This window comes from Protopterus annectens, chromosome 8.part1 (assembly GCF_019279795.1).
Source record: "Protopterus annectens isolate FY-2018-M chromosome 8.part1, PAN1.0, whole genome shotgun sequence".
In the NCBI taxonomy this organism is placed as follows: Eukaryota; Metazoa; Chordata; order Ceratodontiformes; family Protopteridae; genus Protopterus; species Protopterus annectens.
The window spans coordinates 335,423,245-335,495,333 of NC_056742.1; positions in this window are offsets into that span (position 1 = coordinate 335,423,245).

Here is a 72,089-nt window from a genome sequence, read left to right on the forward strand (position 1 = left end):
TCTTCTATCATTACTGGAGCTCCTGTTGCAATTAATGTAAGTACTCCTCTTTTCCTTTGTCCCTGGCATTCCGCTCTGTAACCATCCTGAAAACCTTTCTTTATCAAATTCACATGTTCAGTTCTTTCCAAGTGTGTCTCTTGTAACATAACTTTTGCACTTTACATTTTTAATATAGCTAACTACTCTTTTTCTCTTGTATTTATCTGTGAGACCATTGGCATTTAAAGATATTACAAAAAGCATCATTGTATTAAAAAGTTATTATTCTTACATTTTATGTATATAACTCCTTTTTCTTAAATGTCTAGTTCCAGCATTTGTGTTACATGCATCCACTGTTTGGCAGGTTGAACATTTATACAGTTATTTCTTACCATATCCATTTCAGCCTGTCACATCTTACAAACCATTTTGTTTTATTAAAAGCCCTCAAACAAAAAACAAACAACTTCCACTACATCCTAAAACCTATTAATTTAATGCCAACACATCTTCAAATACTAAAGTTTTCCCTCCAAATAGAAACAAAGGTCCCAAACTGACAACCACACTCATAGACTTGAGTTAAGCTAAAAGAAATGTTATCCATTCTAAGACCCATGGTGCAGTCTGTGCTTCTACAGAGTGCTAACTGGTTTTGTCTTATCTTTATAGCTCTCACAGCTGGGAAAACTCCTGAATGCTTTCAGAGAACATTATAGTCTAGCCAGTTTCTCTTTTGTTTTTCCCCCAAGCCAATCACTGTCCACCAGATTGTACCCAATTTCTCTTTATCAGATTGTCTCCATGGAGCCGTGAGAACTAGACAGTCAAATTATCTTTATCAGATTATTTGGATGGAGGCATGAGGACCAGATACAGAATTGCTACTAAGCATTCATTCATTTGCTAGAAAAAAATCCTCATAATGTTCAATATTCTTTTTCATTTACTTGCTTTCTCTTAAAATGTGTTACTAAATCAATCTAAGGTCCTTAATCCAGTCATTTCCCCCATACAAGAATGAGAAAAAGCACATTATTTTTTCTTTTGTCATGCTCTTTTAAATATACTTTTTTTTACCAAATCCACATTTATATTCACGCTAGTTCCAGTCTCTTTCAGCCTGCTGTTCCGCATTGGTTTTATTCTTTTATACTTTTTTTTACATTGCAGTGCCTACAGTTCTTAAAACTGAACAAGAAGAAAGAGAAAAGAAGGGAGAAAGAAAACAAGGAATAGCAGCACCTGATTACAATCCATATTACACTTAAAATAACTGAGAAAATGTTACTTTATAGCATGCAAAGAAAACCATGCACCACAAAAACAATACTATTAAGAAAAAAAATACTTTACTTACAATTAACTTTCTCCCTTCCCCTCTCTTCCCCTCCCCAAAGTGTTTTTCCGAATATTAATGACATGAAATAAGGCATATGCTTTAGAGTCCTCTACAAGTCCAACAAATTCTGAAAAAGTCCAATACTTACAGATTTTCTTGTTCTGTCATATTTCACAAATATAATTATTGCATTGTAATATCACATTAAGTTACTGGTTTTATTATTGTTCATCTCCATCTACCAAATTCTGTCTTCTTCATTTCCAACATTCTCTCAATTCTTCTAGTCAACTCTTCTCCTTCCTTCCTTTTCCTCCAATATTTTCCATTGAAACAGTGGAAAAGTTTTCACAGATAAAGTTTCATTATTACCAGAAGAACAAGAAGCAGAATATTCTTCTGTTTCATGGCTCACCGTTTGTTTGACAAACTTTTGTATTTCCTTCTTTGCATATACTTCATCAAAAAATGATTTTGTCCCTCCAGGGAAGAATACCTTGAAGAAAGCAGAGTGCAGCAGTTTGAATCTCACACCTATGTCTTGACATTCCCTGAATAGTGGAACAAATTTACTCCTCGTCTGCCTGGTGTACAATAAGTAATCACTCTCCGCAAACACTCTGCTGTCTCACACTTTTAGTACTTTGTCCTTCTGCCACAGTTTTGTCAGAATCAACTCCTTCTGCTGTTAGGATTGCATCTTTACTATAAAAGGTCTAGGTTGCTTTTTCATAGTCAAGTTTGAAGCATACACATGATGTGCCCTTTCAGCTAACAACTTCTGCTGTGGAACACCATTCCAGTTGCTTATTTGTGGTTTCATAAAATTAATGCAGTCTGTCCATTCCAACTTCTCTGGTATAGCTGAAAATCTCAGGTTTTCCCTATGTGGTTGTCTTGCAATTCTATTATTTTTTAAAACATCTCTTCCTGAGCAGTCTCATATTCAACCAGCCTTTTCTTCATTTCATCCTTTAATTTTTGCAGCTTTAACATGTCATTTGAATATCTGTTTAAAGCTTCTTCCATTTTTCCAGCCTTTTGTTGTTTGTGTTGATATACTCCATCAGTGTTTCATTTATTTTAACCAGGTCTGTGTGCAGTTGTCTTATATCTTCCTGTAGGTTACTGGAGGTCATGTCTGGAGGTTGCATTGCTTTTGCTGAGCTGCTGCAGAACTTTCCCCAGTCAGTGTTTCTTCCTCAGTTTTTGTAGCTGATTATTTTCCAGGTCCTCTGTATTTCATTTTTCCTGGCATCCAGACAGTGCACTTACTAGCCAGTTACTGCAATTTGCCCATAAACACAAAAGTATTCTGGCCTTCTCTGCTGAGTTTCTGTTTTCACACTGGGAGAGCTAGAATTAAGCTGTTACTCAATGTGCAGCCATCTAAGAAGTCTGCTCCTGTCTCTTTCTGATCCAAAATGGGACAGAAGAATTCTGCGCAGTTCTATAGCGTAGTGCCCTAAAATACCATGTCTGATATATCTAGCTTTGGATGATTATCTTCTAAGGCATTGTGCTGTTGGTTTTAGAAGGTCCCTAGATGGTATAACTGGACATGATGGACACTGTCATATTGGTGTTTTGAATCCACATAGGAAACTCATTTGGTTCTCTCTATGCGGGCATCTCTTTCTGTATAAAGTGTTGCCATGTGGGCTTTACTTAGCACCTGGAGTTTTTTTTTTTAAAAAATTGGCTATGATGGTCAAAATCTGCAGGAAATGTGTGTTCTAATCATTCCTTATATAAAGGACTACCTCCATTTTGCTAAGTCTGGGGACTCCTTTGAGGTAGCCCTTCTGTGAGCATCACCACTGATGTAGTATATAGAACTGATTATAAATTGAACAAGGTCTCACTGATTATGGGAATATAGGAACAATACTACATAAGTGATATCAGGGGCCATAATAGACCTACCTATATACACATTTAAGTAGACACCTGTAAAAGTTCTCAACATCCTTTATGAATACTTTTGGAGGTAACATCTCCCAAATCAAGCAAGGCTGTATATGATAACCTTGACATGAATTTATGTCTACCAATCAAATCATCAAGACTAGTCTTAAAGCACACAAAGTAGTACTTTGACTGATCTGTAGTGGTAGCTTATTCCATAGGCTGGGAATACATTGAGTTTGGAATCTATCCTTCCAGTAAAATCTGTTTATTTGTTGGTGTAAATTTAGGTCCCTAGTTTAGGGTATACCTCCTATATGCACTACATGGTGTCAGGTCATGCACTAGTAGGAATTACACAGACCCAAAAGTGTGGGAGCCAAGAGAATGCAAGAAATGTATCAAATATGGGTCCTCAAAGAGGCATTCCTAACTGCCATCCACAGTTGAGATCCCCTAAAAGTAAGAGCTATAGTTTGGTAACCTGAAGTCACTGAAGGTGAGATACTATTTGTAGTGGAAGGGGACAGCAGCAATATTTTATATTAATCATAATATGGATACTCAAAAAGTCCTGATTTCAGTTTCTCAAATTAAAGACCTTAGAACTCTGTTTAAACCAACATAGTATTTCAGTCAAGTATGTTTGGGCAATCCTGCGGCAATAAAAGGATGATAACTACTGTGTATATCGGATAAGCAATTACTGTTCTCTGTTTTATTTAAGAAACAATGATATTAACAATAGACTCTCAAATGTTATAGCTATTTAATGGGTATAATCATGTGAGATGGTGAAGGACTAATAGTCCAGAATTATAATCAATACAAGTGAAGAAAGATGGTAACCTTGTTTAACAGTTCTACTGATAGGAATGATAACAAACTGAATGGCTACATTTTTTAAAAGTTAAGGTGTCCATATATTTTGATTCATATGGCTGCATGGAATGAGTTAATAAAATCATGCATCTGTAATAGAGAAAATTGGTAGGTCCTTTCTAAATAGACCCTGTCATGACATCACTCATTACAAAGATTATAAGAAGGAAGAACTGTATATATTGGCATATAGGTCCAAGGAAGTCATCAGCCCACTTTATTCAGTCCTCATCAGGGCCATCATTGAGTACACTGCCCTCTTCAGTACCTGACCAGGATGGGTGGCGAAAGCCAGGGTACCTTTTTGGCTAGGTTTATATAGGCCTTAGGGGCAATAGCCTATTACCTACCTATGCACCTGTGAACTGGAATGTCCACTGACGTTCCTCATAAAGAGAATGCAGGCTGAGACAAGATGAGGCAGGCTGAGACAGGATGTACTATGCAAAATTTTCCTACAGACTGTTGAGATGTGATCTGTGCCTGGCAAATACGTTATCCTTGGATCCCATTCTGATGGACCTTTTGCATATCTGCAGAATGAATAACATCAGAATTACTAGATACAGAGATTTAAACTTTTCTTGGGTCATAAATAGGATATGTTGTTGGGACAGGTATGTGTTTCAGAGAGTTCTCATTCTCTGCCACAGGATTTCCATCCATGTGAAACAGAGCTCTTCCCTATCCCTATTCAACAGAAACCCAGATCACTGGATGGGAAATCAGAATTACACCCCAGGTCTAGCACCTTTGTCTACAGAGGCAGCCTGTAAATATTGCCCTAGCTTAAGTATACCTATTAAAATAACTCCTAAGGCACATAAGCTTGCTGGGTACAATTGAGGTACTTGGCTATGCTTATAAGAGCTCAGCGGTCTTTAGCATAATATACACCTATAAGATGACTCTACTGACAGCTTTGTCTTTGGGTCTTCATACTGCCAACTGTAACTTTGTGCTAATGCTGTGTGGCAGCAACATGCAGAATGTGTCTATGGTAAGAGGCATGATTCAGAATGCTGGCCTTCAAAGAAAGGATGAGGCAGTCTGCTGTTAACATCCTTTTTTGGTTAAAGTTTCTCTTTGGACAGCCATCAATGGATATCACTAAAGCCTTGCAGAGCAAGAAACATGCACTGACCATCACATAAAAAATAAGTTTCACCTCTTCTTATTTTAGGACAGTCCACCACTTCAAAAAAAAAAAAAAAAAAAAAAAAAAAAAGAGTCTGATTTACAATAGAAATGGATGCCTAACTAGAAGGCAATCTTCTCTCCCCCACAGCTCACTGACAAATCTTCCAGCTGTAAAGCTTTGAAGAAGTCCGGATAATATCCGGACGAAAGCGCTTAAACTTTATTGTTCTTGTTCTGTTGGATTTACTCGTTGAACTTTTTATAACTGCTCAGTATTAAAAGTGCATCTCAGTTTACTACAGTGTGCAACTGTTGCTTGTGTTTGTTGGTTTGAAGTATTTTGTACTTTCGTTTCTGTGTTGTGTGGACTGAGTTTAAGGTAAGTCATATAACTTAATCCAGGTTTTTACAGACCACACACCTTTCTTTTGTTCTTTTATGTATGTGTCTATTCTGGGACATAAAACACAGCATTTGGACTGAAGTAGAATTAGCAGCTATAAAAGTAGATACTCAGAAGTTCTATGGGGTTAAGAAAAAGGTTGTTGTGCTGAATGCATGTCCATTCTTTTTTTTTAATAATTCTGAGGGGCTCATACTCTGTTCTGGCAATTCTTAAGTTATTCCTAAACTCGTGGCATAAGTTCATAGGTATTACTAAGCTGCTCGTGGCATAAGTTCATAGGTATTAATAGGCTGCTCATGGCATAAGTTCATAGGTATTAATAGGCTGCTCGTGGCATAAGTTCATAGGTATTACTAGGCTGGCTCATGGCAGAGTTATTACTAGGCTGCTCATGGCATAAGTTCATAGCTATTATTAGGCTGCTCGTGGCATAAGTTCATAGGTATTACTAAGCTGCTCGTGGCATAAGTTCATAGGTATTAATAGGCTGCTCATGGCATAAGTTCATAGGTATTAATAGGCTGCTCGTGGCATAAGTTCATAGGTATTACTAGGCTGGCTCATGGCAGAGTTATTACTAGGCTGCTCATGGCATAAGTTCATAGCTATTATTAGGCTGCTCGTGGCATAAGTTCATAGGTATTACTAGGCTGGCTCATGGCAGAGTTATTACTAGGCTGCTCATGGCATAAGTTCATAGCTATTATTAGGCTGCTCGTGGCATAAGTTCATAGGTATTACTAGGCTGCTCGTGGCATAGGTATTACTAGGGTGCTCATGGCATAAGTTCATAGGCATTACTAAGCTGCTGATCTGTGAGGATATTTAGAAGCCTAACCATACCTTCCAATGAAGTTTTTAGCCCTTATATTTTAAGTACAAATAACCTAAAGACAAACAGAACATTTACATGTTACCCCTATCCATGAGGGACAAGAGTGCTAAAGCATGGCTGAATTTGCAGTTACCCATCCATTTGTCTAGATTGCATTTGAGTAGTGTCAGAGAAGTACATTGCTTTATGTGGAGGGGAAGGTGATTCCAAAGAAATGGCATTCTCTATCTCTCCATCGCATTCAATTTATGTTGCAAAACAGATTTAAATCTCTTGAGTGGGTGTTTATGCCTCATTAGACTTGCAAATATCCAGTAAGTCTGACATGAGAGGGTCTGCTGAGACTGTACACGAAGCAGAGATTGTCTCTCAGTAGCCTGTATGACACTGAGAAGAGGGACAAGGCTCCGAAATGGTCTGCATATTTTTTTTTATTTAAACCCTTTATTTTGCTAGTAAGAAAGTATTGTCAGTTTTCAAGTTGTGTCAGATGTTTCAACAGTTACATGCTGAGTTAGCATTATACTCAATGACTGGTCTGATGACAACAGAATACAGCAGAACAATCACATCCTTAGACATGGACACCAAACCCTTAGTAATAACTTATGCAATAAAAAGGACTTTCTTATGAGAGTGGATTCATGGTGATCGAATAACAGTTTATTGTTTACATAGGTTCTCAGGTCCCTAACTGTTGGATCAATTGTCAGGGGTGTGTTGTCATAGTTATAAGAGGCTTCAGTTGTAAGGGGCTTCTTCCTTGCGGTGTGGTATTATGCTGCTTTAGTAATGTCATTTCAATCCTTTTAAGTGCAAATACTGTTATTTTGTCTTGGTACAATTATTTTTCCCACATGTCTACTTATCATCTGATTCATTTGTTCCCACTATAGGGTGAAAGTTTGCCAATGGATGGCTATCTTCCAGGCAGCCATCAAAGGCATTTTTGTATTTTAAGCCACAGCCATTGCTTTGCACATGCCCATTAGCACTTAAGGGGTAGATATACAGCAGGCATTGCATGGGGTTTTCAGTCACTTCCATGGATGATGCAAGTCCACAAACAGCTCTGCCTCCTTGCAAGCAGACACTTCCTCTTAGGTCTCTAGTCTCCATCATGGAGCATTGATGGGAGGAGCACCTCAGAGGCATGTGCTGTCTTTCCTCCCTCTAGAAAGAGCTAAGCAGACAGTGCCCCATCATCTCTCTTCCTCTCTGCTAGCTCCTTTAGAGCCCTGGGGCCACTACTCAAACCCAGGTCATTTGGTCATAGTCAAAGCTCCTTCCCTATTTCCCTCTGTGCTACAGAAGAAAAATATATTCACCACTTGAGGCAAAGCAAATGAATGACAGTTGTTATTGTTTGCTTTTTATATTACTGCCAGTTACAAAGTGTAACATTTCTAAACTGTATACACAAAACAGTTTTCAACGATGAGTGAAGCAACTCTGAGGGAAGAACATTTTACAGTCCTCAGGCTGTGGAACTGTATTTTGAAACAGGATTACATTAATGTAGCTTTTCCTGTGTACAAAATTACCAGAAAACCTATAATGTTAAGTTGTCTATCTCGCCTTCATTCTTGCTGGTTGGGTTCGGAGCCAATCCTCAGCTCCGACTCAGCCATCTTCTAAAGCTCGAGAGCTATTTACTGGCTCGAGGCCTCCCCATATCCCACAATGCCTGGCGCTAGATCTCCAGATCTCGTTTGCCGCTTCTGCTACGAGGTTGCTTTTGCTGGCTCAGGTCGTATTTTTGTCTTTTGATAGGTTTTATATAAAAATTTTTCATATAAATAGTAGCGTTTAGTTTTAGATCTATCCCATCCCCTTAGAAAACTCATTTTTACTGTTGGAGAGTTTACCCCTCCCCCTCTCTTTTTCTCTCTTCAAGGTAGCGGTTTTAGTTAGAGGCTAACCCTTGTTCTCTAAAATACCTTTTTAGTGCTTTCAGGTAGAAATAGTTGTAGTACCTTACTTTTTATAGTATATATATATATATATATATATATAGTGTGTGTGTGTGTGTGTGTGTGTGTTGTTAAGGTGTGGTAACTGTTTTTTTTTGTGTGTACGGTTCTTTATACTTGTTACCTACTGTTGTACTGTTGGCCTTTTTTCCTGTGATTTTTCTTTTTACAGGATGTCCAAAGATACTAAGGTATCGGGATTCAAGAAGTGTGACTCATGCTGTCAGAAAATGTCTCTGACAGATGGTCACACTTCACACGTGCAGGACTCTTGTTCGGTGTGTCACGCCTTTAGTCCAAGAGTCCTGCAGGAGCATAGGAATAAGTTAATCCTTAGAGGATTACTAAAACCTGAAGGGTCACCTGCTAAGACTCAGCCAGGGAAATCCTCCAAGCCATCGAAGCCGTTGGCTCCTAGCTCGGAGCCGTCGTCGGGTGTGGCATCTGCTTCGACTTCGGTTCCAGCCGGAACCGAAGTACCTGCCTCTCAGTCGGCTCCGATCCTGGTGTCGGAACCTTCAGGGAGCCAAAAGCGTTCTAGCTCCCCATCCCTAGAGTCGATTCGCTCGGTTCCGGGGTTGCCTCTGTTACAGTCGGAGCGAAGTCACCAATCTCACTCTTCTCGGTCTTCGAGACTGTCTGAGCATGACTTGGAGAGAGTGGTGAGCAGACTTCTAAAATCGCAGGCTCTGGCTAAAATGCTATCCAGCCCCCCTCATCAGGGTTCGGCTCTGCCTGTATCTACAGTAGTCCCTCCTTCGACTCACCCCTTGAGTTCGGAGCCGGAGCTGGTTCGGGTTCGGATCATGGAACCGTCGGCGCCGATACAAACCCTTTCGGTTCCTTCGGCTCCGATCACTTCCATGGCGCCGTCCTTGGAGGGATCTGGGAGCCGAGACTCCCTCGTCGGTTCCAAGGGGGTGAGTGGCATTGGACCCTTGCCCGACCCCGTTCTCCCTCTCGGAGCTTCGGCGCAGGTGAGCTCGGCTCCTACATTGGCCTCGGAGCCATCCCTCTCGGTGCCGGGGAGGGTTCCGGTCTCTTCGGAGCCTGAGCCTTCTTCTCTGCTGGGAAGGGATGCCTTCGAGGTCATGAGGAGTATACTGGCCCCTCAGTCAGCCCCACGATCAACCTCTTCGGCTCCTCCCCCCATGGTGCCTGAGTCTGCCTCTGCCCCTCCTCCAGACCCCAAGCGAGGAGAACAAGTGCTCCAGGTCGCCCCAGTGGGCACGCCCTCCTCTTCCGAGGCCTCCCCTGATCATTCAGAGGAGCCCCCTTGAAAGATGAAATGTAAGAGGAAGCATGTTGACTCCCCTGAGTCTGTCACTTTGGATACCGACTTGGAGGATTTGGAAGGGTCCCCGAGGTCCCCCTCTGAAGATGTTTCCTTCTCAGACATCCTTGAGATGCTTAGGCAGAGGGGGAGCTGGACTACCCTTAACCCTTCTGAGGATGAGTCGGTATATCTGGACGTGTTTGGCTCTTGCCCCTCCACCTCCTGGGTGTCTCCGCCTTTCGATCCACTGATGGCAGTGGTGGCTCGAAAGGCATGATCAGCCCCAGACACAGTGGAACCAACCCCCTGAAGGCCCACGAAATTCATCACAGCACCATAAGACAAGCAATTTTTGACAAAGGGTGTCCCTGTTGATGCTATGGTGGTAGCAGCGGCCATGAAAAAGGAGTTGGCTGAGACTTCTTTGTCTGTCCATCCCCCTAATAATGAATCTAGGACGATGGACAGATACGGGAAGTGGATGTTTTCCTCAGCGACCTTTTCCATGTGGTCGCTGAACTATTTGTGCCATTTTACACGCCTTCAAGGGGATCTCCTTAAGGAGCTAGGGGATACCCTTCAAGATCCATCAGCTGTGGGGGCCCAGGATAAGATTACCTCTTAATTTGATAGTGACCTCCTCCATGTGGCTCATTTCTTATGCGACCGATGGGGCAAGTAGAGCCGCAGGCACAGGTGTGGCCTTGAGAAGGCACGCTTGGATGCGGTTATGTAACTTTGCGGACCCCTTTAAGGCGTCTTTCACCAATACCCCTTTTGATGGTTCTGCTCTTTTTGGACCACAGTTGAAGGATACCCTTACCAGGTGTGAGCAGGAAGGCAAGACTCTCTCTGCTGTGGGAGTCCGTTTTTCCACTCCTTCTAGACCATACCCCAAAGGTCAGAAAAGTGGCAAAATGTGGTTCCGGAAACCCCAGGGAGCCGTGCCTGACACACGTGGTGAGTTTCCCTCCAGGGGCAGAGGAGGGAACAACAATAGATGCCGCCCTCGAAGCAGAGGGGGCCCGCAAAATCAGGGCAGCAGAGATTCCTTCTCTGACAAGCCCTTCCAGCATCCCTGAGGGGCTGCCTGCCTTTGGAGGCAGCCGGGGGAAGATTATCGCTGTAACCAAAAGCCTGGCAAGACATAACTCAAGACAGATGGGTACAGTCTATCATATCCGGAGGTTACAGAATTACCTTCGTTCATACCCCCTTAAGGTCAGACAAGTCCCTTCCAGATGTCCCACCCAGTTTAAGGGAACAAACAGTCCAAGAGATCTCAAAACTGCTACAAAAAAGAGCCATCCAATGAGTCCCAGCAGACTAGCAAGGATCCGGAATTTACTCAAGGTTCTTTTTGGTATCAAAAAAGACAGGGGGCTAGAGACCCATTTTGGATTTCAGCAGACTAAACAGGTCTGTACAAAGAACGAAGTTCTGGATGGTCACACTTCAGTCCATTCTACCCTTTTTGGGTCAGGACAATTGGATGTGCTCCATAGATCTTCAGGATGTGTACTACCACATCAAAATGGACATGCGCTCCAGAAGATTCCTCCGCTTCCACCTGGGAGCCAGTCATTATCAGTTCCGTGCTCTGCCCTTTGGTCTCACTACAGTCCCCAGGGTGTTCACCAAATGTATGGCAGTAGTTACCTCTCACCTGAGACGGCAAGGATTCCAGGTGTTTCCCTATCTAGACGACTGGCTGCTTACTGCTACCACCAGACATCAGCTGCTACGAGCCAGGAACTACACCATCCAAACTTGCTCCACGCTAGGTATCACAATAAATTTCAAAAAGTCTGCATTGTCGCCTTGTCAGTCTATAACCTTTATAGGCACAAGTTTAAGTACAAACGACATGTCAGCGAGACTTCCATTACACAGAGTATTAGATATTCGCCGACATGTACAGGTGTTATTAGGATGCAAGAAAATTCAGGCCAGATTCATCCTAAAGACATTGGGCCTCATGGCAGCAGCGATCATACTAGTCCCCCTGGCTCGTTTTCATATGAGGATTCTTTAGTGGTTGCTTTTCACCCAATGGTCATTTCTACAACTTCCAATGTCTCACATGATTATGATTACACAGACATGCAAAGACCAGCTTGCTTGGTGGATGGTTTCCCCATCAGTACCCCAGGGCAGACCATTTGTTCTTCCTCCTCCAGTAGCCATGGTGACCACGAATGCCTCCCTGATCGGGTGGGGGGGCACTTTCAGGGCAGAACAGTCCAAGGCACATGGCAACCCCACGAGTACCATCTGCATATCAATGTCTTGGAGATGAGAGCTGTGCTTTTAGCATTGCAAACTCTTCAGAACTCTCTTCCCACTGCGACCATTGCAATTCAGACAGACAATATGTCGGTAGTGTGGTACATCAACAAGCAGGGCGGAACCAAGTCCTACCCCCTATGTCGAGATGCACTCAGACTCTGGCAATGGGCGATCTCTTCCCAGCGGTTTCTGATAGCAATGCACATCCCTGGTTCATAGGTTCATAGGTTAGTACTAGGCTATCAGCCCTAGGGCCTATACAAGCCTAGCCATAACAATTCCCTGAATATTTCTTCCCACATTATTTACTTTCCTGGGAAAGTCCAACATTATAGCGGACAGGCTGAGCAGAGCAATTCTCATGCCTCACGAGTAGTCTCTCAATCAGACAGTGGCGGACCAAATCTTCCACAAATGGGGTCAGCCTTGCTGCGACCTTTTCACCACTCCCTTCAACAGCAAGTGCGACAGTTTCTTTTCTCTCCTCCCTCTTCCCGGATACCCTCCCAGAGATGCTCTAATCCACGATTGGTCTCAGGAACTTTTTTATGCATTCCTTCCATTTTCCCGTATTCCCAAACTAATACAGAAAGCTACCACGCTGGGATGCAAGATGATCCTCATTGCCAACTACTGGCCTCGACAAATTTGTTTTCTGTTCCTGCATCATCACCTCCTGGAGCAGCCCTGGACCCTGGACCCAGTACCAGACCTCCTGATCCATCAGTCGGGCGAGCTGCACCAATACCTGCAATCTCTCAACCTCACTGCTTGGTTGCTCCACTTCCAGCCTTAGCCAGGCTTCCGGATATTTCCCAATCGGTGGGTGAAATCATCTTATCTTCGCTCAAATCTACCACCAGAAAAACTTATGCTAGTAAGTGGAAACGTTTCTCTTGCTGGACAGAGTCCAAAAACATAGATCCCTTTTCAACCCCAGTCCACCACGTTTTAGATTTCTTAGCAGAACTTTTTCAGGCTGGGTCCTCTTCTGCCACCATTACTGTTCAGTTAGCCACAATTTCAAATTTTCATACAGGCCTATCTGAAACTAGTATCATGTCCCATAAGCTTTGCAAAGCTTTTCTCAAAGGGACTACTTTGCTCAGGCCCCCAGTAAGAGATCCCCCGCCTCCATGGGATCTTAATTTGATCTTAGCTTCCCTAATATTGCCCCCCTTTGAACCTGCAGCTTCATGTTCCTTAAAGTTTCTTTCTTGGAAAACCCTCTTTCTTGTGGCAATTACCTCAGCCAGAAGAGTTTCCGAACTCCAGGCCCTTTGTGTTCGCCCTCCTTATTTAGTTTTCCATAATGACAGAGTTTCGCTCAAGACTCCTTCCTTCCTAAGGTACCTTCTGAGAGTAATCTGAATCAGTCCATTGATCTTCCGGTCTTCTTCCCAAATTATTCCAACAAAGCTGAACATAAATTCCATCAGTTGGATGTTCATAGACAATTACGTTTCTACTTGCATAGGACTAAACAAATTAGAAAATCAGATCAGCTCTTCCTGTCCTATGCTGAAGGTAAACAAGGTCTACCAGTGTCTAAAGTAACTCTATCTAGGTGGTTGACTTCTATTATTACTTTGATTTATCAATTGAGGAACAAACAGCTCCCTGCTAAACCAAAAGGCCACTCTACTAGGGCTTTAGCTACTTCTGGCAAGATTACCAATGGAAGTCATTTGTGCGGCAGCTACATGGGCCACTCCCCATACATTTATTTCTCATTATAAGTTGGATGTGGCCTCTAGGAGCAGAGCTGATTTTGGTTCCACTGTGCTGAAGGGTCTGTTCCGATGAGCCACACAGGACTGAGGTGCTAGGAACGCTGTCCCAACCAGCAAGAATGAAGGCGAGATCAACAAATTAACATTAAGAAGTTATGTACCTACTATAACGTTCCATGTTAGTTGTCTTCTTCTTGCCTTCTTTCTTGTGTCCCACCCTCCTTCCCCCTATCCTAATAGATTGAGAAGAGTTACCCTCTGAGTTCCTTTTAGCTGGCTGGGTCTTATCTGGTTTGTTCCCTCAACCTTTTAGCTCTGTAGCTAAACTTATGCTGTTAGGACAGGTGTCCTTATATTTGTCTGCAGTTAGGTCTACCAAACGAGATCTGGGGATCTAGCGCCAGGCATTGTGGGATATGGGGAGGCCTCGAGCCAGTAAATAGCTCTTGAGCTTTAGAAGATGGCCGAGTTGGAGCCGAGGATCAGTTCCGAACCCAACCAGCAAGAAAGAAGACGAGAAGAAGACAACTAACATGGAACGTTATGGTAGGTACATAACTTCTTATTTTACTTCATTGCCTATATCTGCCACAGCAGGATCCCACCTCCTATCTCTTTTCCACTACTGTTCTCAACTTTTCATTAACCTGCTCATGTCTGATTTACATCTACTTTATTCCTGCTATAACAAAATAGCAAAATTTGCTGCTAATATACCCAACAGGACCCATCATTGCCTTGCCCTTTAAAAACTAAACTGGCTTGACTTTCCCAATCCGTTATTGCTCAATCAGCTCACCACTGCTCAATCCATTATCCATAAACCTGAAAACTGCCCTGCACTCTCCAACCTAGTGCAACTAAATACCAAACCCAGGACCCTTAGATCATCTGATAATCTTATACTTAAAGTAACTAAGTCATATAATTACTTTGGTGACTCTATTCTCCTTCAAAGTAGCCAAATAGTGGAACTTATTACCCCAGAATATTCTAAAAAACACAGATAGTCATAGCTTCAAACAGCTCCTAAAGGAATACTTTACTCAACAATGGCTATGCTCCTGTAACACTCCTGCCTAGTTTCGCATGCCATTAATTAAATGTTTCTTTTCTGCTATCTTCTCCTTGTCTTACTTCTACCAAATGAAAATACTACAATGGTTTGTTTTAGTTATATCTCTAATGAGTTTCATATTACTGTCTGTAGTAAGGCTTAGGAAATGTAATGTTTTTCTATTTTTACATTTCCTTTTAGTAAATTGTGATTGTTGGCATCTGTTAAACTTTTTTTGTATATTGTTTGTAACTCTTTTTAAAAAAAATTTGTAATCTTTTTTGTACTATTGTTATAGAGCTTTTCTCCCCGGGTCTCCACTGAAAATGGGCTACTTGCTCAGCCGGACTTTACCCAGTTAACAAATGTAAAATAACTAAATAAATAAATAAAATAAATAAATCTCACATGCTGCATAATCTGGTTCCCTTATAAAGTGATCACTGGTAACTTGCATACTCTGGATATGCTCAAGAAAAAGATCTAGCTCAGTTGAATACATGAATGTGACAAGTAACGTTAAGTCACCTTGATATCAGAAAGGACAGAAATGTACGCCACTGCAGAACTACTTTAATTTATATTACTTTTGTCCATGCAGATGGAGACACATCTGCAATTTTTCCTCTGCTCTTCTTAAATGTAGTAGATTTCATCTATAACTATTTCACCACTGAGCACAGAGCTGGAAAATATTATTTACAGTTTAGTTTAGCTTTTCCTTACCATATTTATTTTGTGTTTGATTTCATTAAGTTTTAAAAAAGTAGAATGATGAGACGAAACCTGGCTGCTAACATAAAATGGATGGTTGAATAAAATGGTAGAATATAAGCACTTACACAGCTATTGCTGCTTCATCAGATGTCTTAACAAAACTAAATAAATTTCACCACTATATATACCCTTCTTTCAATCATGTTAAAATTAATCAATTAAATATTTAAAGCAACAGCATACATATATCAAAATTAAAAGCATCAAAACCACATTATAGAATAAAAATGTGAAAGTATTAAGACATGACTGTAAAAATATATATAAAAATATAACCTACTTAAGCAAAGGATGTGCTTTAAGTTGAGATTTAATGGGAACCTTATCATTTAGTCCCGAACATTAGTCCGCTCTTAACCTCATAATCCAATTACTGTGAAGACACTCACTGGCATTTCTTATGTCTCTTATCCTTCCATTAAACTTTGTCATACCTATAACTTGAAACTTAAAACTATGTGAGACAGAGGTTGCTATCATATGCTTAGATAAAGCACTGTTATCGGAACCATTCTTAATATGACAAAGATGTTTCCTTATGTGATCCCTCAATTGCCTATCTGTCTTAACTACATACAATTTATGCAACCTGTGCAACAAGCTAAATACACTATATGTGAAGAACTACAAGTAGCATGTACACCAAAAACATATTCTTTCCCCTGATCAGTGTGCTCAAAGGCACCAGAGCTATCAATATAGATGCAGTATTTACAAGAGTGACATAGTCTGGTTACTGCTAAACCAGATCCATAAGCCATATTACAAGCTTAGACATTTATAAACTGCTTAGGGTAACATAATATTTGCTTTAAGGACTTATTTTTCTTAAAGACAAAATTCGGATGTTCACCTACTATATCTTTCAAGTCCATAGTCATAGTAATAATAGGCCAATGTTTTTTAATAGCATCAACAACATAACCTGAACTTTGGGAATAGGTCACCAGTACCCTATAGCCATTATCATGAAGCTGCCTAGAATTCAATAAAGGTGGATCTGATGAAACATAATTTCTATCCCTATTCCTCCTATTATTAACTATACCATCTAACATGTTATGTACTTTATGTTTTCGATATCCCCTATCAAGAAACTTGTTCTCTAGATCCCTTAACTCCATTGTAAAGTTGGCATCATTGGCATTCACTCTTGAAATCCTCAAACCCTGTCCCTCAACAATATCATGAAACACATATTGTGGGTGCATGCCACTGTGGTGTAAATAATTGTTTCTATAACAAGACTTCCTATACAGCATGGTGTCTATGACACCATCATGCGTAATCTTGATCAATGTATCCAAAAAACTTATTTCAGTTTTGAAAAATTCAACAGTAAACTTAAGAAAGGTGGTACTAGAGTTAATGTATTCAACAAAACATAATAATTCACTTTGTGTCCCCTTCCAAATTAGAAATCAATCATCCACAAAATGCTTGTAAAACAGAATATGTGCTTTAATTTTACATTGGTGAGTTTCAAGTTATAGGTATGACAAAGCTTAATGGAAGGATAGGAGACATAAGAAATGCAATTGACTGTTTTGAGAGTAATTGGATTATGAGGTTAAGAGCAGACTATGGTTCAGGACTTAATGAGAAAGTTCCCATTAAACCTCTACTTAAAGCATGTCCTTTGCTTAAGTAGGTTATAGTTTTGATATATTTTTTACATTCATGTCTTAATACTTTCACATTTTTATTGTATAATGTGGTTTTGCTGCTTTTAATTTTGATATATGTATGCTGTTGCTTTAAATATTTAATTGATTCATTTTAACATGTGATTGAAATAAGGGTATATATATATATATATATATATATATATATATATATATATATATATATATATATATATATAGAGTGATGAAATTTAGTTTTGTTAAGACATCTGATGAAGCAGCAATAGCTGTGAAAGCACTTATGTTCTACCATTTTATTCAACCATCCGTTTTATGTTAGCAGCCGGGTTTTGTCTCATCATTCTACTTTTTTGGATTTTTTCTGCTACACGTTTTGTTTGGTGAGGCATCTACTCAGTGTTTCCAGGTTTTTGTTTTTGTTTTCATTAAGTTTTGTTTCTGGTAGCTCATTTGCCTTTCTTCAGTTATGTTTTACAATGTTTGCTTCTGCTACTCTTGTAAATTAGTTGCCTATGCTTGATTGTCTGTCTGAAGCATCATTTCTCTATGGTTCCATATACATTTCCAGCAGGTCTTGATTTATGTTTTGTAGTGTCATTATTATAAAAATAATGTTCTTTTTATTCATTGTTTGCTCTAACTTGTCATAACCATTTATCATGAAGACCAGAAGGAGAAGCTCCAACTATTTAATAACAAATAAAAACATCATAACAATGCAACATCAACATAATGTGAATACGTTATCACAACTTTACAGAGAGATAGTAATTCCTAGAAAAAGTTTAATATAGGGTAGACATTGCTGCTGTTAGTAATTTATACAGTTAAAGATTATACAAATAAAATTAACTACATTCGTTTAATATTAAATTATAAATCAAAACCACAGAGTCATGGAATTCCTTTCATGGCTGGGGTTGGGGTGGGGAATATAAGCTAATTTGAGGAAATCTACCCCAGTCACAATTAACATGTTTATAAATAACACAGAAGTGTTATTTCTTTTTAAAAATATTTTAGGAAGAGTTATTTAAGTGATGATGGATATCAGCAGGAAAGACAAAGATGAATAACAATAAAAAAACTTTGCTTAATAAACTATGAGATGTACAAACCCCAAAATGACCACGAGAAAAGGCAGACATAATGTAGCACTGAAATACAATATCATATGCCTAAGGGCAGAGGGCGACTTTATTAGCAATTATGTCTAAAATGCTTAAAATGAATAATCACTATGAAGAATATAGTTTAAAAATGGAAAATGGAGAAAAGAAAATGAATAAAATAGTGATTGAATACGCACACTACATCATTATGCTTCATAATAGTATGTTACACATTAAACACCACTCTGATGTTGAGGCACAAGAGGCACCCCCCCCCCCCCATTGGAGATAGAGCTAAACTGATGCCCTTTATTAAAGTACTGCTATAAACTTTGTAACAAACTTCTGTTTAGCCAATAACCCATCCCAATCCAGACTGACTTTAAATTATTGAAGAAATTAAAACCTTATGGACCAGCTGGCACTCTGGCACCAATTACAGTCCCCAGAAATGCCCCCAAACAGGAATTCACCCACTTTCATACCCCATATCAATCTTTTTCTGTAGAAACATCATTCAGGACTATGTTGCATAATACTGGAAAGAAATGGTTGTAATTCCTGCTCATAAATGTGACTCATGACTGCCTCTATCAAATTATACACCTAGAGCTTTACTACCCCATTTGCCATGCTATCAATATAGGTGATTCACAGGCAGCTTATTGACTATCAAACATCTATAAATCCCTTGAACTCCTTTCAACATAACATTAGAGCATACCATGAGATTGCTACACCTCATCTTTCAGCCACATAGTATGGATGTTATGACGTCAAACTAGAAACAGTGGCTGCTACTATGGTTTTGGACTTTTTCAAGATATTTGATAAGTTTAACACCCCAGTTCCACTCAACAGGCTCAATGACCAGAAATGTCATCCCATACATATCAAATTGGTTGTCGGCTACCTTATTAACAGGCAGCAGTCAGTTTGTTGGGAGAGGGAACTGATAGTACCAAGCATGAAGTCCCAAATGAGTCAGTGTAAAGTTCAGTGTTCTTTTTCACCTGTGTAAACATTATGCATACATACTGACTTGAGTATAACATCTATCATGTTGAGGCCTTCTCCCTATTCATTTGTTTCTCCATAGTCAGCAGTGCTTAAAATGAGCTACAAAATGATTTTCCTTCTCTACATGATTGCTGTAAAGATTCTGTTCTATAGATGATAAACAGTAGAACTACATGGTTGCTGTTCATGGCCCAAGCACAAGCCTCTACCAAAATGCCACCATAAATATCACCATAGACAACATACAGATAGCAATAGTGACTACTACTAAATATCATGAAATTAATGTAAATCAGGATCTCAGTTTATAAACAATCAAAACACTGTCTATAACAAATACATTTCTTGGCCTATATTTTCAGTTTAATTTAATTTCTGATGCTAAAGCTGCATTCACATCTGCTACACTCTTCCTTAAGCTTCTGTTTAGTGAAGTTACCCATCTCACTAAACTCAAATCTCATCTACAAACCAGAATCCTCTTATCACAGAATAATTAGGTTTGTAGCATGAAAGAATTTTGCATGCATCCCTGTCTTCCACTCAAAAGTCACAACTGGTTCTCTATTAAGCAAGGTTGCTTCATTCTCAACTTTTTTATTCACAAATTCCTTCATAAAATTCCACCTCTACAAATCCTTGTAACCAACTTCAGCTCTCCAATCATATTATGATTCTCTAATATCCTAACACTAAATGCAATTAAGTTCCCAAACCCCTTTTCTGATGCCACATATTCATTTCACCTTGCTTAGGCGATGAATTTGCTTCTTTCCCCTGTGCACAAATGTACCTCTCCAATTTGATTCAAGGAGCGTAAGTAACATTTGACAGCAACAGCATTCCGACTGCATGGTGGAACATAAATCCACCCATTACTTCAATGCAGCTACACGCATTCTAACTTAACTATTTACTGCTACATGAAATATTTGATGTGAAGTTTTCCTATCTTGCCTTCATTCTGTACTTGTGGGTTCGGAACCAATCCTCGATTCCAACTCGTCCTCTTACAAAAGCTTGAGGTCTCCAACTTGCTCATGGCTTACTCCCTATCCCATGAAGCTTTAGTGCATTTCCCAGATCTCATTTGCTGCTGAAACAGATTGGATCCTTCATCTAGCTCTGGCTAAGTGTTTTTTTTTCATATAATCCTTAAATTGTTGAAATATATGCCTTCTTTTTCAAAATAGATAGCTAGATAGATAGTAGTTTATTAGTTAACACTTATTTAGAAAGTGTTTTTCTTCTTTTGATCTTTTCAAGTGTGTTGTTGTATCCTGGCCATTATATCTAGGCCTAAATTGTTTCCCCTATCCCAACGTCTTTATAGAGTGTAAAGTTTTATCCTACTAGGCTCATTTGTTGAGCAGTTAGCTTTTTTGATTGCTGTGAGTAGTTAGTTTAGGGTAGCCTTTTCTAACCCTTTTCTAACCCTATATTATAGCAATGTGACTAGTTAACTTTTTCCTGTAGTTAAAGTTTGAACAGTGTGTGTGTGCATAGCTTCTTATATAGTTATATAGCATAGATAGAAGTGTGCTTTATACTTATACATAGATTTGAGATTTTTTTCTTCTAAGCTAGTTCATTTTATTTAGAGAGCTGCTGAACCCACTTAAGTTAGAGTGCCCTTCTTTTCCTAATGACTGTTATTGTGGTGTTGTTTTTTTTTTTGGTTTTCCTGTTGGTACCATGTCTAAGCAAGCAGAAGAGGCAAAACCTTCGGGGTTTAAAAAGTGCTCGAAATGCACTCAAAAAATGTCACTCACAGATGGCCATACTGTATGTATATATTGCCTGGGGGCAGTACACTTGCAGTGCACTTGCAGGAATCTTGTTCAGTTTGACACTCCTTTAGTTCAAGAATTCTTCAGGAGAGAAAGAGCAATTTGATTTTAAAGGGGTTACTGAAAACATCTTTTTCAGAGGCCTTAGAAGAAGGTCAGAGTCCTGCAAAAAAAGTGTTCTGAAAAAACTTCAAAAAGATCATCTTCTACATCTTTGGAGCAATCAGAACCGTCAAAGAAATTGCCGAAGATAGCTTCAACGGAACCGAAACCTGTCAGATCCAAAAGACTTTCCACCTTGGCTCCTACTGCATCAGAGCTGTTGGTGTTCCAAGCTTGGAGCCAGTCCCCGGAACTGGAGCTGGTTTCACCGACATTAAGGCCACCTATTAGTAAGATCTCCAGCTCCCTCCTCTCGATCCTCCAGGAGCCTTTCTGATGATGATGTGGATCGCATGGTGCAGAGACTTTTGAGGACACCGGTGCTAGCCAAACCTTTGTCATCCAACCGATCCCCGCAGACCAGATAGAATCTAGGACTTACTCAAGGTTCTTTTTAGCTCCGAAGAAAACAGGGGACTGGAGACCGATACTGGATCTCAACAAATTGAACAAACCTGTAAAAAAGACAAAATTCCGGATGGTAACACTGCAGTCAATACTTCCTTTTCTGGGAAAAGACAATTTGATATGCTCTATAGACCTTCAGGATGCATACTACCACATACAAATGAACAGGCCATCCAGGAGTCATCTGCGCTTTCGGCTGGGAGCCTGCCACTACCAGTTTTGCGCTCTACCCTTTAGTCTCACTACAGCCCCCAGAGTGTTCACCAAATGTATTGCAGTAGTTATGGCTCATCTGAGATGTTTAGGATTCCGAGTGTTTCCATATCTAGATGATTGGCTCCTAACCACAACCACCAAGCATCTACTAACAGAAGCAAGGGACACCACTTTGAAAATTTGTTCTCATTTAGGGATCACAATAAACTATGAAAAATCTGCCTTATTGCCATCTTAACATAACATTTTTATAGGTGCAGATTTAGATACTACAAAATTGATGGTGACACTTCCACCAGAGAGAGTGCAAGCACTTCGGGTACAGGTTCTAGATTTTATTTTCAAAAGAATGACACAAGCAAGGAGAGTTCTACAAGTACTAGGCACCATGGCAGCAGCTATAAACGTAATTCCCCTAGCACGGGTGCAAATGAGAATTCTACAGTGGCTGCTATTCAATCAGTGGTCCATGCAGGAACTTCCAATGTCACATCAGATTATGTTAAAAGAATCTTACAGGAGAGACCTTCGTTGGTGGCTTCACTCCAGTCAAGTGACTTTAGGCTGACCTTTTGTTTCCCCACCACCACGGGCCATGGTGATCATGGATGCTTCCCAGATATGGTGGAGGGCATTATCAGGGAAGAACAGTCCAAGGCACTTGACAGGATCATGAGGCCCACTTGCACATCAATGTCCTAGAGATGAGAGCAGTGCTTCTTGCGTTGCAGGCATTCCAAGTCTCTCTTCCACTAGGAACGATTGTGATCCAAATGGAAAATATGTCAATGGTATGGTATATAAACAAACAAGGAGGAACCAAATCTTACCCCCTTTGTTGAGAGGCCCTGAGAGTATGGCAGTGGGCAACCTCCTCTCGTGATAGCAGACAAACTCAGCAGAGCAATACTGATGCCTCATGAGTGGTCCCTGAAACAAGACAAAGCGGAAATGATTTTCTGAAAATGGGGCCAGACTTGCTGTGATCTTTTTGCCACATCCATGAATGCCAAATGCAGCAGCTACTTTGCCCTAATTGCCCCTCCAGGGGAATCCCCAAAGGATGCACTTGTACACAATTGGCCCCTGGGTCTCCTATATGCCTTCCCTCCATTTCCATTGACTCCCAAAGTTCTTCAGAAAGTCAGCGCATTGAGAAGGACCTTAATACTTCTGGCCCCTTACTGGCCTTATCAAATTTGGTTCCTCTTCTTGCGACCTCATCTTCAGGAGAAGCCTTAGATTCTGGACCCAGTGCCGGATCTTCTGACCCATCCATCGGGAATGCTCCATCCATCTCTTCAGACTGTCAAGTTGATAGCTTGGCTGCTCCAATTCCAAACATAGCCAGGCTACCTAACCTTTCACCTTCAGTGCAACATATCCTGATTTTTTCTCATAAAACTTCCACGTGAAAATGATATCTTAGCAAATGGAAAAGATTTTCCTCCTGGGCCTTAAAAAATCATATTGACTCTTTTTCTGCACCTATATCTTCCATTCTGGAATTCTTAACAAAGCTTTTTAATGACAGAACAGCTGTAGCTACTATTTGAGTACAATTGGCAGCAATCTCAAATTTTCATTTTGGAGAAGAGGGACCAAACATTATGTCCCACAGACTTTCTAAAGCTTTCTTGAGAGGTACTAACTTGTTGGCACCACCCATTAAACCACCTCTACCTCCATGGAACCTAAATTTTGTATTATCCCGTATAATTCTTCCCCTTTTGAACCTGCGTCATCCTATGACTTGAAGTTTTTAACCTGGAAGACTGTTTTCTTAGTGGCTATCACTTCAGCTAGGAGGGTTTTGGAGTTACAAGCATTATCTATCGAACCCCCTTATATGCTCATTCACAATGACAGTCTCACTTTGCACAATCCCATAATTTTTACCAAAAGTATGTTCAGAATCTAACTTAAATCAGTCCATAGACTTACCAGTTTTTCCCCACGTATGGCAATAAGGCAGAATATATTTTACACCAACCTGATGTACATGGACAATTATGTTTCTATTTACACAGAACAAAGGACTTTAGAAAGACTGACCAATTGTTTGCATCTTTTTCAGACTGCAAGAAAGGTGCTTCAGTAGCAAAAACCAGTTGTTTTACATTAAAAAGGTTCATGGTCTGCACTGTTGTGGCAGGAGAGGCTGGACTCTACCCTTCTGAGCTGGGAATTTCTGGTTAAAGGCTTATAGTGCCTGCAAATTTGAATTGTTTCTTACTGAAATTGGTGCTTTGTTTGCTGTAGCATAGACTAGATCCAGGCCTGCTGAATCTAGCTTTGTTTGCATAACTTGAGCACTAATCCAGGCCTTCTTAAAAGTATTCAATTGTATTTATTACTGCTTGGTAGTAACCTGATTAAAGTGTAGCTATCATTTTAAGCCTTTTGGTTTAAGCACTTGGGCTTCAGACCAGTTGTTTTACATTAAGAAGGTTTGTGGTCTGCACTCTTGTGGGAGGAGAGGCTGGACTCTGCCCTTCTGAGCTGGAATTTCTGGTTAAAGGCTTATAGTGCCTGCATATTTGAACTGTTTCTTACTGAAATTGGTGTGCCTTGTTTGCTGTAGCATAGACTAGATCCAGGCCTGTTGAATCTAGCTTTGTTTGCATAATTTGAGCACTAATCCAGGCCTTCTTAAAAGTATTCAATTGTATTTATTACTGTTTGGTAGTAACCTGATTAAAGTGTAGCTATCATTCTAAGCCTTTTGGTTTAAGCACTTGGGCTTCAGACCAGTTGTTTTACATTAAGAAGGTTTGTGGTCTGCACTGTTGTGGCAGGACAGGTAGCTTACATCCTTCTAAGTTGGGATCTGCTGATTAAAGGCTTAGTGTCTGTTATTCTAAAAAAATGTATTAGTTCTGGTTTAAGCACTTGGGCTTCAGGCCAGTTATTTTACATTAAGAAGGTTCGTGGTCTGCACTCTTGTGGGAGGAGAGGCTGGACTCTGTCCTTCTGAGCTGGGAATTTCTGGTTAAAGGCTTATAGTGCCTACATATATGAACTGTTTCTTACTGAAACTGGTGCACATTGTTTGCTGTAGCATAGACTAGATCCAGGCCTGCTGAATCTAGCTTTGTTTGTATAACTTGCGCACTAATCCAGGCCTTCTTTTTGGAAAAGGTTCCCCTGCACCCCAGTGGCAGGAGTGTGCAGTTAGAACTTGTCTGATTGAAGACTACAGGAACAGGGCTCAGTTTTGAGATTTTTTTACTGGTTAATTGGGTAATTTGTTTAAAAGCCTTTTCTGATTGCTTGTAGTCATCTAAAGCTGTTTTAAGTGTATGTTTTTACTGTTTGTAGTCATTTAAAGCTGTTTTAAGTGCATTTTTACTGTTTTTGCCTTATCTTTTCAAAAAAAAAATTCCTTGTTTCCCACCTTTCTAAGCTAGTATAGTCCAGTTTTCAGGCTAGTGCTGAATTCAGGGCTGTGTTACAATTTTCTGAGTTGCCCATTCCTTACATGGATAGAGGGAGATTTCTCTGTTCACCTGTGAGAGAGGGAGCTTTGAGCAGCCATCTGTCCCTGGAGGAGTAGTTCCAACTCAGAATTTAGTAGTTTATAGGGTATTTTGGGCTGATTTCTATCTCTTTCATTTCCCTGCTGTAAAAAACACGTTTGCCTGGTTTTGCACATCCGGGCAGTGCTGGTTAGCTAGGGCTAAATTTATCCTGGCTCCACCAAGTCTCCTCTTCCATTTTTCCCTTGAAAGTAGTCTAACTCTCAATCTAAGCACTTAAAAAGCATCCTACAGTCCAGCACTTGCTCAGACCTAATAGCAAGCACTACTATACCCCGACACTTGATTGCCCAGCAGGGCAAGGCTCATTATTCACTCCTCACCAACCAAGTGACTAAGCAGTTCACCCTACTATTCAGGCATGACCAAAGGTCAATTTCAGGTATACTCTCCAGTCCAGCTGGTGAACCTGGGTATCCTGAGGCAATGTTACAACTGCCTCATGTACACAGATGACCCTCTCCTCCTACCATAAAACATTAACATATGTGAGAGATGCAATTATATAGCTAAACTGGAGGCTAATCTCTCTCCACCCAAGACTGGAACAGGCAGTCATGAGGAGAAGGTTAACACTTGGACCACACCTCCAGCCTCACATAGACATACTAAACCAGCACTGGCAAAAAATACACATAAATACAAAAAATCATACCCGGAGGCTCTAAATAAAAACCTGCAAAGGCATCACAGACCTCCAAAGCAGACACCCAAAAAACCTGCACCTCCCATCACAAACCAGACAACATATAAAACACAAAATCAGTGTGCCGCACAGTCACAGCCCTTAAGGCGAAATAACATACCTAACACACTAGTAATAGGCAACTCTATAGTCAGGTACACTGATGTCCCACAAACTAGGCTGGACAAGGAGAAGGTTACTGTAAGCTGCCTGTCAGGAGCCAGAATCCAACACATAACACAAGCACTCAGATCACTCCAGAACAAGTACAAATATGACTCTATCATTGTTCATGTTGGTGTGAATGACCTGAGACGTACCTCCCTGGACTACATGAAAAGAGACTTGGAAGAGCTCTCTGATCATGTAGCCCAGGCAGGTATGACCCTGACCCTGAGTAGCATCCTGCCCTCACCAAAAATGATATCGCAGTATAAAGAAAAAATTATCAATTTCAACAATTGGCTAAGCTTCTGGTGTCATTCAAAGAGGATCCAGTGTTTGTCAGCCTGGGACGACATGCTCGACAAGCCTCATCGCTTTGCAGGAGACAGCTTGCACCTGTCACCCCTAGGCTTTCGAATGCTGGCCAAGGCTCTTGCTGCCCCCATAGTGCCTTTTTTTGGGCAAGGCTCAAAAGTCAAACCCACCTCCGTAAACAGCACAAATAAAAAAATGAGGGTTATGCTACTCAATGCCAGGAGTTTAAATCTCAAAATGCATGTGCTCAAAGCACTCTTCAGTATGGAGAACATCTACATCTGTGCAGTAACTGAAACCTGGTTCAAGGCTCTACAGAGCACCCCAGCACTACCGGGCTACAACTCATACCACACATTTCAGCCACAGAACATGGACCGAAACACAAAAGGAGAGGGTGTATCCATATTCATCAAGGATACCTGCACCTCCTGGTTAATGGAACAGCATGATACCTCTGAGATCATTCATGTGCAACTAACATCAGGCAAATCTGCAATGCAAATTGTGGCCTGCTACAGATCACCCTCCATGACCCAGGACCACCACTCCACCTTTCTGGAGACACTGGAAAACATGAAGGTCCTACCAAACATCCTGATATTGGGCAATTTCAATTACCCTACCATTAACTGGGAAAACTACTCAAGTACAAACTCCCAGGTCCAGTGCTTCCTGGAATTTATCAACTCAAATGCCCTGGATCAGCTGGTAAACTCCCCTACCAGAGGTGAAAACATATTGGACCTGGTCATCACCAACATGAGCGACAGGTGTTCCACAACGGAGGTCAACCCGTCACTGGTTAGATCAGACCATAAACTAATCACTCTGGATGTCCACACTACACCACCACCTCCAACTAAGGGAACCACAGTGAAAAACTTTTCTATAGCAAACTTCACCTTACTTAAGACAGAGGTGGTAAGTTTCACAGCCCCCACGCTAAAGGATAACAGTGTCCAAGATGCAGGAACCTTTACAAATGCACTCTATGAGCACCTACAAGGATGCATGGATCATGCCATCCCTAGCAAAACCAAGACTCACTCCCCTAAGAGAAGGAAACCAGTCTGGTGGACCCCTGCCATAAACAGGCTATATAATAGAAGGAGGAAACTAGTTCAGAAAAAAAGCAAATCCCAAGAAGGAAAGACATCCCTGATTAGTATCAGTAAGAAACTAAGGTCCCTCATAAAATCCTCCAAGGCTAAGGTGTTTGCCTTTCAAACACAAGGTGCAGGGTTTAAGTCTCACAAGGGATAATTGACTAGGCTTAAAAATGGCTCACAAGGGCAGTTAGCTTAGTACTAAACTATGAACTATGAACCTATGAAAGAAAAATAGCTAAGGATTCAAAAGATAACCACAAAGCCTTCTTTAGCTATGTCAAGAAGCTAAGTGGCAACTCACAGATATGCTCTGAGCTAGTGCAAATAGCACAAAATATACTGAACCCACTGATATTGCTAACATCCTGGCAGATAGATTCAGTGCAAACTTCGCCCCCTCTCACCCCCAAAAGGGTCCACAACAATACCGGAAAAGTGTAGTGTCCCGGAAATCACAGACGCACAGGTGAAAACAGCTCTTTCAAAAGCCAAAAGCACAGCGTCAATGGGGCCACATGGTGTCCCAGGCTACGTCTTGCACAAACTACAGAACGAACTAACCCCTCACCTAAACACACTGTTCAACCTCAGCCTCTCCTCAGGCTACGTGCCCATAGAATGGCGCACAGCAACGGTTATTCTGCTTCACAAAGGAGGGGCCACAACTGACCCTGGTAACTATCGCCCCATAAGCCTGACTAGCCTGGTCTGCAAGGCTATGTAGCACATCATCATCAAACTCATTAACAAAGACATTGGGAACCTCCAAACACTTGACCTGACCCAGTTCGTCTTTGTTAAGGGCAGATCATGCCTACTAAACCTGGTTGACCTCTTTGAGACAGTCAGCAAGGCCATTGATGAGGGGAAGGTAGTTCACACAGCCTACCTTGACCTCGCCAAGGCTTTTGACACCACTCCCCACTCGGGAATTATAGAAAAACTCACCAGCCTGAACATAAACCCCTACGTCACGAGATGGGTTGCCAACTGGCTTACAGACTGAACTCACACGGTAAGAAATGCGGGCTCCAGGTCTGACTCTAAACCAGTCACAAGTGGTGTCCCACAAGGCTCAGTTCTGGGACCCCTACTGTTCAGCATATACTTCTCAGAAGTACAGGCAAACACAGGAGGACTATGGCTAACCAAGTTTGCTGATGACTGCAAACTGGGAGCAATAATTGACTCTCCGGCTGACATGGACATTCTCCAAAAGGACCTTACTGAGATGGACACCTGGTGTCAAAGTCATGGTCTCAAGCTAAATGCCAAAAAATGCATAGTCATCCCATTTGGGAAAAACAAAACACCCATGAATTACCACATAGGTGGCAGCCCCCTTAATACAGAAGAGGTAATAAGAGATCTGGGGACCCAGGTAGATAGTAATCTCTCCTTTGACAATCATATTGCCAAAGTAGTCAGGAAATCCTTCTATGTAGCCCATCTAATTACTAAAGGGTTCATCTAGAAATAAAGAGTTTATAGTGCTCCTGTACTCATCACTCATCAGACCTATCATAGAGTACAATGCCCCATTTGGGATTTACCTCACAAGACAATTCCAGCAGTTGGAAAGACCACAAAAGTACCTCACCAAGAGGATTACTGGCCTCAAACATATGTCCTATGCAGCCCAACTGGAAAAACTCCAGCTGTACTCAGTTGCATATCGCTTACTCAGAGGTGATCTCTGCCTGACTTACAAAGCCATGTCCAACTCAGAATTGATGGACATGCTCCACCTAAAAAAATCCAAGTCACTGCGAGCCACTTGCTCAAACCTCACCACAACAATAAATAGAACATGCTGGAGTGATAGATTCCTGTCACAGAGACTCCCCATGCTTGGGAACAAAATTCCTAACTACATTAGGCAGAGCCCCTCACTGACACTCTTCTAGAGAAACTTTGACCAGTGGATGGGTAACAGAAAATACACCCCTGGGATCACTTCATTGGTTCTTCTTGATAGAGGCTCAGTTAATTAATCAATGGGGCGGTGAAAGCTGACACACTCTGGCTAGGCTTATAAATGCCCATGGGCAGATAGCCTAGTACCTACCTATGAACCTATAAACCTATGAACCTATAAAATAATAAGGAATTCTTATATACGCATATTAGTATACCAGCAAACAACATCTTGGGAATGCACTAGAGCATGATGGGATAACGAGTAAGCCACAAGCTAGTTGGAGACCTCAAGCTTTTGTAAACAGCTGAGTCAGAACCAAGGATTGGGTCCGTACCCATGAGTGCAGTATAAAGGTGAGATGGACAACTCACATGGAACGTTATGGTGAGTACATAACTTCTTTTTTTAACCCCTTCTCTCAGCTTACAGCTATCCATTTACCTACCTCAATTAGTCTATATTCCATTGCCTAACAGCACATAATCTTTAATGTGAAGTTGTCTATCTCGCCTTCATTCTTGCTGGTTGGGGATCGAAGCTGATCCTCGGCTCCGACTCGGCCATCTTCTATAGCTCGAGAGCTGTTTACTAGCTTGAAGCTACCCCTTATCCCATGATGCCAAGATCTAGCTACCCAGATCTCGTTTGCTGCTTCAGCTGCGAGGTGTCATTTTTCTGGCTCAGGCTCGTATAAAGTTTCTTTATAGAACTTTTTTACTAGAAATAGTCTTTTTCCTAGGTGTTTTTGTTAGTTTTTAGTCTTATATTTGTTGTGTTAGCTAAGTGTGTATTTGTAGCTTCCTTCCCGTCCCTTTAGAACTCGTTTAATTTAGAGAGTTCTCCCCCTCCCCCCTCCTTATTCCTGTCAGGTTAGCCGTTTAAGTTAGAGGCTTTCCTTCTATCTTCTTTATAGGCTAGCCATTTAAGTTAGAGGCTTTCCTTCTATCTTTTTTATAGGCTAGCCGTTTGAGTTAGAGGCTTTCCTATTAACAAAAAAAAAAAAACCAAAAAAAAAAACCAAAACTTTAGCTTTAGTCTGTAGTGTACTGTGTTTTTTCTCTTTAGACTGCATTTTGATTGGTAGCTTTTGTTGTATTTTTTGTTACAGGATGTCCAAAAAATCCAAGGTGTCTGGGTTCAAGAAGTGTGACTCATGCTGTCAGAAAATGTCGCTGAGAGATGGACACACTCCTTGCGTCTATTGTTTAGGCGCTGTGCACCTGCAGGACTCTTGTTCCATCTGCCATGCATTTAGTCCAAGAGTTCTGCAGGAGCATAAGAATAAGCTTATTCTTAGGGGCCTTTTAAAACCCCAGGATTCACCAGCCAAGACTCAGCCTGTGAAATCCCCTAAATCTACCAAATCATCGGCTCCATGTTCGGAGCCGTCTTTGGTTCAGTCTCTACCTGCTACTTTAGTTCCGGCTGGAACCAATAAGACTATCTCCCCATCGGCTCCATCAGAAACTTCGGAGCCTTCGCGGAGCCACAAGAGGCTGAGGTCCCCTTCTCTGGAATCGATACATTCGGCTCCTCAGTCTCCCCTGCTGCAAAGTGAGCACAGTCACAGATCTTCTCACTCCTCTTGATCCTCTAGGCTCTCGGATCACGACGTGGAGAGAGTGGTCAGTAGGTTGCTAAAGTTGCAGGCACTTGCCAAGATGTTGTCCAGCCCTCCTCAACAGGTGTCAGCTCTGTCCACTTCTATCGATGTTCCTCCTATGACTCCATTGAGCTCGGAGCCGGAGTTCATTGGGGTTCGAGTAGTGGAACCGTCAGCTCCGATAACTTTATCTCCTTCGGTTCCGTCATCAGCTCCGATTCCCTCAATGGTGCCGTCCATTGAGGGATCTGGGCACTGGAGCTCCTTCATCAGCTCCGATGGGGCGAGTGGCATCGGACCCTTATCCGACCCCATTCTCCCTCTCGGAGCTTCGGCGCAGGTGAGCTCGGCTCCTACATTGGCCTCGGAGCCATCTCCCTCGGTGCGGAGAAGGATTCCGATTTCCTCGGAACTGGAGCCTTCTCTGCATCGTGGCAGGGATGCCTTCGATGTCATGAGGAGTGTGCTGGCCACTGAGTCAGCTCCACTATCAGCCCCACTGACTCCGTCCCCTGTAGTGCCTGTGCCGACCTCTGCTCCTCCTCCAGACCCCAAGTGTGGGGAACCGGCGCTCCAGGGCACCCCATTGTGTGTTTCTTCTTCTTCCTAGGCCTCCTCTGAACATTCAGAGGAGCCCCCTCGTAAGAAGAAGTGCAAGAGGAAGCACATTGACTCTCCTGAGTCTGTCACTTCGGATACAGACTTAGATGATTCAGAAGGGTCCCCAAGATCCCCCTCTGAAGATGTTTCTTTTTCGGACATCCTTGAAATGCTTAAGTAGAGTGGGAACTGGAATCCCCTAGCCCCTACCGAGGATGAGTCTGTATTCCTGGATGCATTCAGTTCCCGACTTTCCACCTCCTGGGTTTCTCCACCTTTCAATCCACATGTCCGTGGTGGCTCGAAAGGCTTGGTCAGCCCTGGATACAGTGGAACCAACTCCGAGGAGACCTGGCAAGTTCATCACAGCACCCCATGATAAGCAGTTCCTTACCAAAGGTGTTCCTGTTGATACCATGGTGGTAGCTAACAAGGAGTCTAGGACCATGGGCAGATACGGGAAGTGAATGTTTGCTTCAGCAACCTTTTCTATGAGGTCACTGAACTACTTATGCCATTGTACCCAGCTTCAGAGGGATCTCCTTAAAGAGCTCGGAGATACCCTTCAAGATCCATCAACTAAGGGGCCTCAAGCTAAAGTGGCTTCCCAGCTGGCGACCCTTAATTCTGTAGTCAACTCCTCCATGAGGCTCATTTCTTATGCAGCCGATGGTGTGAGTAGAGCCACAGGTATGGGCGTGGCCCTTAGGAGACATGCATGGATGCAGCTGTGTAACTTTGTGGAACCCTTTAGAGTGTCATTCACCAACACCCCCTTTGATGGTTCCTTTCTTTTTGGACCACAGGTGAAAGACACTTTGACTAGGTGTGAGCAAGAAGGCAAGACTCTCTCTGCCATGGGAGTCCATTTTTCCACTCCTTCCAGACCATACCCCAAGGGTCAGAAGAATGGTAAAATGTGGTTCTGAAAATCCCAGGAAGCCTCGCCTGACACACATAGCGATTTTTCCTCCAGGAGCAGAGGGGAAATAACAACAATAGATGCCGCCCTCATGGCAGAGGGGGTCCGCAGAACCAGGGCAACAGAGAATCCTTCTCTGAGAAGCCCTTTCAGCATCCCTGAAGGGTTGCCCAGCTGCCCGCCTCTGGAGGCAGTCGGGGAAGACTTTCACTGTACCCAAAAGCCTGGCAAAATTTAACGCAAGACAAATGGGTATGGTCAATTATGTCCGGAGGTTACCAAATTCCCTTCTCTCAACCCCCCTTACTGTCGAGCAAATCCCTTCCAGATGTTCCACCCAATCTGAGGGACCAAGCAGTCATAGAAGTTTCAAGACTGCTAGAAAAAAAGAGTCATCCAGGAAGTCCCGGCAGACCAACATGGATCCAGAACTTACTCAAGGTTCTTTTTGGTACTATAAAAGACAGGGGACTGGAGACCGATTCTGGAGCTCAGCAGACTAAACAAGTCTGTTCAAAGAACAAAGTTTCGGATGGTCACACTACAGTCTATTCTACCCTTTCTGGGTCAGGACAATTGGATGTGCTCCATAGATCTTCAGGATGCGTACTACCACATCAGAATGGACAGGCACTCTAGGAGATTCCTCCGCTTCCGGCTGGGAGCCAGTCATTACCAGTTCAGAGCTCTGCCCTTTGGTCTCACCACAGCCCCCAGGGTGTTCACCAAATGTATAGCAGTGGTCACGGCTCACCTGAGACATCGAGAATTCCAGGTGTTTCCATATCTAGATGACTGGCTCCTTACTGCTACTACCAGGCATCAACTTATGCAAGCCAGGGACTACACTATCACAATCTGCTCCCAGCTAGGCATTACAATAAACTTCGAAAATTCTGCCTTGTTGCCCTGTCAATCTATCACCTATATAGGAGCAGACTTAGACACAAAGAACATGTCCACAAGGCTACCACCAGAAAGGGTGTCTACAATTCGCCAGCAAGTACAAATTCTAATGCAGAGCAAAAGAATCCAAGTCAGGTTCGTCCTTCAAACTCTGGGTTCCATGGCAGCGGCAATTCTTCTAATCCCACTGGCCCACTTTCACATGAGGATCCTTCAGTGGCTTCTGTTCACACAGTGGTTTTTCCAACAGCTGCCCATGTCTCACATGATCATGATTACAGAAGCATGCAAAAGGCACCTTTCCTGGTGGATGGTCTCCCCGCTAGTGACTCAGGGCAGACCCTTCAGCCCCCTCCGGTTGCCACAGTGACCATGGATGCCTCCCTGATAGGGTGAGGGGGGCATTATCAGGGCAGGACAGTCCAAGGCACTTGGCAGCCTCACGAGTACCACCTGCATATAAACATCCTAGAAATGAGAGCCATGCTCCTAGCGTTGCAAGATCTTCAAGACTCTCTCCCTTCTGGGACCATTGCAATTCGAACGGACAACATGTCAGTGGTCTGGTACATCAACAAGCAGGGCGGAACCAAGTCCTACCCCCTATGTTAAGAAGCACTCAGACTCTGGCAGTGGGCAATTTCTTCTCAACGATTTCTGATTGTGACACACATCCCTGGGAGGTCCAATGTCATAGCGGACAGCATCAGCAGAGCTATTTTCATGCCTCACGAGTGGTCTCTGAATCAGGTAGTTGTGGATCTGATCTTCTGCAAATCGGGACAGCCTTGCTGCAATCTTTTTGCCACCCCCTTCAACAGCAAATGCAGCAACTACTTCTCCCTTCTTCCGCTTCCAGGTCACACACCCAGAGATGCTCTAGTCCACGATTGACCTCAGGGACTTCTTTATGCCTTCCCTCCATTTCCCCTGATACCGAAACTCATGCAGAAAGCAATATCGGTGGGTTGCAAAATGATCCTCATTGCCCCCTACTGGCATCGACAGATATGGTTTCTGTTCCTGCACCATTACCTTCTCGATCAGCCCTGGACTCTGGATCCGATTCCAGACCTACTGATTCATCAGTCAAGCGGGTTGCATCAATCCCTCCAAACACTCCAGCTCACAGCTTGGTTGCTCCACTTCCAACTGTAGCCAGGCTTCCCAGCATTTCCCCGGCCGTGCATGAGATTATTGTCTCCTCTCACAAGTTCACAACTGGAAAGACTTATGCTAGCAAATGGAAACATTTTTCTTGTTGGGCAGAGGCTAGGAACGTAGATCCTTTTTCAGCCCCAGAACACGAAATTTTGTAGTTCCTAGCACAACATTTTCATTTTGGGTCCGCTTCTGCTACAATCAGGGTTCAATTGGTGGCCATTTCTAACTTTCATGTTGGGTTGTGTAATTCAAACATTATGTCTCATAAGCTCTGTAAAGCCTTTTTAAGAGGGACTACTCTCCTTAGACCTCCAATGAGAGATCCCCCTCCTCCTTGGGACCTTAATTTGGTACTAACCTCCTTAATTATGCCCCCCTTTGAACCTGCAGTATCCTGCTCCATTAAGTTTCTATCTTGGAAAACACTTTTTCTGGTAGCTATTACTTCAGCCAGACGCATCTCTGAACTTGAGGCACTATGTGTTCGTCCTCCATACTTGGTTTTCCATAAGAACAGGGTTGCTCTGAGGACTAATCCCTCGTTCCTTCCAAAAGTCTGCTCAGAAAACAATTTAAACCAATCTATAGACCTTCCTGTGTTTTTCCCTAACCACACCAACAAGGCAGAATACAATTTACACCAATTGGACGTTCATAGACAATTGCGTTTTTAATTGCATAGGACTAAGGATATAAGGAAGTCGGACCAACTATTCCTTTCCTACGCTCTAGGCAAACAAGGTCTCCCAGTTTCCAAAGTGACCTTATCCAGGTGGTTGTCTCACATTATTACTTTCATTTATCAATTGATAAACAAAGAGTTGCCCATCAAACCAAAAGGTCATTCTACTAGGGCTTTGGCCACCTCTGTAGCTTTCCAATCTAGGTTGCCCATGGATTCTATCTGTGCAGCTGCTACGTGGGCAAATCCTCAAACCTTTATTTCTCATTACAAGCTAGATATGGTCTCCAGGAGCAGAGCTGACTTTGGTTGCACTGTTCTGAAGAGTCTGTTCCAATGAGCCGCCCAGGATTGTAGGTGCTAGGGACACTGTCCCAACCAGCAAGAATGAAGGCGAGATAGACAACCTGGCATAAAGAAGTTCTGTACCTACCATAACATTCCATGTTAGTTGTCTTCATCTCGCCTTCTTTCTTGCATCCCACCCTCCGTCCCCCTGTCCTATTGGATTGAGAGGAGTTTTGGTTTCCAGTAAACAGCTGTCGAGCTATAGAAGATGGCCGAGTCAGAGCCGAGGGTCAGCTCCGATCCCCAACCAGCAAGAAAGAAGGCGAGATGAAGACAACTAACATGGAACGTTATGGTAGGTACATAACTTATTTTTCTATCCCTTGTGCATCTTTACTCTTCTCCCATATTTCCTCATTCTTTTATCTCAACAACATGCACGCTTACCAGCCTGTCTGCTTTGCCTTTCTGTACTTTAGTTTTCTTACATCTTCCAAGCATCTCTTTTCTTTGTGCATCCTGACTGTTCTTGCTGAAGTATCCTACTTGTATCTTCTGTATTTTCCTCGATAATTTTACTTCATATCACTACCAGTTAGAACATTTCTTCACATAAGATTCCCTTCTTTGTCTGCTGTTTATTTTTCTTGTTACCTATGACAGTGCACTAAACAAGCCTTTGCAACTTCCTGTCTCTCATGTTGTACTTCTTTCACTGTTCCCACTATAACAACTTCAATAGTTTTATTTATCACTTTGCCTTTCGTATGTGGCTGTTTGCAAATTTATAACAAAACTGTGCTCCTGCTGTTATAATTTACATTTGAAATCTTAAAATGCATCTGTTGTTCATCCTGACTTCTTTGTATTTTTTTTTTGTTTTGTTCTGTTTTTTTTACAGTTGTATATCTATTTTATTTAAAATGTACTTAGAGTTGCAGGTGTATTTCTTTTTTAAAAAGAATGTAATTAGCTGTTTCTCAATAGTTTAATTATTTAATATTTGTCTGTTTGCATTTTTATCCATTTTGTAAAATGCTTTATAACAAAGCATTGATAAAGTTGGGTTGTCTTTATTCCTGTTATTAAGAATTATGTTATTTGTTGATTCTTATTGTATATATTACTTGCATTGGATGTATATACCATATTACGCTGAAGTTCTGTCCTTAAAGGTTTTCTTATCAGAGCTGTACTGAAAATTGGACCTTCTCAGTTAGATTTTCCAAATCAACCTCACAATAAATAAATAAATAAATAAATAAATACACACACACATACATACATACATATATATATATATATATATATATATATATATATATATATTTATATACATACATACATACATACGTACACAAACAGGCAAATAAATACAACTTTTAGAATAATGCACATGCACAAACTGTATACTTTCTTTTTTGTAAATTGTTTTCCCCCGTTGCAGACACTGTAATCTCTGAGGAGGAACTTCACTCAGGTAGCCATGAGGGTGCTTTGTGCTGTTGTTAATATCCTGGTAACAAGATCATTTGCTATTTTGGTTTGGTGGTGATGTGAGTTCTTGTGTCACTGCAAGGACCACTTATGCTCCTCTGTCCACACATGCATGCTCTCCCACATGTACTGACAGGAGCTACTGCCACTGGCTTGGGTGGCTCTCCCATGTTTTCAAACACCAACTTTCTGCATCATGATTGTTCTCCCTCCAGTCAAGGCCCTGTAATTAGAGCAGTGGGGTGTGCTGGGTGGGAACCAACATTCTTCTCCTCTACAGTATGGGCTCATGCACCTGTACAGTATGGGCATGTACATCCTCCCCGCCTACTCCATCAACTGGCAGAGCTACTAAATGAACTCAGGTCATCTAGACTGTAGTCAGGTCTTTATTCCTATACTCTGCTGGCACAGATTAACCCTTTTTTTGGAAAATATACATAGCAGTATTATCCACAACAGGAAAACATATTTATGAAAATTATCAGAGAAAATTAGTGAGGTTCATTTAAATAACAAATAGCCTTAATCCTAAAGACTGCAAGCTGTCTAAGGAATATTACTGTTATGCTGCCATAGGAAGTAGTAGTCACTGGCACATGACCATAACATGTTTTGTAAAGGACAATAACCATTCCTGCTGCCATGGGAAGTACTAGTCACTAGCACATGACCATAACATGTTTTGTAAAGGACAATAACCATTCCTGCTGCCATGGGAAGTACTAGTCACTGGCACATGACCATGACATGTTTTGTAAAGGACAATAACCATTCCTGCTGCCATGGGAAGTACTAATCACTGGCACATGACCAAGACATGTTTTTGTAAAGGACAATAACCATTTCTGCTGCCATGAGAAGTACTAGTCCCTGGCACATGACCATGACATGTTTTATAAAGGACAGTAACCATTTCTGCTGCCATGGGAAGTACTAATCACTGGCACATGACCATAACATGTTTTGTAAAGGACAATAACCATTCCTGCTGCCATGGGAAGTACTAGTCACTAGCACATGACCATAACATGTTTTGTAAAGGACAATAACCATTCCTGCTGCCATGGGAAGTACTAGTCACTGGCACATGACCATGACATGTTTTGTAAAGGACAATAACCATTCCTGCTGCCATGGGAAGTACTAATCACTGGCACATGACCAAGACATGTTTTTGTAAAGGACAATAACCATTTCTGCTGCCATGAGAAGTACTAGTCCCTGGCACATGACCATGACATGTTTTATAAAGGACAGTAACCATTTCTTCTGCCATGGGAAGTACTAATCACTGGCACATGACCATGACATGTTTTGTAAAGGACAATAACCATTCCTGCTGCCATGGGAAGTACTAATCACTGGCTCATGACCATGACATGTTTTGTAAAGGACAATAACCATTCCTGCTGCCATGGGAAGTACTAGTTACTGGCACATGACCATGACATGTCTTGTAAAGGACAGTAGCCATTCCTGCTGCCATGGGAAGTACTAAGCACTGGCACATGATGAAGACATGTTTTTGTAATGGACAATAACCATTCCTGCTGCCATGGGAAGTACTAGTCACTGACACATGACCATGACATGTTTTGTGAAGGACAGTAACCATTCCTGCTGCCATGGGAAGTACTAATAACTGGCACATGACCAAGACATGTTTTGTAAAGGACAATAACCATTACACATGACCATGACATGTTTTGTAAAGGACAGTAACCATTCCTGCTGCCATGGGAAGTACTACTCACTGGCACATGACTAAGACATGTTTTGTAAAGGACAATAACCATTCCTGCTGCCATGAGAATTACTAGTCACTGGCACATGACCATGACATGTTTTGTAAAGGACAGTTATCATTCCAGCTGCCATGGGAAGTACTAATCACTGGCACATGACCAAGACATGTTTTTGTAAAGGACAATAACCATTTCTGCTGCCATGAGAAGTACTAGTCCCTGGTACATGACCATGACATGTTTTGTAATGGACAGTAGCCATTCCTGCTGCCATGGGAAGTACTAAGCACTGGCAAATGATGAAGACATGTTTTTGTAATGGACAATAACCATTCCTGCTGCCAAGGGAAGTACTAGTCACTGACACATGACCATGACATGTTTTGTGAAGGGCAGTAACCATTCCTGCTGCCATGGGAAGTACTGATCAATGGCACATGACCAAGACATGTTTTGTAAAGGACAATAACCATTACACATGACCATGACATGTTTTGTAAAGGACAGTAAATATTCCTGCTGCCATGGGAAGTACTGATCACTGGCACATAACCAAGACATGTTTTGTAAAGGACAATAACCATTCCTGCTGCCATGGGAAGTACTAATCACTGGCACATGACCATGACATGTTTTGTAAAGGACAGTAACCATTCCTGCTGCCATGGGAAGTACTTGCCACTGGCACATGACCATGACATATTTTGTAAAGGACAGTAACCATTCCTGCTGCCATGGGAAGTACTAATCACTGGCACATGACCAAGACATGTTTTGTAAAGGACAATAACCTTTCCTGCTGCCATGAGAAGTACTAGTCACTGGCACATGACCATGACATGTTTTGTGAAGGACAGTAACCATTCCTGCTGCCATGAGAAGTACTACTCACTGGCACATGACCTTGAGATGTTTTGTAATGAAAATAACCATTCCTGCTGCCATGGGAAGTACTAGTCACTGGCACATGACCATGACATGTTTTGTAAAGGACAGTAACCATTCCTGCTGCCATGGGAAGTACTAATCACTGGGACATGACCAAGACATGTTTAGTAAAGGACAATAGCCATTCCTGCTGCCATGAGAAGTACTAGTCACTGGCACATGACCATGACATGTTTTGTAAAGGACAGTAACCATTCCTGCTGCCATGGGAAATACTAATCACTGGCACATGTCCATGACATGTTTTGTAAAGGACAATAACCATTCCTGCTGTCATGGGAACTACTAATCACTGGCACTTGACCATGACATGTTTTATAAAGGACAATAACCATTCCTGCTGCCATGGGAAGTACTAATCACTGGCACATGACCATGACATGTTTTGTAAAAAACAATAACCATTCCTGCTGCCATGAGAATTACTAATCACTGGCACAAGACCACAGCATGTTTTTGTAAAGGACAATAACCATTCCTGCTGCCATGGGAAGTACTAATCACTGGCACATGACCATGACATGTTTTTGCAAAGCACAATAACAATTTCTATCTGCACACCACCTAGGAATTTTATTACCTTTTGAACATACTAGGAGAGACTGAATCTGACACTTTTTTAAAATCTTTTTAGGATGTCACATTCAGGATGCTATACTGGGTTGATGGAGTGAAATAATATTCTGGGACAGAATCAGAACTCTATGTGTTACTGGGAAGATAAGTATTGTATTCTTGATGAAGGTGCAAAAAGCAGGGAATGTCAGGCTCGTGTCTTATCAGAAATCATGACAATGACTGTTGCCTATTTTGTTGTGACCTTATTACACATTCCATTGGAGATAGAGGAGCTTATCCCATTAATAATGTTGTTGTGCCAATTTTATGATAATTTATTTCTTCTTTTTGTAGTTCATGCTTGTTTTGATGATGGCACTACATAATTTCTTGTGGAAAGTAGTACTAAGCAGTATTTACTATTACTAATGCATTCATTTTAAGTCCAGGACCAAGGTTTCTTCTAGAATCTTCTCTTTGTCTGGCAGCCAACAATAAGCTATTAGGGATAATTGTTCTAGTAGATAAATATAACTGATTTTCTAGCCTGTGACTTTCTGTAAACCATGGCCATAATAACCTTTTGGCCTTAACCTGATTAATGATTTATATGCATGATTCTGCTCCAAGAGTTTTCAAAACAGTATTATATTTTTTTTGTCATTGTGCAACACCTTTTTACTTCAAGACCTCTGCATACAAATTTTAGTACATGTCACAGTGCACCTGATAGATAAAGAAAACTAACAGAATTTGACCCATTACAACAATTCTGATTAAATAATGATCAGAAATGCAAAGAGAAGCAGTAGTGCTAATCATACTTATTTCATGATGATCATATTTATCATAATACTGTTAAAATAATTATTAATTCTAAATGTGTTTTACAATGTAGTGTCTCAACCTGTGTCAAAATTATAATACAAGCATTTCTGGTTTATCTTTTGTTTCATCAGGAGTCACATACGTTTATTTCATCTTTCTCCAATACATTAAAATGTATCTCAGATAACACAGTTTCACATTAAAGAAACTGAAAATCACCTTCCTTGTCTCAGACAATATGCTATCAGAATTTGAAAGTACAGCAGCTACGGTAATTGCCTACTTAACTTTCCATTCTTATTAATAGACCTATAAATAACTCTATAAGTCTAGTCAGTGGAAAGAGTTTTATATTATACCCCTTAACAAAGGTGGAACCTCTATAGGACTATCCAAATATAGACAACAGCTTTCCTACCTGCACTCTTAAAAATTCTGCAAAATGTATTCATAAGCAAATTCTAGGTCATCTAACTAGAAGTAACTTGCTTTCAAACAGTCAACATGATTTTAGACCTGGTCATAGTACAGAATCTGCTCTACATGTCCCCCAATCATGTCAAAAAACAAAGAAACCAAGGTTAATGTAGCTTTTTGCTTCTTACACTTATCAAAAGCTTTTGACAGTGTACCACATCCAGTTTTAATAAGCAGACTAGGAAATGTAGACATGAGTAAAAACTAGTTCAAATGTTAAGATAATTAAAGAACTCAATTCATATGTTGGCTTTACACTTCCTCTAAAATTGATCCAGTTACAATAGATGTTCCACAAGGGTCCATACAAGAACCACTTCTCTTTAACATTTTCGCAAATTATATCCACAAAAATGTAACAAATGTCTCTGATAACTCTACCCTAGTTGGCAAAGCTGCTTCACAACAAGAACTCTCTAATATATTTCAACAATCCTCTAGCACCCCTGAAAATGGTTACCAATGTTTCAATTACTCCTGAATTCTAAAAAACTTAAATTAAATATTTTCACCATAGAAACTCTATTAAACATAACTTGCATTTCTCCATAACTTCTCTAAACAATATTCCAACTGAACTAATAAATCAAACTGAATTATTGGGAGCAATCAATGAAGAAAAATTAAAATCTGGCAAACCCTTTTGTTATTTTGTATCTAAAAAAATATAGGTAGACACGATATACAGATCAAGATTATACGTATCAGAAAACTTACTACCTATTATTGCATTCTCACTTGTACTTCCCTTATGTTTATATGGTTCCCTATCAGAAGCCTGAAACACTATAAGCCTGAAAATCAAAATCCTGAAACCAAAAGCCTGAAAATTCAAAATCCCGAAAACCCAAAATCCTGAAACTCAAAATCCTGAAAACACAAAATGGACATACTGGCGTCATTGTGGCTTTGCTATTGTTAGCCCTGTGGTGTTAGGTCATGCGTTGGGTTCAGGTCAGTGTGCGGTTGGTTTTATGTTAGGGTTAGGGGCGGTTTAAGTGAGTTAGGGTTAGGGCGCAGGTTAGGCATGTATGCAATAGTGACAAATATTGGGGTTAGGGGCGGTTTAAGTGAGTTAGGGTTAGGGCGCGGGTCAGGTGAGTGTGCGATAGTGACGGACCTTAGGGTTAGGGTTAGGGTCAGGGTCACTTGGTAGATATTAGTGTCTTTATAGTGACATATTAGCATTATTTGTGTTTTCAGGATTTTGAGTTTCAGGATTTTGGGTTTTCGGGATTTTGAATTTTCAGGCTTTTGGTTTCAGGATTTTGATTTTCAGGCTTATAGTGTTTCAGGCTTCTGATAGGGAACCGTTTATATACATGTATAACTTTGACCAACATTAACAAAATTCAAATAAGTAAACTCAAAAAAGTGACATAATACTATAGCCAAATTTGCAGCAAACCTCCCAAACAGAACTCACCATTACACTACATTAAAAAAGCTAAGTTGGTTAGAAAGTCAAAATCAAAATATTATTCCCACTGAAAGTCATTTGTAACATAACCAAAAACACAGGATTACACATTTACAAAACTAAGATCCCCGAAAAAAAGTGTATATGTGGTAAAGTTCAACAGAGAAGGACTCAAAACCACATACACACTTTCTTCTGGGGTCATTTGTAGCATACTAAATATACCTCAAAAATGACCTACTTTAACAAATTCACTGCAAAATACAATCCAGCAAAGACCCTTAATATCTCTCTAGTCTAAAAATTTCCAAATCTGCAAGCTGACCTGTTATTCTTAGTTTCTTTTGAAAAATCCAAGAATACTATTCCAGGAGAAATCCATACCATGCCAAACAGTTTACAACTAGTTGGTTGTCATGACAATAATCCCAGTATCTACATAATAACATAGCTATCTTCATTTTACATTCTCATCTCTTTTCTTCTCTATCTATGATTTCCAATTATCTAACATCCTCTTTACACTTGTTTAATGCCTATTTTGTTTTTAATTTGAAAGCATCACACTATAAAACAAGATTCTCCTTTCCATTTTCTATATTTTTAAAGTCTAACACAGTTCTACTGTATATTATGTAAACTTCAATTAGTGGCACACTACATTTTAGAAGTGTATTACACAGCTTTTTCTACCATGTTATTAGCAAACTTGTATGTGATTTATTGTTGACTCTGACTTATGATTCTGTTTGAGATCTGCATTCTATGGTGCTAGTTATACTTTTTCTTTTTCAGAAGAATTACTATTGTAAATAGTTACTACTTTTTAAAACGTACTTATACACATTTTCTCTAGCATGTTTTAATAGCTTTATGTATTACATGAATTATAGCTGATATTTTGACATGTTGTATGCATGTTTTAATTGTGTTCTGTATTATTTACATTTTGGAGACTTTCTCTCTGAAAAGTGGCTACAGTTGCCTGGCTAGACTACCTACTTAATAAGTGAAAATAAACTGACAGATGAATAAATAAATGTATAAATAAATAAATATACATACATACGTACATACATAAATTGTTTCAGTTCACATTTATACATAGTAATAACATTCCAACTGATGTGCCCCTTTCCATTTATCATCCATAGTATTTCTCATTTTTAATCTTTATTCTCTCGTCCTAGAGTTCCATAGATATAAAGATCTTCAGTCCTCTTCCTGCTTCTCCCTATTTCACATCTCCATGCACCACTGCCATGGCTTATTTTTCTACCATAGTATTGCTATTCAGAAATAATCAGCCCTAGATGAGTTTCAGATTCCCTTGCAGAGTAAGGGATTCTATGTATGATGAATGGGGATTTTATCAAGGAAGAACCTGCAGGGTGAATACATTTGTAGGAAAATGCAGTGGTCGGAAATAAGTTAAAATCAGAGTATGTATCCATTCTACCATTGTTCAATGAGGACAGGCCATATAGTGATGCTTGCATCTGCGCACCCACTACCAACACTCATGCACACAAACTCAATTAGCATGCAAGCATTGAAATTGCTGGGCACTGTTTCCATATCAGTTTACCACTTGTGCTTCATTAGTAACAGAGATCTACCACTGAGTGATGTTCTTCCCTCCCCACAGTGGATAGTCCCAATTGATTTGAACTCATTTGTAAGCTAGGATTGTACTGAAGATGGTAACCTTATTGATGTACTCCTGGGCCAGCCTTGAGATGAACATCCAAGGTGGAGGTGGTTGGCTGTGCAGAAAGCAAGTGAAATTTTTGTATATTACATTTCCTTATAAAATTATGACTCTGGGTTTAATTATACTGGATCTGCATTTAACATAGTATTAAAAAAAGCTATATTTTGTTATCCTGTTAGAAAACAGATACTAACCAGAAAACAAGTAAACATGAAAATATTTGATGTTTACTATCACACTAACTAGAACAAGGAGAAGAAAATTATTAAACCATGTTACTCTAAATTTATGAAAATACTTCCCCTCCCCACATGCTAGAAAAACAACATCATTCAGTACATTCCAAAATAGACTCAGGTTTTTGAATAGGATACTGCAGGCATGATTATAACATACTGGAGTCTGTTTTTTATGTTTGTCACTAGGTTTGAATCCAGGCCACACCTAACTTATGAACTTATAAAGTTAAATAACATACCACTATACATAACTTGTGGTGGTTTAGATCCATTTTGCTAAAAAAATGTCACGTATGATGCTGATATGTAATTATCTGCTTTTCCTATCTTTCACTTTGGTTCTGATCTTGCTTCATTTCACTGGGCTCACTGTATTGTAAGTTCTTATATTCAGAAACATTTTTGGATCTGTTTGGGGATGCAGTTTTAGAGTGAAGGATGTATTATGCATCACGGTTTATTGGTGTTTGACTGCCATAATTCCTTTGCTATTATGAATATTGTGTGGGAGTATTTTTTTTTAGAAGTGGGTCAGTTATTTTGGAAAGGATAATGTATTCTTAAAAGAATATAGTTTAATGAATCAAAGACACACACACACACACACACACACACACACACACACACACACACACACACACACACACACACACACACACACACACATCTTACGTAAGAACTGTAGGCTAGAGGGTTTCTGAGTACTAGTGGACTGATTCTTTATTTCAGTATTGATTTCAATTTGCATAACTGGGAATTGTTTTCTGCACTTAGTGTTTCTGCTGTTTGATTTAATAGTCATGAACTCTATATGTAAATTCAAATTTGCTGTTTATCCTTTAGGAGCTCTGGGTGATTGTAAGTGTAACATTTTGTTTACTATAATTTATTTATTTATTATTTTATTTATTACATTTGTTAACCGGGAAAGTCCGACTGGGCCAGGAGCCTGTTTTTAGCGGAGGCCTGGGGAGAAAATCTCCTAAATACAGTACAATATATGTTGCATGACACAGCATTAGTTCACTGTACAGTACTTCTAAGACATTTACAAAAACCAAAAGTCACCAAACTGGAGAAAAGCACACACAGTTTAATAAAACACCTTTCAGTTAGCGCTTTCGTCTCCTTCAACAACTGGAGACTTCTTCAGACTGAAATTTAAAAAAACACACACCTTCTTTATATACAAATCAAAAAAGCACATGATCAGTGTCACATGATGAACAGCAAAATCACATGATGTCATTGGTAACCGAAAACATTTTCAACATTTTAAAAACTTAATGTTTCAAACCTTTTTTTTTTTAATACATCACAAAATCCTTTCTGTTATTAAGACCAAGTGGAAAGTAAGCATTCAACTTTGTTTGCCAGCAATATTCTAACCACCCTAGTTCTTCTTCTATATTAAGTAAATTCTTGAGTATCTTCCCATGATTCCAACACTATAAACTTAAAGTCTACCTTGCAGGAACCACCTTTATAGTGCTCACTCAAAGCATTTCTTTCATCACCAGTTTGTATTGCATATTTGTGCTCATAATTTCTTCTATTAAGCTCTCTTGTAGTTCTACTTACATAATATGACTTGCATGTTACACAAAAAGTTAAGTAAACCACATTTTTTGACTTACAAGTAAATAAACCTTTAATACTTACTTTACTTCCTACTGTTAGTTCCTCTGATTCTATATATACAAATTGGCACATATTACAATTGTAACATCTGACCATCCCTTTTCTCCTTGGGGGATATTTAGGTTTATTTAATTTTCCTTGAAAAAAAATTTGTAACACTTAGCTCTTTTTTGTGGGAATATAGGTCTAGCACCAGTTCTTTCAACTATGTCTGGGTATGCATCAAAAAGCTCCCAATTTTAGTTATTATATTTTTAATAGCTTGAGCATCTACACTATTCATAACTGGCAAAACCATTCTCTTATTTCTATTAGCACTATTGTTTTCTTTATATTACCATCTTTTTCTCTCTGTTCAAATACCTGTGATTTACATACCATAATTTCTTCTATAGGATAATCCCTTGACAGCATTTTGTTACAGAACTTATCCACTTCCTCTTGGAAGACTACTTCATCTGTAGTCAGATTACTGATTCTCACTAGTTGTCCTTTAACTATATTGGTTTGGTTTTCTTAGCATGAATGCTGCTATAAAGCAAGTAGCTGTTATTTTGAATCTCCTTTTTAAATATTTTAGATGTTAAATAATTTCCTTGTTCATAAACGGTTATATCCAAAAAATTGATATTCTTATTGTCTACTTTACTAGTAAATTTTAAGTAAGAACAAACATTGTTCAGATATTCTAAAACGCATTTATAAGCTTCCATAGTGTCTCTCCAAATTAAAAAGACATCATCAATAAAGCTGAACATATTGAGAATACTTTGTTTAAGCTTACTTTCTAAGATGTGAAACTTTTTCCCAGCCATGCATAAAGGCGTTTGCATAACTTGGGGCCATAGCGGCCCCCATCGCTACTCCATTAATTTGACAATATAATTGATCATTAAAGGACAAAAAAATTGCTTGATAGAATAAGGTCCAATACTTCCATAATTATACTAACTGTATTATCTGAAAACTGTTTAGACCTTATTAATCATATCCTTACCATTTCCAAACCATCTTCATTTGGAATCATGGTGTAAAGTGATTTTATATCTAAAGTCACTAGCAAATCAGTATTGTTCACTTCTATATTTTCAATTTTGTTTAGAAAATCAAAAGTATCTTTAATGTGTGTACTAGTACTCATTACCACTTTCTGTAAATGCTTATCAGCAAAAATATAAATACTTTCTGTCTTACTATTCATTCCTACTATTGGTCTTAGTGGCGGCTCATTTAAATCCTTGTGGATCTTGGGTATTCCAAAGATCTAACTTATGTTTGGATTTTTTATTATGAAGTAATTCCTTATTTTGTCATCAGTTCTACCAGAATTGTACAATTCTTCAGTGCATGAATCTATCACAGCATACCTCTTTTTTACTTCAGTCATAGTCAGTTTTTTATAGTAACTAGTATCAGATAGCAGTTCTTGCATCTTACTTTCATACATTTCTCTATCTGATACTACTAATGCCCCCCCTTGTCAGCTTTGAAGATCAGAATGTTTTCATTATTTACTAACTTATTAAAACATTTCCATTCCTCACTTGACAAATTATGATATTTATAGGCAGGTTTATTAAGTAAAACCTCAATTATTTGTTTTTCACATACATTTAAAAACATTTCCAACTCTTTTTTAAATGGTGGATTATAGGTACTTGGCTTAGATAAATAATTAAAATTTAACCTTCTAACATAGTTTCTCAAGTTATTAATAATATCAACTTTGCCCTCTGGGCTGGTGCAAAATTCCAGCCTTTACTGAGAACAATACTTTCAATATAATTTAGAAAATAACTTGACAATTAACAATTTTAAAGTCTACAGTACCTAAGTTTTTCGATTTTGCTTTCCATTCTACCATTTCTTTTTCTGCGGTGCCCTGTTCGCATATCCATTTTTTTGTTGAAAGCCATTTTTTGAGAAGCCATTTTTTGAAACATTACTCCTCGACGATGTTGCTGTTACCTGGGCCCAGGTTCTTTCTTCCCCTTCTACTCTTTGCTATACATTTATCAGCTGATTATTCATTAAATCCATTGAGCCCTACTGGTTCTGCACTTGAGAGTCACTTGGAGTCGTATTTCCCACATTTCCTGCAGTACTGGTAGTTGGTGCTACTATATTGGCGTCATTTTGAGACAAAGTTTGATTTTTATTCTTGTGGCGTATTTGCTCTGATCTCCTTAGAGCATTTGAATCATTAACTTCAGTCAGAACGCTATGCGTACTGACGTCATCTGGTTTCCGGCTCACTAGCTGTAGAATATATGCTGATGCCACACCTCCTGAATATTCATGGAGGTCTCGTTGAAGCTTTTTTAACTTTCCCTTATGCAAAGCTTCATTTAATTTAAGTAATTTGTCTTGGATTGAACTCATCTTGCTGTCAAAATTATCAATGGAAGTTATTTTTTTCACGTTTAAGAAATTAGAACAACTTTTTTATTCAGTTCATTAATGGTGATGTTATTATATGTTATCAACAGTTCCATATACTGACAACTGGTTCTTTGATTCATATCTAACCATTTGTCGACAAATTCTTCAGGCAAATTATTGCCAACAGGCAATTTAGTCACTCTAAGACCCTTGGGTACCCTTTCTGATTTTATACTGTGTTCAAGAAAGATATTGTCCCATTGTAGTCATTTTAATTTTGTTAAATCTTTCTCAATTTGAAAGAAAATTTCAGAGTGACTTACATTTGCTGAAGCTGATGCCAACATTTGCTGTTCATTAAACTCAAAAGGATTTCTAGGAGGGGCCAGACATCCTCATAACACATTTTCACTTCTCATATTATTAGAAGCTCTCTCATCTTGTCTTGGCACCTTAATATTAGTTGCTCCCTCACTGTTAATAATAAATGTACCACTTGGGGTATCATTTAAAATACAGCTATCTTGTAATGCCATAAAACTGTTGCCAAAAGTAGTGCGGTTCTCCATAAAGCTGAATACAAATAATCCCAAAAAACACAGCAGAAGGACTAAATTCTCAGAAACAAAAAACAAACGTCTAAGACATTAAAAAAAAATTCATGCTTACAATAACATAAGAGAGTGTAGGACAAAATTAGGTTATACAAAGTGGCATTGTTAGACTCGAAATTTGAGATTCAGCCTTTAAACAATTTCATACAACAGAGTTGGCATAGTAGCAAGAAGGGATTAATACAAAAAAATCAGTTAGAGTAGGAATCAGGGGAGATTGTAGTAATAGTGTTGAGTAAATACTAGTATGGGTAGGCAGTGGAGGGAGTTGGAGAGGTGGATTAGCCTGAGGTAAAGCAGGATCAAAGCCAATGATTAGTTAGGTAGTTTATTAGTTGTTTGAAATCATGATGGTGTGGGTTTTTAGTAATTTCAGCGCCTAAGTGCATCTTTAGATTCATGAACCTTTTTTGAAAAAAAAAATCAAGTTAAAAGCATATGCCAAACAAATTCAAATATCTTATTAACAGTATTTGGAATTATAACATAAATACAGTATGCTTTTTATCAAAACTCTTTTTCATAATAATATAATTTAATACATTCTATGTTTACAAACAGTATTGCATATGATGATAAAAATCTGCGTAAGTAAATTTTCAGAATGGACTTTCAGTGTCTTGGAAATTGTGGAAACTAGATACAGAGTACTATCAATACTTTTGATTTGCTAGATATGCAGTTCCACAAGACTACAAAGAACTCCTTTTTGGATACTTGTTTATGAAATATTTGATGAAGTATGGAACATTGTACTTATTTGCATAATTAACAACATAAACAACATTCTGTATCTTCTCTACTGCAGTTGGAAGGGAAATATTATTGGCAACACTAGCATCATTTAAGGTTTCAGCAGATACCATGGATGAGTTTATAAGCTAGGGTCAATGGTTCACTCACTTGTGATACTAGAAGATCAAAAGACTCTGAGTTCTTCTCCCGGGGCACTTTGGGCAATTACCCAGGGTATTCATTTTTTAGAAAAATATTATTGGACAAAAATAACACTTCTTAATGAAGTGAATAGCAGGAAATGACAGGAAATTGATTAAAATAAATAAGCTTTTTTTCTGGATTCCTGAACTTGTGGTTACTTTACAAGGACCAATATTAGTGTTTCTGAAGTTTGAATAAGTTGCCCTATTGTTGAAGTTTCAGACTTGGGTATCCTGACATGTACTGGTGGCCTTGTAATTTTACAAAGGATAAAACAGCTAACTGGTTTGAAAAAGCATTTAGAATTAACAAGCTGTACAATATCTGCTTCTAGGTTGTGCTAAGCATTGCAGGATTATTATGTGTGCAACAAAGTTGAAATGCATTAATGTAGCCAATATTAGGTGGTCCTAGGTTTGACAGGTCTACAGTGAGTTTGAAACAAAGTTGAAACACATTATTGTTACCATTATTAGGTGGTGCTAGACTTGGCAGGACTACTGCGTGTTTGCATGAAACAAAGTTGAAATACATTACAATGGCCATTATAGTTATTTTAATTGAAATCTGGCATCTTAGGCATACAGAATCAACAAAGTGGCTATAACTGCTAGGCATGGATGCTGTCTGTATGGCTTAAAGTGATTGATCCTGCTGTAATCTGATCAGGTTAAGCAATCATTAATCCAATTTTGCAAAAGTAGTGTGCATCTGTGTGAAGCTAGTTGGAATTCTTTACTGTGGCTACTGTGTTTTTGTGTGAAACTGAGTTGAAATACAATACTGTGACCATGTTTAATTTATTTTATTACATTCAGATTTTTAATACATGCACATTTATTATCTTTTTAAATAAGACATAAAATGCATTATAGTACATCTAGACCCAAAGAGCATTTTGGGGCTTGGTGACTCCCAGACCCTGACTATATTGGGGCGATTATGACCAAGGCTTAATAGGGTGGCCCTAGCCTTAACCTCTGCTCCAAGCCACACCTAGTCTAAAACTGGCCATAGCTATTCCCACAGCAGATGCTTAGATTAATATTACTTTATCTCTGCACTGCAGCATAAGTGGGTATTGCTGTTTATAAGGTTAAACTTTAAACCAAGTGCTCATTGGTTTAAGTTGGTGACAACTTAGATTGATGTAAAGGATCCCACAATACCTAAAAAAGAGGAGGCAAATTTCCCAGTGCCCTAATCAGTATGGATACCACCTTGGTTATCTCTTAAAAATACGCAATGGGTCTTGTGGGATCAACTTGATCAGTAAAAGCATAATAAATAAAATTACTTAGATGGAAATATATATCTTTACAGTGGCTAAGAAACAACTAATAACATTTCTAGTGTAGTAAATTTTTACATGGGCAGTGACTGACATCTTCTGTATCTCATTATGATAATTTGCATGATACTCCTTAAGAACCCACAGCTCAATTTTTTATGGAAATATGAGCAGATACATGACAATAATATACATGAGTGCTATCTCCACTGCAGTGCATCTTAACAAATAATTGTAATGCCATTTTTTAATCTCTTGATGTTTAGCATTTTACTTGTGTCTAATAAGTAAGTCACCCAGTTAAAGAAGAAATCTTGTGATGCCATAAGGAACTATAGGAGCCAAATTGTAATAGAAAAGATACTGTAGGTGCTAATGAGTCTTTAAAAATGAACTTAAAGAAGAACCACACCCACAGACTCAAAAACATGTTTATTTCATCATGGTTTGGTATTTCCTACATTTTAACACCACTCTGTGACTATTTACAGGTTTTTAAATATTTTTATATGTAATTTCTGAGTCTGACCACATGGGGTCTGGCATCTTGAAGTAATTCTGATTTAGTCTGACTCTAGGTATCCCACAGTGCAGTGCTCAGCTGTAAAAAAATACATCATTCAGGCCTCTTTCTTCCTAAAGCTCTTGTCACTGCATTGATTTTACATGCATACACTGCTGTCTTTCAATCAGTTAGTTTTAAGTAACATTTCATGCTGTTCAATGACTACTTAAAACACAAAAGAACAGACTTTCAAAATGCTTTTTACTGCTGTTTCTTTTTAGAATGGCTAAACTGCAGTTTTTTTGTGAAGCCTGAGTTGTACTACTTTGACTCATTTTCCATCCCCTTTCACACCTAACTTCCCTAGCTGTCAAAGTGCTAAGGGTAATTTGAGCTGTTATCTGCTGTTATTGACAGCTCACAGCAGGAGACTTGACTCATGTTCTGTTTCCTTGTTCTAGCCTTTACTTTCTGTATAGGTAGGGGAAGGACCAGGGAGCTCTGACATCACAACATGGGTGGGTTTTTAGGAAGGTCATGATGATGTCAGTTTGGGGAGAGAATTGGCCAGAAAATTACCTGTAGTCATTGGCCTTGATGACATCAATGAATTGCAGACTTTTTCAGGGCAGGATAAAGTTTTTTTGAAAGTGAAACCACCACAGTACAGTAAGGTAATGTTCTAGTGGAGAAAAACAGACAATTTAAAATATTTTAAATGCTGTGTTGTTGTTTATTCATAGCAGGGACAATAAATAGGGAAAAACAGAACAGAGAACTTGAGTATTTAATAACAGAATCCTGTTGTTGTCCTTTAACAACTGCAAACATGATCGTCAAGCCATTCCTTTATTGGGCCAGGTCATTGCAAGTAATGGATAACATACCTGAGCACTGACAGAGTTATGACACAATGTTTTGAAAAGACTCTCACAAAGGAATGTATAACACAACCATAAATGTATGTGTAGATGATTCTGAAGGATACATGCTATACATATTCAAGCATATGTCCCACAAAGAGAAACATCAGTGGTCATGTGGCTACAGATACAGCACGTAATGCATATGGCAAGAGAAATGACTATACAACAAGCACAAATGTAAGTGGTAGTCACACCCACAGTATAGTGGTTGGCTATAGCTACCTTAACATTAAACTATGGTTACAACCTGCAAACACAAATATCATTAAGCTAACATCAGAACATTCAGTGTCTAATTTCACTTACTCTGGAGGTGGAAGGCCACAGAGATGGAAAAACAAAGCTCAAGCTGTTGTTAGTGATCCTCCTGTGACATGACTTGCCCACTGCTGATGCTACGTTTATGTGTCACTCTTAAAACCCCATATCTGCATCCTGCCTGGTGCAGAAGCACTTGTGATGTGAAGTCTAAATTCTTAGCCTGTGTATCTACTTTCCTGCAGAGACTAAGCATCTCTGATACTGCAGCATCCTGGGGGCACAATGTAGGTGCTACAAGGATTTCCTTCATGTCTTCTGACTGCTGAAAGCTTTCATAATGGGCCCTGACTTTCCATGATACATGGCAGAGCTACACTGAATGTGATGTTCTTGTGGATTCACTCACATGGTATTTAAATGCTAAGCACCTTCCATTCTTAGTCATCTTCACCTGCCATCAGTTGGGATGCCTCTTAGTCATCATCAACTGATTACATCACCTGACCTTGAGGATGAGCTGATGGGCACCTGTGAGGACACAAATGTGAAATTAAAACATTACTGTATACACAGAATAAGTAATGCCAACTCTCTTTTGTTGACTGACAAAATACCTGCTACGTACCTTACTGCTGATGTAGCCTCAGCCAATACTCAGTCATCATGACAACACAGGCTTCAGTGACTGTCTTGTTTACAACATATAATGGAATAATGAAACATTTGCAATGTAGTATAGAAATGGAAGGTTGAAAATGAAAAATATGCATATGCAAAATACAACCAACTACAAACTATGTTACACCAAACCTGCACTCCCTGCACAATGCACAAACTACCAACACTCATGAGACATATTTAGGCAATGTGGTACCACTATCATAACCCCCCCCACACACACACACACACACTGATGTCAATACAGTTTACCACCACTGTAATGCCTGCAAATATGGATATATAAAAATATAACAAATAATGTTGATTTTTCTAGGTTTTGTTATTAGTTTTTCACTACCACCGCATTTGCCAACTACCTGGCCAACCACTGCAGTCCTGTTAATGTGAGAGATGATTATGGCATGGCAATGACATAGAAGCCTTCTAAAGATGCTTTACTTTTTGCTGTAAGTCCTGACCTATCCCCTGCATGCTTCAGTAAGTGCTCCAGGGACAAGCATGCAAAAGGCATGACATGGAAATGTCACTTACTTATGTGGGGAATGTAACCTTTTGAGCAGCCCTGCCTCCTTGTGTGCAGATTGCTTTCATTAGGCATGTTGTTTCCAAAAGGGATTCATTAGTAGAAAACATGCCCCAGAGACATGCATCTCACCCCCAGGCAGAAGTGAAAAGGTGCTGTCTCTTCATTTTTCCCTTTCCCGAGGTGACTCCTTCAGCATCTGGGCCTTGTATCAAACCCAGGCCATCTGGGTTACAATCAGGGCTCCATAAAATTCCACCCCTCTATACCATGGAGCTGGCTAGATCTCAAAATTAACACCATATGTAAGCTAAACAAGAATTAAACAAAACAAACATACATGACATAAAAATCCAGATGAAAAACCACTCAAATGAAATGGCTGATAGTGTATGGCTGCATATATGCAACACAGCTAGATACCAGCAATGACAAGTGATAACAGGTAATATTCCCACACATCATCACAGTAGGTAATGCTCCAGTGCCATCATATCCAGTCTACAATGCTTCCCTTACAACCTCTCATGGTAAAAGATGCAACAGGCTGAGTGAAGCCTGCAATTACTTTTTGGTAAAATATACAGCAAAACTATATTAAGCTGACCCAAATGTTTTCATATAAACTGTGCTCACTGCTTTCACTAATTCTTGCAGCATATAAAATGAAAAGAATGCAAAAATGTGAACTGTATAGAATGTGTATTTGCTTTCTGTGGAAACCAGATTCTCAAATATGCACATATTTGCAGCATCTAAAGTTTAGTGTTCCTTGAAATGTTCAGGTCAAAGGATGCATTACCTTATTTAGAATTTAATTCCCCTCAGAGTTATTTGCCTGTGCAATAAAAGGAAACTTTACAGGTATCTGTTAGTAGCCAGTTTTTGTCTTGCAGTTGAAGTGTGTGTATTGAGGTCTGAAGCTCTAGCCTGGAGTTCCTTGCCTGTGAGACTATGCAACTGCCACTTGAACTTACAAGTCGGAGAAAAAAATTAGTAATGAATTAGCTACTGGGAAGATAGGACCAGATAAGCTGACAAATCTTCTATATACCATATGTCTGTTAAAACATTTATTTTATATTTCATTGTTCAAGTGTACAGCTACTGCTATGTTTAATTTAAAAAAATGCATTACTTCATTTTTATTTATTCAAGTAGATAGCTTTATTAATTTAATGTGTAATACTCGTGGCTGGTGGTTTCATTTATTTGAATAAGGGTATGTGTGTATAACTGGTGATATTTCAAATGAGGTCAACTACCTTCTGAAGAGACACTGCATACAACTATCAGTACCATATAAAACTTAACAGCTTATTGCAAGGGTAAACATTAACTACAGTTTTCATTTTCCAGATTGGTCTAGATGATGGCAGTGTGTTACCATAAAGGCAGGGAAGGGACTTTTGGTAATAGTGAGAGATCCCTCCTGGAAGCACTGTGTGTGTGTATGTGTGTGTGTGAGTGTGTGTGTGTGTGTGTGTGTGTGTGTGTGTGTGTGTGTGTGTGTGTGGGTTTGTTTGTGCATGTGCACCCATTTGCAAAATCCTCCTGGAAAAGTTTCAGTGGCCATTACTTACATAGCATAAGAAGGCATTAGGCTGGGAACAAAGTGGGTAACTGGTGAGTATAAATCTCATTTGGGTTTGGCAGGCACTGGCTATTACTTGTGGCAGCAGGATGCAAGTACCACATGCTGATAGGGGCAGTCACTTCTTACATGTTATTTGGTGTCAGCAGTGAGGATTTAATGCATGTCTCTTTAGTCACAGATAGACTTTTGTTAGTGGTGTAGATTGTGAGACCATTGATCCTGTCCATCAAAAAAGACACTAGAGTATTAATGTCTTTCCATGTAGTATAACCAAAATCGTACACAAATGGTTCATGAAAAGTCTGCAGAAAGAAAATTTCCCCAGTGCATCTATATCTACATATCAGCTCATACCTTCCTAGCATAGAAGTGCATGAAAGTACTTCTGAAAGAAAATGTCTCCTATCTATCATACAATGCTTTTCAGCCCCAAATTATTCTCAACAAAAAAGTACTGTTGAAAGAAAGTGCCTTCCATTGTACTACACCTACATCTTTGCCCTATCCCACTCATTACAAAGGCTTCATGATGGTTCTGCATGAAAGTATGTGTATCCTAGTGAAGATACTCTGACCTTGCATATTAACCATACCTGACTTCATGAAACTCCATTTGAAATATATATGGGTGCTATTGGTTATCGGAAAATACTTTTACCATATGCTGAATTTGTGAGAAATTGGCTAGGAAATTGGTTAAATTATACTGCAGTCAAACTTCAGGAGGTTAACTGTGGCATAAGTCAAGAAGTTTTCCCTTTTTCATCATTATGCAACCTAGTAGTTAGTTCATTTAAGTTCTAGGAGTGTGGGGTCATGGCCCCTATGTTAGGGGATGTGAGGACAAGGCCCGCCACCTAAAAGCAAATAATTTAGGCTCGTTGGTGAATGCAGATGTAATGTGTTTGTTTACATTTGTGATCACTTGCTCTAGATTTTTTTAATATTTCTTATTGTTGATGAGTTCTTTTGATATGCTTTTCCTTGAGCAGTCTCATTGATGATTCTTATTCATTATATGCTCACACACACACACACACACACACACACACACACACACACACACACACACACACACACACACACACACAAACACACATAAACATGTATATCACACTTACACTAAACGTGTGTGTGTGTGTGTGTGTGTGTGTGTGTGTGTGTGTGTGTGTGTGTGTGTGTGTACACACACACACACACACACACACACATACATATGTATGTGTGTGTGTGTGTGTGTGTGTGTGTGTGTGTGTGGATGTGTATATATATATATATCTATATAAACTCAGGAAAACTGTCCACAGTATATACGTATAGACATAGACAACATATGTATATACATGTAGACATAGACAACGTAATCTAGTATCAAGGAAATGTAGTTTACCAACCTTAAGGGTAATGTACACTTTCCATAAAGAAAAACAAAACTACACCATTCCTCTCCACAAGGGCGATATTTCCAAATACTGACCGATTGTCATCCTCCCTCCCATAGCCAGAATACTTGAAAAATGCATTCACCAACAACTCCTAACTCACCTTACTTCCAATAACCCACTGCCCCACACCCAACACGGTTTTAGACCTAAACATAGTACTAATACACCTTTAATATCCTTTACTGATACTATTCATCACCTTAACAACAGTGGTCTATTAGTCTCAGCTATTTTACTAGACATGTCAAAAGCATTTGACACTGTCTCCCATCAAGTCCTACTTAGCAAACTTGTCACTCACAGTCTCAGTTCATTGGCACTTACATGGTTTCTCAGCTACCTATCAAACCATTAACAGTCCACCAAATGGGAGAGTATTCTCACTCCTCTGCTGTCAGCTTCCACTGGTGTGCCCCAAAGGTCCATATCATATTTACCAATAATCTAAATCCTGCTACCCAATTGGCAACAACTATACAATATGCAGATGATGCATCTCTTATCTGCTCTGCCGCCACCCACCTAGAACTTCAACATAGGACTCAAAAAGCATTCCAGGAAATAGAGTATTATCTGTCTAACAACCAACTCATCCTAAACCCGAATAAGACTAAGCTAATGTACTTCTCAAGCAGACCTACCAAGCCCCAGTCTCCTTCACTCTTCATTCAGTTCACAAATGGTACTAAAATTGAACCAACAAATCACACCAAATCCTAGGTTTAACTATAGATGATGGAATGAAATTTGATTTACATATTCCCAAACAATCAAAAAAGTCCATGGGAAACTCAGGTCTCTCTACAGGGCTAGACTATTCTTAACACACCAAGCTAGCCTAGCCACAGCTAGATCTCAACTTCTATCTACCCTTCTCTACTGCTCTCACATTTTTACAAACTTGCGCAAGGCAGACCCAAACAACTAGATTCCTTCTATAATAAAATAGCAAAATTTGCCTGCAACCAGCCCCATAAAACTCATCATTGTACTGTTCTCCAACAACTAAACTGGCTAGAACTCCCCAGCCTGATAACATTAAACCAACTTACCTTCACCGACAAAATCATTAACAACCCCAGTCACTGCCCTGCTCTTTTCTCCCTGGTCCAAACTCATGTCAATATCAGGTCTCTTAGGTCTTCAGACAGACTACAGTGAAACATAACCCAGTTGAACAACTACCATGGTGACTCCCTCTTTTCAAACAAAATTGCCAAGGCCTGGAATGCTCTCCCCAAACACATAGGTGTCCCAACTATTCTACCTTTAAAACACAAATAAAAGAATATCTCAAAACCACCTGGATCTGCCCCTGTACTAAACTTTGGGCACAATCACTGGTAGACATTTCAAGTATTGCAATGATCAATAATCTTTGTAATTAGCTATGTGAGTGTCTCTTGAATTTTGTTTTCATGTCCTAACCTTTCAATTTTTCTTTGTTGACTGCTCATCAACTACATTATATTCATTACATTTCTTAGCTTGCCATTGTAAACTTCATACCACAATTGTTACAAATATTTTAAGCTTATTGTTCGTACTGTATTATTATGATTACTTACATGAGTTTTGTATTATTAATTTTATCATTAGTTTGTGGAGCTTTTCTCCCCGGGTCTCCGCTGAAAATGGGCTCTTGGCCCAGTCGGATACTACCCAGTTAACAAATGTCAACAAATAAATAAATAAAACAAAAAAAAGAGGAAAATTATTTGTATAGGAATGATTGCTCTTGATATAGACATATATCGTTAGAACAGACTATTGTCAAAATATATGTAAGATGCATGTCAAAGACCACTTTGCATTCTTATTAAAAATAAGAAAAATAGGATTCAAGCTGGTATTGCTTGTTTAAGTCATTGTTTATTAAGGTAAAACAAGCGATGAACACTTTTGCCCTTGACAGAGCTTTATCAGGCCTAAGTTATACAAAGCAGTAATGAACAATATATACATTTTGTATTTTCCATATAAATAGCATTGCAAATTAGAAAAAAGGCTGTAATCTAAGAGCACTTAAACAAATCATATTCAATGACAGTGACTGGAACACTAGTACATACATAGTTTGCGTCTTTATTGTTATTAGTGCTTTTTCCTTCTTATCTAAGTAAGTAAAAGGTCATTTTGTATCTGACTGTTGATCAGTGTTTTAGGTATAATGTTAAACAACAATGCACAACTATTTTTCCCTTTTTTATTGTGTATGCAAGTATATATACACTCCTCCCATGCACAAACACACGCGCGCACACACACACACACACACACATATATATATATTTATATATATATATATATATATATATATATATATGTATACACACACACACACACACACACACACACATATATATATATATATATATATATATATATATATATATATATATATATGGGCCTACTTTGTTTGGTCGAAAAAAAATATGGTCGAAACTGACTTCACTAAGCACACTTCACTGAAAGCTCACTTCACTGAAATCTCATTTGGTCAAAACTCATTTTGTCGAAAGCAATGTATGGCCTTTACCCCACTGTAGTGCAATTCTGGAGTTAGAATATAAAGTAAGGGGGGTGTGGAGGGCACTGTCCCCTACATTGGAGCACTGGTACGGAGTATCAGCATATAGACTGATCTAATGATGACAGAGCAGGAAAAAGATGCAGGGGTATTGAAGATATTTGGATTGGACTGCCAGGTGCAGAGTAATAGTTTAGTGTCAGCATCCTCAGCATGACAGATTCCAGAAATAAAGGGCTAATGCTACTTTAGTCAGACCACCACTGGAGGACTGTATGCATTTTCAGAAGCAATACCAGTAGTAAGGTATTCGGCTACTAGAGGCAGTCCAGAGGAAGTCAGCAGAAGGGTGAATAGGTTGGTGGGGAAAGGGTATGGTCAGAGTCTTGAACTTCTGAACTTCTGAATTTGCTCTCAGTAGACACCAGAAGAGGCAGAGGGAACATAATAGTGGTGCACAAGATCATGTCAGCAAGATGTGAAGGTTCCACCTTGAACAGAAAGAAAAGAGGGAGCGGGAGAGGACACAGGCAGCAGAATGAAGCGACCAACTTCTTCTTTGATCTGTGAAAAACTTTTTCAAAGAAAGGATAGTGGATTCACATAACAGACTGCCAGTATGGGTGGTGGAAGTGAAATCATATCCTTGGTGTCATTTGTATGGGACAAAGGCAAAAGGAGCGAGGGAGAAGGCAGGGAGGGAGAGGAGGGAGAAGGTTACATTTGCTTAAAAGGCAGATTATATAGACTTAGTGTCATATTTTTCTTTCAAGAAATATAATGTATTTAAGCAATAACCCACAACTGGGTGTGGGTATCACATTATTAGCCCATAGCTGGCATGGTTTAATCACAAGGGCAACGGTATTACACAATGATATTATTTAAGAAAGAAACTGCTTACTTTTCTTAATGTCTTTGTATAACAGCACTGTAGTGTCCCTTCTCATTTGCTGATGTACTGAGCATGCATATGGGAGTTACATTCCTACATTTGCAAAGTACATCACTGCTGTTTAGGAAAAGTAACAGCTTTCCTCCATTGATGTTTTTTTCCCCTTTGCCATTATGGGCTCTTAATGCAAAAACCTAGACAAAGCCCAACATAATTGGGGTAACAAAGGTCCAAAAATTGGGACAGACATTATTGCTCTTATAAACTTATAAAATTACTGTAATAGGAGGTTTTGTGTTAGCATGCAGTTTTCTGAAGGATATAAAGATTAAACCTCAAACGTCTGTCAGTTTTTAATAACTTCAGTTTGCAGTGGTTGCGAGAAAACTAAATTTTTTAGTAAGAAAAGATCAAAACTTATAAGGCAAAAATCAGTCATCCTGAAAAAAATCTGGACAGTTGAGAAGTACAAGGGTCTGCCAAGACTTTAAGTTGGACAGCCAGAAATACAATTAAAATCAAGTACAATTTGTGTTTCTTTAGTGTTACAGGATGTACCTGATTTTTCTTGTATTCTGCTTTGTCCTGTAAGCATATGCCAATCGAAAAGTCTGCCTGCTCAATGGTACTTCATTGGCCTGACCTTTTTCTTTTGGCATATGCTTGAGTTACAATGGGCACATTGTTTGGGCTGTTCAATCAGCATGCACGTTTTTGAATGACAATAATGTACAATGAACTACCTGATCTGTTGCAGTGCATATCACCTGGAACACTTTAAAGTGTGCACATTATATAGCTGACATACATCATAACTTGCAGGAAGGAACAATGTCTGTTAGTATGTAGTGCATAGTATTCTCAACATGTCTCTGCCACTTATGGGACATATCTCTAATTAAGAGAAGTGTTTCCAACCATCTGTTATTGCAGAATTGATGATACCTATTCCTGACAGGTATCTGACAATGATTACCTATCACACATGGGCAATGCCATATAGAGTGGAACTGCTGGTAGTATGCCACATATAATCCCTTTACTACCTGGGCACACAGCACTCGCACCATTTGTTAGGTACATAAATACACGCTCAGGATATCAGGTAAGGGTTCTCTGGCTGAACGCAGGTGTGGCAGCTTTGATGATGATGAGATTATCATTTTCATTCAAGCAGCAGGGCTTATATTGGAGTGGCTTTTTGGGAGCAACAAGGTGGACCTTCTGTTTTTGGTTTACAACATGAATAATTGTGCCTGGAAGAGGTACAGTGTTCACTATGATCATGAGGCCACTAAAGATGGATAAAGTCAGATTTCATCTATCACACTTGATGAAGAATTCTTCTCTTCCAAGGTGGACAGCCAAGTGTAGAGAACATATCAGGAAGGGTATGAAACCGTGATCCATGCTGTCCTACAGATAGATCCACATTAGATGCTGTTAACTAGTATACATGAGTGTGCTTCCCTCACAAGTGGATTAGCATCACTTTGCTTATTAAATAACCCAAGCTTATAGTACTGGGTATATAATATGCAGTGTGATGCTGCTCCACCGGAGGCAAGATGTGCTGAGGGTGATGACCAGGTAGAAGGTGGCATACATCTGTTGCATGAGGTAGCTGGCAATAAGGATGATGATAATACTGTTTCTGTACTTGCTTTGTACACATATGGGGACCAGGGATCACATAGATTTGTGTATGTGTGTGTGTGTGTGTGTGTGTGTGTGTGTGTGTGTGTGTGTGTGTGTGTGCGTGTGACAGACAGAGGTTAACAATAAGACTACCTGCAGGGGGTCTGATGACATACACTGAGACAGCTGTACAAGAGTAGTCAAGCACTTCTTCAGTAGTACCTGTTTTTGGTGTCTGAGCAGCCATTCAGTGCTGCAGGTTGCTATGTTGAAGCAGACAGGAATGTGGACAAAGCTGCCCAGGGAAAATATACCAAGACTTCTGCTAATAGGCACTCTGGGGTCTGTGCATGGGTCATCAGCACCACTTATGCCAGACTCTAATCTAATACAGCACTGCCCAGTAATCCATCAGCAGCTTCACTTTGCCATGATCATATGTGAAGTAGGCAAGACTCCTAGGATACTGCATGATGTGGGCAAATCTGATATGTCAGCATCTCTGTCTGAAAAAGCAACAAACACAGCAATCATTGATGTAGACAGATGGTCATTTGTTTTGTCATGTGTTATGTTTTTAGCCCTAGGCAACTGAATATACTGTGCATTCTGTACAGATGATGTTGTGTTGGGTAACATACTTTTGGTAGAGGTTATCCTGTTTATTATGTAATTTATTGTGCATGTGCTTTGAATAACTTACTTTACATTTTGCCATGGGCATGGGAGGGGCACAGGTTTGTGCATTGTTTTATAGTTTTCATATTGGTCTCGGGAATGTCAGGAGGACATTGTTGTGACACATCCTTATGCCATATGCTATGCTGCGTACAGATCTAGCAAGGTGCCAACTAAATGCTGCAGTACTCCATATTCTTAGCTTTGTGATGTTTGGTATGGGTCATAATCCAGGACTGCAATGAATACTGCGTGCTCACTATTGCCTTTCCCTCTGCCATAGTTTCCATAATCTTACCAGTGTTTCTTGTGGCATACATAGTTACCTACACAAGTGAAAGCTGTGTGGTGCAAGTTGCTAGATGGATGCTCAGTACAAGTTATTAATTTGCCACATGCAGACATCATGGACATGCTCTGGGTTATTGCAAGATATTAAAGTGATAATGCCATCTGCATTGCAGATCATCTGACATTTAAGGAAAATGAAGACCCCCCCCCTCCCCATTTCATATCTGCCATGTTGTCATTGCTCAGTGAGGCAGATTTCTAATCTATTGTACTCAATACCACTGACAGATATTTCACTCTGTGTAATACTTGTACAGTGGTTCAACATTCCTGGAGAAAGTCAGGAACGTGATGCAGATGAAGCAAATATGTCTAGTGTATAACCTACAGGTTGCCAGAATGTCCCTGCAGCTAGGATGGAAAGTGCAACACTGACCTTGGTAAAAAGTAGGCTCATGGACCAACACTTCAAGATCATCTGGTTTGAAGTCCATGCAGTAAGTTCCCCAGATGGTATCCAGGATTGCTCTATCTGCACATGACTGGACTTTCACACTATTTCAGTAGGATGCTTCTAAAACAAAATTTGCTGATGTGTGTATGGCAGTTAGCATGGAGGACGTAGGTTACAAGCTGTTAATAAGCTGCTTCCTGTTGTTCAGGATTTGATTACCTCAGTCTACATTTCCTTACTGCGTGGCTGAGCAAGTCACTTCCCTAGACTGTGCTCTGGAGTAGCTGAGAAATTGGGCTAGGCTCCTTTGTGGTCTTCTGGACCTCATGCCTAGTACCTACTGAAGAACCTTTGAACAAAGAAATACTTGTGATCTGTCACCCTTTTAAAATAAACAATGAAAAGCATTTTGTGTTTCTACTTAAAAGTGAAAACACATTCAAACGGACAATTATGGAAAAGAACAAATGATGATGCCCAAAAGCTATTAAAATTAGTATAAAGATAAAAAGTTTATCAGTTAAGTAAATATGTATGATTCCATCTGCAATACATCTGTATAGTTTTGTACTGTTTTCTGATTAAATGTGCAATCAATATGCTTTGTGGCTTCTGTTGCAAAAAAAAAAAAAATCCTCTGACTGGGATGTAATATCAAAAAATAGTACAGTCCAAAGCTGTGTTTCACATTTCTAATAACTAATATAAACACAATAGAAAACAAGCTGATAAAACTGTATTCTAGTTAATGCTAATACACACAGAGACACACACACACACACAGACAAAAGAGTAAATGGAGCTTTGGTGACATAATTCCTGGATGCTAAGATTATGGAAATACTACAGCTCAGTATAAACAATAAGCAACCATGGAAACCAACCACAATTTTTCCTGCTTGCTTTATTTTTATTTTACTGCTGAGAGAGGGTGGAATTAATAAATAAATAAGAGTTGCATACATCCATGCAAACCTGTTGTGCTTTGCAGAAATCAAGGTAGTAATTGCATAAGATGTTGTGATTCGTAAAACAAATTACTTGGCTTTAACCTGAGTTATTCAACCACAGAAATGCTCTAAGATGGAAAACAGTTAATTTAGTTTAACAACAAAACTTACAATGCAAAAAATATTTTTTGTAAGCTGTATAGGAACTATATGAACAATTATACATTCATGAGTGTGTTAAGATATGAGGTAACATTACACAACAATACAGAACATTTACATAATGCAGGAGCCATTGTAGACATAAGCAAATTGAATAAAAGGATAACATTAGAAACAAGACTTGGAAAGTTTATATAACCAACATTAACAAAGCTCTCAATCTCTGAACATTAATAATTGTAAGCACCTATCTTGGCAATTCAGTGTCAGTTTCTAGCTGCTGCAGGCTGCTATTGAGCTATTTTTCCAGCTGCACTGTTTTACTAGTCCACTGAATGGACAAGTAGCACACTATATCTAGACAAAATGGACCAATAGCACAGGCATCTAGATGCCCACCATGTTACTAGCCATTTTATCTAGCTGTAGTGTAATTTTGGTCCACAGTGCAGCTTGAAAAAATGAACAAGTAGCATAGGCAAGAGGAAGCCACTGTGTCATCAGTCTATTTTTCTAGCTGCATTGTGCTTTTGTCTGTTCAGTGGACCAATAACTTACTGTAGGTAGAAAAATGGACCAAAAGCCACTATGCTACTGGTTCTTTTCTAGTGGCACAGTGGTTTTGATCCACTGAATGGACCAGTAATAAAGTACAGCTTGAAAAGTGGACCAATAGCATTGGCAAATATAATGCCATTGTGCTGTTAGTCCATTTTTCTAGCTGTACTGTGCTATTGGTCCACTGAACTGACCAATTGCACAAGGTGGCTAGAAAACAGATCCATAGCAGAGGTAGCTACAAGCCCATTGTGCTTTTAGTCTATTTTTCCAGTTGCACTATACTTCTGCTCCATTAAGTGGACTGTATAGTGTGGCTAGAAGTCCATGATGAGTCCATTGTCTCCCTTTTGACTTTGATTAACTTCTCTGTCATTTGCTTTACTGTTAAGCCAAGGACAGAGTACAAATTGAAGCTGATAATCTGGCAAACTGAAGCAGTGGCGCATAGATGAAAAATAATGTGAGAATCAGAAAAAATCTTCCAAATGCAGAGAGGTTGAAAGGTATGGACATTAGTATTTACATCTACTATTAAGCAAGAATAACTAGAGAAAATTCACCTCCTCAACATGTTGCCATCTTTTACTGTGAGGATTCATAGTGCTATTTTGGAGTATATTACAAAAATACTATGGCTGATAATCACAGCTAGCCTTCATAGTACACAGTGTGTTATTGCATAGGGCTTGGCCACATGCAGGCATGTTGCAATTCATAGCACCTTCTAGCACTACTGAACACTGAGGAAAACTTGGGAATAGGCATATGTAAATGACTGTATTACATGCAAGCAAAGGTGCACAGTCTGATGAATATATAATGAGATGCAAAGGAGTGACATAGGGAGCAATACTTGTGCAGCATGTTGCGTGTCACTATAAGAGCAAAAAGCATTTTGGAATTTATAAAGTTGCAACAAAAAAGACATGCGTTCTAGCAGATGCATTCCTGCAGCAGCACTTATTGTCTATACGCACACTACCTCAAGTCTGGTAGTATGCTGTGGTGGCAGGTGATACAAAAAGTTTGGTACCAGCAACATATCACCAACCACCAGCTAATTTACCAGCAATTGATAGACTGCTTTCAAGAGTATACAAATATTATATTGGTGTTGTCTGACATGTACTGCCTACAAACAGGTTTAGGAGGAATGGGTGGACTTCATATGTTGGTGGATACCAAGGTATGTGCAGCACTTACTATACTAACTAGAGGGACCTTCTAGAGACAAAAATGGGACATAGTGGACATGCCACAGTAATCAGACTGCAGAATTCTGAACAGGATTCTCAGTATGCTACTCCTGCATGTGGTTAAGCATATCTGTTTCCAAAACACACCAATGGAAAGTGCCACTACCAGGCATGACTTCTAATGATATAGCCTGCTGGATGTCCTTGGTGCTTAAGGTTGCATACATTTGGCAATAAAGGCCCACATGGTGTCCATGGGCTACAATTATGACAATAGGAAAGGCTACCATTCTGTCATCTATCAGGCCATGTGCAACACACAGTGTTTGATAATTAGTGTCTGCACAGCATCCTGGCAATATCCATGATTCCCACATCTGACATACAAGTCATATGTATTGCTCCTTCCTGCATACTGCAATTGTAATGGGCCACCTAGCTTTTAAGTGTAGACACTTCGACAATCAGACATATACAGAGCAAAAGACAGTGTGTACAAATCTCATCCCTCCTGTATGTTCCCACTGTGTTTTAGGTGATGCCTAATATCCCTTGGAGCCCTGGTTGATGATGCACTAGCATAGCCTGGCAGAAATGTAGTTTACCACCTCTCAAGTGCAAACCAAAAACATCATAGAGAGCATGTTTAGTTGCTGGAGGCCCAGTTCTTCTGACTGAATTTGTCTGGGAAGGCAGTGCAATGCACCACCTGTCACATTCTGCAAGATGTTTACAGCATGTTGCATACTGTATAATATGATTACTAAAAAGAAACATGTAGACTGCCCATGTCAAGTACCTCTGAACCGTCTACAGCAACCCCTATCACAACCATCAGATCAAACTCATCCAGCAATGACAGAGAGGCTGAAGCACAGCAAGCAATACCTATAACACACACTCACAAACAGTGACAGACACTGTGACAGTGACAATGAATGGCAACATAGATGAAGTGGTGTAATCTAGATCAACATGCCCACAATGAGGGCAGAGTGACAGTGCCATGTCAAACACACAAAAAAGTGATACATATGCAGTGTTACTTAAATGCTATTCTGGGTAGTGTATGGGTGAGTAACTCTGTGCACTAGACATCTCCACATATACCACACAGGTGGGTATCATCATTTGCACAGGTTCCAAGGGACACAATGACACATTGCTGAAATCACAACCTTGGTGGGTGGACATGCTACTGGAAGTGAAATTAGAGTCTTCTTACAAAGGCTATTCTGTGTCCTGCACAATATTTTCTTCATAGGTTCATAGGCTAGTACTAGGCTATTTGCCCTCATGGACCATTAAAAGCCTAGCCAAGTTTCCCATCCTAAATGTAAGAATCAAACCCTGTACCTTGTATTTTCTGAGCCAAACACTTTAACCATTATGCCAACCCCCAATCCCCAAGTGAAAGGGAGGGGATAACACTATGGAACTAGTAGAGGTGACAGGAATCTTGTGGCAAAGGGTATTCTTTATTACAGACAGTGTAACTTGGTGGCAGGGAGGAGGTGGCACTGAGGGACTGTGTGTGAGATGGTGATCTTGATCTACTGCACTGGCTTGATGTAGCAGGACTACAGGCCCCCCATGATATGGATATTGCACTTATGCAGGCACAGGACATGTATGGAGTCTGCTGGTGAGGTGTTCTTTCCTTGGAGGCTGACAGGGATCTTTGCCCATTATATAGGGTGGTGGAGTGAGATATTATTATCCTTGCAAGAACAGATTCGTAACCAGTGATGGGGTCCCAAAGTGATCACTATGTATACATACCATCCTTCAAGCCACAGTTAACATTGCTGGACAAGGCAGTGATGATGGCACTTGCTATGCTCTGCATCAAGATGGATATGGCAGTGACATGTGCTACCGTAGCCCTCACGAGACCTAGCATGGCATTGTTCCTGACCTCTGTGGCTTCACCAAGAAATTAGCAAAGCTGAGTGACATCTATACAGAAAACACTCACCACATCAGTCGTCACTATTTAGCATGAGTATTAACAGACTGTGCCTGGATGGTAGTCCTGCACATCTACAGACTGGGATCTATGCTGCCCACGTACCAGTGGCTGGCTGTTACTGTTGCAAGTGACAGTAATCTCTTCTAGGCTGCTATACGGTACATATGTGTATGTACTTGAGGCAGTGTACTCCGCTGCTGCTGCTGCCACTACAGGGGGATTGGTACTTGTGCACTCAGCTAAGGAGAACCCCCTCCCTTGCTGGAATGGTAAATGCTTATACTGTATAACCTGTAGCTCAGGTAAGGGTAAAGTTAGACATTCACCATGAGCAGTGGGTAGAAGACCAGCCAGAAGGAGAGACTGACACTGCCTGTGTGTCCTTTTACCATGACTTGATTTGTTTCTTGACATCGTGGTCAGACAATGCACTGGTGCTGATATCAGCCTGTTGTCCTGACCCATCTTGTGCAGGTTTTACTGTGGCAGTGAACCAGCCTGTGAATATGCAAGAGAAGACAGAAAAGTGTGCATCTGAGTATCTACGCTACATGCAATGGTCTGTGTTGTGCATGCTAACAGTAGTACAGAATATGCAGCTGTAGAACAGACACATACCTCCACAGCAAATATTGGGTGCATACACACCTAACATATGTAAGGGAAACATGTGGCCTGCCTACACCAAATATGTGCATTACTGCTGTATACACATTCATGATGGTTAACTTGATACATCTACTACAGATGACAATTGCTCACATCTGGAATCTGTGTCCATTCCTTCAGGTGTGATACTTGTGTTTCATCATCTCTATGATGGGACTCTTGTTTCTATAGGTGTCTATTCTCCAGTGGCACATTTCTCTGCAGCTATATTGCATACCTTGTTCCAGGCACATCCAACCATGTTGGAGACATACCTTTGACTTAGCTATGTTGTACTATTCCACCTACCAACAGCACGGATGTTGTGGAGCAATGTATCCCAGACATGATCCCATAGTAGTTGGTGAGCACCCCTCTCCCTGCAGATGGCGAGCATGGGTCCCAAGTGCCTGCAGCATAATGCAATTCTCAGCCTGGCTGAAGTTGTCTAACCTCAGCTGTTCATCTCTTCTTGACAACATGACATGGTTGGAAACAAGAGACACAGCTGCAGGCCAGTGGCTACTGGGAACAATAGGTTGTCAATTACAAACAGTGGGTTGACATAGGTATACTAAACATTGCAGGATTGTTTATGCATATAAACATTGCAGGCACCATTGATATTTATGTTATGGATAGTGAGGCATTCCATTGATACCTAAGACCAGTGGTAGGGATAGACTTATACAGCTTGGGTGGCTGGCACATAGAGGTCTATAGAGAAATACAGGGGAAGGGTATACCTTACAGCAACAATGTAGGGGCCACCTAGGGGTTACAGATGACAGTGGGTAAATGGACTATGATGTTGAGGTTACATACTGTGAGGCCCTCTGCAAGTCTTCCTACAGCCAACATACACATCATGTCTGTTTAGTGCATACAGAATATAACAGAATGAAACAGGGTATCCAAAAAGCACTTGTCCACTGATACGATATTGTTGTCTTAACGCAACTTTTATTTTAAAAACAAGAAACGTTTTCGCTACCACCACTGTAGTAGCTTCCTCAGAGTACATCCTATGACAATAAAAGATTTTAATTTAAACATAAAAAGGCGCCAAGTTACAAATCGAGTATGTCAACTCCTAAAAGGTATAGCAACAATTAAATAAAATTGGCGCTAATGTTTGCTCTAAGCTGTAAACAATCAAACAGTTAGTTGCAGTCTAAAAGCTTCCAAATAACACTTGGAATTGACAACAATAAAATAGAAAACTATAGACATCCATCAGTTCACTTTGAAAAACATTAAATGCCATTGTGCTTCCCAAGTGATCGGAGATACTAAGTTCCGTACTACTAAGAAATGCCTGACCAGGAAGTTAAAATGTTATTCACAAGCCTCCTGAAGTAAACTAATCTATCCTTCATTAAGTTAGTGTAGGGGCATTTCTGTAAGTTAAAAGGCTTTCTTGTTGTAAAAAAAAGTCGCAAATGTTTTAATTTTTTTTTAAATTATGTGAATAACATTTTAACTTCCTGGTCAGGCATTTTTTAGTAGTACGGAACTTAGTATCTCCGATCACTTGGGAAGCACAATGACATTTGATGTATTTCAAAGTGAACTGATGGTTGTTTACAGTTATCTGTTTTATTGTTGTCAATTCCAAGTGTTATTTGGAAGCTTTTAGGGTGTAACTAACTGCTTGAATGTTTACAGCTTAGAGCAAACATTAGCGCCAATTTTATTTAATTGCTGCTATACCTTTTAGGAGATGACATACTCGTCTTGTAATTTGGCGCCTTTTTATGCTTAAATTAAAATCTTTTATTGTCATATGATGTACTCTGAGGAAGCTACTACAGTGGTGGTAGCGAAAACGTTTCTTGTTTTTGAATAAAAGTTGCGTTAAGACAACAATATCGTATCAGTGGACAAGTGCTTTTTGGATACCCTGTTTCATTCTGTTATATTGTTTTTTTTCACTTCAACAGTTTGTTTTTAGTGCATACAGAATTGTATAGGGCTAGGCAGTTCTGATAGGGTTGGTTTCCTCCAGTGGTCAAAATTAG